The sequence below is a fragment of the Phyllobates terribilis genome, unplaced genomic scaffold (assembly GCF_046119375.1).
Source record: "Phyllobates terribilis strain yellow unplaced genomic scaffold, ASM4611937v1 Scaffold_3__8_contigs__length_932513732, whole genome shotgun sequence".
Classification (NCBI taxonomy): domain Eukaryota; kingdom Metazoa; phylum Chordata; class Amphibia; order Anura; family Dendrobatidae; genus Phyllobates; species Phyllobates terribilis.
Window position 1 is genome coordinate 71,354,516 of NW_027362763.1, and position 72,089 is coordinate 71,426,604.

The 72,089-nt window shown below is 45.0% G+C and overlaps 1 protein-coding gene across 4 annotated transcripts; it reads right to left on the reverse strand.

Moving 5' to 3' along the window:
• Positions 1–15,155: 15,155 nt before the first annotated feature.
• LOC141258846 (cytochrome P450 2K6-like) lies at positions 15,156–48,365 on the reverse strand. Of its 4 annotated transcripts, XR_012318341.1 has the most exons (10): positions 48,100–48,364; positions 44,034–44,196; positions 42,188–42,337; positions 41,755–41,915; positions 28,407–28,580; positions 26,890–27,031; positions 19,648–19,832; positions 17,252–17,393; positions 17,026–17,131; positions 15,156–15,392 (listed from the first exon to the last, which is right to left on the reverse strand). XR_012318341.1 is itself a non-coding variant. In XM_073674019.1 (9 exons), exons 1-9 carry the CDS (start codon positions 48,283–48,285, stop codon positions 15,211–15,213), a joined length of 1,485 nt encoding a protein of 494 aa, XP_073530120.1. In that variant the 5' UTR covers positions 48,286–48,365; the 3' UTR covers positions 15,156–15,210. The 4 variants fall into 4 exon arrangements, 3 of the variants coding, with proteins under 3 accessions (XP_073530120.1, XP_073530122.1, XP_073530121.1); XM_073674019.1 differs by lacking the exon at positions 17,026–17,131 and having other exon boundaries at positions 48,100–48,365; XM_073674021.1 differs by lacking the exons at positions 17,026–17,131; positions 48,100–48,364 and adding an exon at positions 47,753–47,777.
• Positions 48,366–72,089: the final 23,724 nt, after the last annotated feature.

The window sequence follows — 72,089 nt, forward strand, 5'->3', positions numbered from 1 at the left end:
AGCTGAATTAGTCCTCAGAAGGACTGTTCGTTTAGTAAGATATATCTTTACCAGCTATTGAGCCCATTCTACGCCCAGTTGGCAAGCATTTTTATTAGTATATGGTCTCCCATGCTGGTATTTATGCTGCCCCCATCCTAGTGTTTGTGCTGCCCCCATCCTGGTATTTGTGCTGCCCCCATCCTGTACCCCCATCCTGTTATGTGCTGCCCTCATCCATATCCTGGTATGCATGGCACTCCTCACCCCCAATCCTGATATGCATGGCCCCTTTACCCCCAATCCTGATATGCATGGCCCCTTTACCCCCAATCCTGTATGCATGGCAGCCCTCACCACTAATCCTGGTCTGCATGGCACCCCTCATCCCAATCCTGGCATGCATGGCGCCCCTCATCCTGGTATGCATAGCTCCCTCATACCCAATCCTGATATGCATGGTACCCCATCCCTCATCACTATCCTGGCATGTATGGTACCCCTAATCCTGGTAAGCATGGTAACCCTCATCCCTATCCTGGTATGCATGGCACCCCATCCCTCATACTGGTATGCATGGCCCCTCATCCGAATCCTGGTTTGCATGGCCCCCCCAGATCCCTATACTGGTATGCATGGTACCCCTCATCCCTATCCTGGTATGCATGGCACCCCTCATCCCAAATCCTGGTATGCATGGAAACCCTCAACCCCAATCCTAGTATGCATGGCACCCTTCATCCCCAATCCTGGTATGCAAGGCACCCCTCATCCCAAATCCTGGTTTGAATGGCACCCCTCATCCCCAATCCTGGTATGCATGGCACCCCTCATCCCCAATCCTTGTATGCATAGCACTCCTCATCCCCAATCCTGGTATGCATGGCACCCCTCATTCCAAATCTGGTATACATAGCATCCTTCATCCCAATCCTGGTATACATGGCACCCCATCTCTCATCCTGGTATGCATGGCCCCCTCATCCCAAATTTGATATACACGGCACCCCTCATCCCAATCCTGGTATGTATGTCACCCCTCATCCCCCAATCCTGGTATGCATGGCACCCCTCATCCTGGTATTCATGGCACCCCATCCCTCATACTAGTATGCATGGTACCCCACATCCCTATCCTGGTATGTATGGTACCCCTCATCCTGGTATGCATGGCACCCCATCCCTCATCCTGGTATGCATGGTACCCCGCATCCCTATTCTGGTTTGTATGGTACACCTCATCCTGATATACATGGCACCCCTCATCCGAATTCTGGTATGTATGGCCTCCTTATCCCAAAATCCTGGTATGCATGGCACTCCATCCCTCATTCTGGTATACATGGTACCCCGCATTCCTATCCTGATATTCATGGTACCCCTCATCCCTATTCTGGTATGCATGGTACCCCTCATCCTGGTATGCATGACACCCCATCCCTCATCCTGGTATGCATGGTACCCCACATCCCTATTCTGGTATGTATGGTACACCTCTTCCTGGTATACATGGCATCCCTCATCCCTATTCTAGTATGTATGGCACCCCTTATCCCCCAATCCTGGTATGTATGGCCTCCACATCCCCCAATCCTGATATGCATGGCACCCAAATCCTTATCCTGGTATGCTTGGCTCCCTCTTCCCCAATCCTGATATGTATGGCCTCCTCATCTCTATCCTGGTATGCATGGCACTCCTCATCCAAAAATCCTGGTATGCATGGCACCACATATTCCTATTCTGGTATGCATGGTATCCCTCATCCCTATTCTGGTATGCATGGTACTCCTCATCCTGGAATGCATGACACCACATCCATCATCCTGATATGCATGGTACCCCGCATTCCTATCCTGGTATGCATGGTAATCCTCATCCCCAATGCTGGTATGCAAGGCACCCCTCATCCCCAATGCTGGCATGCATGGCACCCCTCATGCCCCAATCCTGGTATGCATGGCACCCCTCATCCCCAATTCTGGTATGCATGGCCTCCCTCACCCCCCAATACTGATATGCATGGTCCCCTCACCCCCAATCCTGGTATGCATGGTCCCCTCACCCCCAATCCTGGTATGCATGGTACCCATCAATCCTCATATGTATGGTACCCATCATCCCCCAATCCTGGTATGTGTGGCCCCCTCATCCCGCAATCCTGGAATGTGTTGTCCCCTCATCCCCCAATACTGGTATGTGTGGCCCCCTCACCCCTCAATCCAAGTATGTGTGGCCCCTCACCCCCCAATCCCGGTATTTGTGGCCCCTTCATCCCTCTCACGCTGCACACATACGAAAAACACTTATACTCACCTTTCTTCCCTGTGCTCCAGCGCTGCTGTATTCTTTACTGCCGGAGGTCGGGGAGGAGTGTGGCACCAGAGTATGCGTGTGCCCATATTGTGCTGTCCAGCGCCATTTTGCTGAAGACGTATTGCAAATGCGCATGTGCCGATTCTGACGCCTTCACTCCTGCCCCGGTCTCCAGCGAGAAGAGAGGCGCCGTGGCAATGCTCCTCCTGGTCAGGTAAATATTTAAGTAAGACGCCGGAGATCGCGGTATATGTTCAGTGTCTACGCATACTGCAATCTCCGGCGCCATACACACTCCTCTTACCTATAACGGCTCCATGTTTTCTTCTGTCTGGAGCCAGACTGCACAGGCGTGTCGCGCTTGAGCAGTCTATAGAGGCTTCAGACATAGGGATGCTTGTACAATTATATTATAGATATGTTGTGGAATACCTATACTAACTATAAAGATGCAAATCTCTCCCTCAAGCAGCAGCACCTCTCCCTACTCTGCCTGATTCCAGGGTAGACTGTGACGAGCATAGCGGCTTCAGGTCTTATATAGACCTGATGACGCTGTGTGGCCAGCCAATCATTGTAATGCCTACAACCAACATAGCTACGGCATTACAGTGCATGGTAGGCAATCCTGCATGTTCATTGGCTCTCTATAGAGCGCAAAACATGCAGGGAGGGGACCCAAGTTCCCACCTGAGCAACCTGGAAATACTCACCGAGCGCAGAGCTTGTCGAGCACTGTGATGTTAGGGCGACTACCGAGCAGTGGCAAGCACGTTCGCTCATCACTAGTGTTCAGTTTTATTTAAAAAAAAAAATGAAAAAATGGCACGGTGTCCCCCCTATTTTTCATAAACAGCCAAGGTAGAGCTGTGTAGTTACTGATGTCACTGCTATTTAGAGCCAGCGAAGTCTCACGGGAGCTGACAGCTTTGATTCTGAACTGTAACCTATGGAGCGTTGTGCAGAGAACGGCGCTTCATTGGTTACTCCTGGTCATTTCTCACGCGCAATGACACTATTGAGTTACTGACGTCATCAAGCGAGAGACATGACCGGGAGTGACCTATGAAGCGCTGTTCTCAGAATGGCGCTTCATAGGTTGGAGTACAGAAGTGATGGACGTTCGGTGACACCCAATGGACTACGGGCTGCGGGGATTTTTTTAAAATAATAAATGGGTGAATGACGGAGTGTTTATTGTTTTTATTTTTTTAACTCTCTTTTTATGCCTTTCAAATTCCAATTTATGGACTACTTCGAATTCCATGGCCTACGTCGGAACCCCTGGACTGAATGTCTTTAATTTTTTTTTTTTTTTTTAAATATATGGGAGAACGAAGTGTGATGAGTGTTTTTTAAAATAAACTATTCTTTCTGTGTATTTAATTTCAATTACATGGTTAGTAATGGGGATGTCTGATAGATGCCTCTCCTTTACTAACCCGTAGGCTTGATGTCAGCGCCAGCTGCTGACATCAACCCAACAATTCCATTATCGCAATTGCCACCACATGAGGGCAACCGGGAAGATTTGAAGCTAAGCTCAAGAATTGGCGCATCTAATGGATGCACCATTTCTAAGGTTGCTGAGGTCCATTGATCTTCCCAGCCTATTTATATCAGCAAACAGCTGTCTACTTTGCCTTAGCTGTTTATTAAATATAGGATGGACCACACGTAAGTTTTTTAGAGTCCTCCATTTTTAATAACCAGCAAAGGCAAAGCAGACAGTTGGGGGCTAATTTTAATATCCTGTGAAGGTCCATGAATATTGGACCCTTTCCAGCTTAATAAGACCAGCTCACAGCTGTATGCTTTCCCTTGGCTGGTTATTAAAAATAGGGTGGAACTCCAGGTAGTTTTTTTTTAAATTATTTATTTAGTTAATAGGTTAAATATGGCTGAACACCGTTTACTGTTTTATTTATCTATTTTCAGACTTTCTACTGTGAATTTACTGTACTTGGCTGATGACATTTCCTTTGAGATGAGTGTGAGAAAAAAAACAAACATCATATGCATGGTCAGTGTGCCTTTCGTCTTCATTCTCGCATGCATTGACTTGCATTGGTGAGTCTCAGCCGTTCTATGCAGTCAATGCAGCATGCTGAAATTTTTTCCTTAGCTCACTTCCAGCTGAGGAAAAACTCGCAGATGAACACTGCCTCATTGAATAACATTGGTGCAAGTGCAATGCTATTTTTTTCTTGCATTGCACTCACCGGATTTATACACAGATGTGAACGCAGCCTTAGAGGAATAATGGTTACCCTTTTCTATTATGACCCCATTTTTTAAGATTTCTATGCATTTCCTGTATATTTTAATATTTGGAGTCCTGTAATTATATATTAATAATCCAAACAATATTCAATATATTGTATGAGTACTGAATGAGGGGAAAACTCAAAAGTAATGTAATAGCAGCTTAAGACTTTATTTAATCATGGCCCAGGATTATGAGCTTTTTGAGAGAACCTGTTCCACGAGTATGTGTGGTATGAGAAAAAATGTCCAAACCTATAGATAATATGCCCATTCTCTGAAATCAGAGCAAAAACAACCACAATCCTAGAGTTCATGAAATAGTCAATATCATAATAAACAGTATACAATATAAGCAATGGAGAAAAAACGAAACCATAAAAATTGGTAGGTGATCGCGTCAGGAAAACCTTCTAAAATGCCCTCTAGGTAATTCTGCAAATCTCATATTAAATTAGTCCATTTGGCCTTTGGCTTAGGACAGAGAAACAATTACTGTAGTTGTTTTACCCAAGGCAGTTTCAGTTTGTAATTTTCCAGTAGGACTTGCCATGTTCTTGCTTTACTGGTTTCTTATCACCCTACAACACCCAACACTTGCAATATAAGGTCCATCTAGCCTTCTTTTTCTATGCTTGTGACTTGGAATTTTGAGGCCAATTGCCTCTTATTTCAAGATCTTTAGCTTGTTTTACTTTTTCAGTTTGCATAGCTGTATGGCAGCTTCTTTTTATGTTTTTTTTTAATAGCGGCACTCACTTTAACAAATATTGTGAAATATAAAATTGAGATTAAAAAGTGAAAAATACAATACTCCATGACATAAAACACTATAAAAATGAAAAACTATTTGTTATAAATGACCTGGAAACTTTATTATTGAGGTAAGTACAATTTTTGGCAACACTACATTTATATGCATTTTTTATTTTATAACCTGTAAAAGTTCTAAATATATATTTTTTTAATTTAAGCTAATTTAATTATTTCCTGAGACCCCTAGTATATATATTTTTTTATAGAAGGAGCTGTGTTAAGCCTGTACTTGTAGTTTTTCTTGGTACCATTTTTGGGTATCTATGAAGTTTTGATCAACTTTGAATGCATTTTTCACGAGAAGTTGGCAATAGTGTTGAGCCACCCCCGTAGTGTTCGGGTTCGGTTCGGTTCGTCGAACACCGGGATGTTCGAGGAACTGTTCGTCGAACTGTTCGTCGAACACCTTAGAACACCGTCGAACACCGTTAAAACCAATGGCAGGCAAACAAAAACACATAGAAACACATAGAAAACACCTGCAAAGGTGTCCAAAAGCTGACAAACTGCTCAGAAGACACTCTCTTTAAAAAAGCCGGCCGGCAAATTCAGCAGTGGCATACACCGGTACCCGACAATTTAGACAAGAAGGAATAGAGCATCACACATAGATTAGATAGATAGAAACATGTCAGTCACACAAATAAGAAGCACAGTGACAGTGTTGGTTACTGCACTTGTCATTTAGTGTAAAGGATTTATTAAAAAAAATATTAGTGTTTTCATGCACCGTCTCTTTAAAAAAGCCGGCCGGCAATTCAGCATCTGTACCCGACAATTTAGAACAGAAAGAATAGAGCTTCACACATAGATTAGATAGATAGAAACATGTCAGTCACATATATAATAAGTACAGTGATAGTGTTGCTTACTGTACTTGTCATTTAGTGTAAAGGATTTATTTAAAAAAATAATAGTGTTTTCATGCACTGTCTCTTTAAAAAAGCCGGCCGGCAATTCAGCAGCGGTACCCGACAATTTAGAACAGAAAGATAGAGCATCACACATAGATTAGATAGATAGAAACATGTCAGTCACATATATATGAAGTACAGTGATAGTGTTGGTTACTGTACTTGTCATTTAGTATTAAAATAAAGGATTTATTATTAAAAAAATTGGCGTGGGGTTCCCCTTAATTTTAGGCTCTAGCGGAGGTTAAGCAGACGGCTGGGGCAGATGTTTGAAGCCTGGGAAGGGGGTAATACCCACGGAGCTTCCCAGGCTACTAATATCAGCCCCCAGCTGAATACATAGCCTTTACTAGCTATTAAAATGTGGGACCCCCCAAAAAAATGACGTGGGGTCCCCCCTAATTTAATAGCTAGCAAAGGCTAGGCAGACAGCTGGGGGCTGATATTAATAGCCCAGGAAGGGAGCCATGAATATTGGCCCCCTCCCAGGCTAGAAACACCAGCCGTCAGCCGCCCCAGAAATAGCGCATTCATAGGATGCGCCAATTCTGGCACTTAGCCTCGCTCTTCCACGCTGCCCTGGTGCGGTGGCAGGGGGTAATAGGGTTGGGGTTGATGTCAGCTTATAATGCCAGCTGACATCAAGCCCAGGTTAGTAATGGAGAGGCGTCTATAAGACACCCCCATTACTAACCCCATAGTCAAAGTTAAAAAAAACACAAACACCCAGAATAAAGTCCTTTAATTGAAATAAAGACACAATCCTTTATTGTTCTAAATTAAACCATACTTACCATCACGCCCATTCCAGCTGAAGCCAACGATCTCCTGCAATAAAAGAAAAATAATAAAGCAACCTCATCCTTACCTTTCCATGGTTCCCACGACAGCTTCAGCTCTGCTACATCGAGATGACAGGCTGGACCGCAGCAGAACGCTGCCATCCAGCCTGTCATCCCGCAGACACTGAGAAGCGCAGGCTTGCTTGCGCTGCTCAGCGTCTCTCTGTGACGACATCCAGATGAGCCGAGTTCATGTCCAATGAACTCGGCTCACCTCATGCACGTCACTGACAGCGTGGGAAAATTCTCACGCTGAAGCGCTGATTGCAGGAGAATTTTCCCACGCTGTCAGTGACATGCAGGAGGTGAGCTGAGTTCATTGGACATGAGATCACCTCATGCACATCACTGACAGCGTGGGAGAATTCTCCTGCACTCAGCACTTCAGCGTGAGAATTTTCCCACGCTGTCAGTGACGTGCATGAGGTGAGCCGAGTTCATTGGACATGACCTCGGCTCATCTGGATGCCGTCACAGCGAGACAGTGAGGAGCGCAAGCATGCCTGCGCTTCTCAGTGTCTGCGGGATGACAGACTGGATGGCAGCGTTCTGCTGCGGTCCAGCCAGTCATCTCGATGTAGCAGAGCTGAAGCTGTCGTGGGAACCATGGAAAGGTAAGGATGAGGTTGGTTTATTATTTTTCTTTTATTGCAGGAGATCGTTGGCTTCAGCTGGAATGGGTGTGATGGTAAGTATGGTTTAATTTAGAACAATAAAGAATTGTGTCTTTATTTCAATTAAAGGACTTTATTCTGGGTGTTGTGTTTTTTTTAAATACTTTACTAGAAATTCATGGCGGTCATGTCTAATACTGGCGTGACCCCATGAATTTTGGGCTTGGGGCCAGCTGATAATACCAAGCTGGTCCTAACCCCTTTATTACCCAGTGAGCCACCGCACCAGGGCCCTGGATGAGTTGGGTACATCGCCAGAAGATGGCGCTTCTATGAACGCGCCATTTTCCGGGGTGGCTGCGGGCTGCAATTTGTAGCGGGGGGGGGGCCCAGAAAGCTTGGGCCTCCCTGCGCTGCAGCTCCCAGCCCCCAGCTGCCTAGTTGTACCTGGCTGGACACAAAAATAGGGCGAAGCCCCACGTACTTTTTTTTTAATTATTTCATGAAATTCATGAAATAATTAAGAAAAAAAGGCCTTCCCTATATTGTTGTGTCCGGCCAGGTACAAATAGGCAGCTGGTGGTTGGGGGCAGCCCGTTCCTGCCTGCTGTACCTGGCTGGACACAAATATAGTGCGAAGCCCCACTTCAATTTTTTTTAATTATTTCATGAAATTCATGAAATAATTAAGAAAAAAAGGGCTTCCCTATATTGTTGTGTCCGGCCAGGTACAAATAGGCAGCTGGTGGATGGGGGCAGCCCGTTCCTGCCTGCTGTACCTGGCTGGACACAAATATAGTGCGAAGCCCCACTTCAATTTTTTTAAATTATTTCAGGAAATTCATGAAATAATTTAAAAAAAATTGACGTGGGGCTTCGCACTATATTTGTGTCCAGCCAGGTACAGCAGGCAGGAACGGGCTGCCCCCAACCACCAGCTGCCTATTTGTACCTGGCCGGACAAAACAATATAGGGAAGCCCTTTTTTTCTTAATTATTTCATGAAATAATTTAAAGAAAATTGACGTGGGGCTTCGCCCTGTTTTTGTTTCCAGCCAGGTACAACTAGGCAGCTGGGGGCTGGAATCCGCAGCGCAGGGAGGCCCAAGCTTTCTGGGCCACCCCCGCTGCAAATTGCAGTCCGCAGCCACCCCGGAAAATGGCGCGTTCATAGAAGCGCCATCTTCTGGCGCTGTACCCAACTCATCCAGGTCCCTGATGCGGTGGCTCACTGGGTAATAAAGGGGTTAGGGCCAGCTTGTCATTATCAGCTGGCCCTAAGCCCGAAATTCATGGGGTCACGCCAATATTAGACATGACCACCATGAATTTCTAGTAAAGTATTAAAAAAAAACACAACACCCAGAAAAAAGTCCTTTAATTGAAATAAACACACAATTCTTTATTGTTCTAAATTAAACCATACTTACCATCACGCCTATTCCAGCTGAAGCCAACGATCTCCTGAAATAAAAGAAAAATAATAAAGCAACATCATCCTTACCTTTCCATGGTTCCCATGACAGCTTCAGCTCTGCTACATCGAGATGACAGGCTGGACCGCAGCAGAACGCTGCCATCCAGCCTGTCATCCCGCAGACACTGAGAAGCGCAGGCTTGCTTGCGCTCCACAGTGTCTCTCTGTGAGGGCATCCAGATGAGCCGAGTTAATGTCCAATGAACTCGGCTCACCTCATGCACGTCACTGACAGCGTGGGAAAATTCTCCTGCACTCAGCGCTTCAGCGTGGGAGAATTCTCACACTGAAGCGCTGAGTGCAGGAGAATTCTCCCACGCTGTCAGTGACGTGCAGGAGGTGAGCTGAGTTCATTGGACATGAGCTCACCTTATGCACGTCACTGACAGCGTGGGAGAATTCTCCTGCACTCACCGCTTCAGCTTGAGAATTTTCCCACGCTGTCAGTGACGTGCATGAGGTGAGCCGAGTTCATTGGACATGAACTCGGCTCATCTGGATGTCGTCACAGAGAGACGCTGAGCAGCGCAAGCAAGCCTGCGCTTCTCAGTGTCTGCGGGATGAGAGGCTGGATGGCAGCGTTCTGCTGCGGTCCAGCCTGTCATCTCGATGTAGCAGAGCTGAAGCTGTCGTGGGAACCATGGAAAGGTAAGGATGAGGTTGCTTTATTATTTTTCTTTTATTGCAGGAGATCGTTGGCTTCAGCTGGAATGGGCGTGACGGTAAGTATGGTTTAATTTAGAACAATAAAGGATTGTGTCTTTATTTCAATTAAAGGACTTTATTCTGGGTGTTTGTGTTTTTTTTAACTTTGACTATGGGGTTAGTAATGGGGGTGTCTTATAGACGCCTCTCCATTACTAACCTGGGCTTGATGTCAGCTGGCATTATAAGCTGACATCAACCCCAACCCTATTACCCCCTGCCACCGCACCAGGGCAGCGTGGAAGAGCGAGGCTAAGTGCCAGAATTGGCGCATCCTATGAATGCGCCATTTCTGGGGCGGCTGACGGCTGGTGTTTCTAGCCTGGGAGGGGGCCAATATTCATGGCTCCCTTCCTGGGCTATTAATATCAGCCCCCAGCTGTCTGCCTAGCCTTTGCTAGCTATTAAATTAGGGGGGACCCCACGTCATTTTTTTTGGGGGGTCCCCCATTTTAATAGCTAGTAAAGGCTATGTATTCAGCTGGGGGCTGATATTAGTAGCCTGGGAAGCTCCGTGGGTATTACCCCCTTCCCAGGCTTCAAACATCTGCCCCAGCCGTCTGCTTAACCTCCGCTAGAGCCTAAAATTAAGGGGAACCCCACGCCAATTTTTTTAATAATAAATCCTTTATTTTAATACTAAATGACAAGTACAGTAACCAACACTATCACTGTACTTCATATATATGTGACTGACATGTTTCTATCTATCTAATCTATGTGTGAAGCTCTATTCTGTCTGTTATAAATTGTCGGGTACCGCTGCTGAATTGCCGGCCGGCTTTTTTAAAGAGACGGTGCATGAAAACACTATTATATTTTTTAATAAATCCTTTACACTAAATGACAAGTACAGTAATCAACACTGTCACTGCACTTCTTATATATGTGACTGACATGTTTCTATCTATCTAATCTATGTGTGATTCTCTATTCCTTCTATTCTAAATTGTCGGGTACAGATGCTGAATTGCCTGCCGGCTTTTTTAAAGAGACGGTGCATGAAAACACTATTATTTTTTTTGATAAATCCTTTACGCTAAATGACAAGTACAGTAAGCAGCACTTTCACTGTACTTCGTATATATGTGGCTGACATGTTTATATCTATCTAATCTATGTGTGAAGCTCTATTCTTTCTGTTCTAAATTGTCGGGTACCGGTGTATGCCGCTGCTGAATTGCCGGCTTTTCATGTTTCACTGTGAGCACTGTTCCCATCGATTTGGGCAATCACTGTAATGCCACAACCACCATGGCTGTGGCATTGCAGTGAGTGGCAGACAATCCCTGCATGATTGGTGCTCTAAATAGCGCCAGACATGCAGGACACGCTTTTGGTGCACGAACAGTTATCGAACATAACCTCGAACAGCCGAATTTTTTGCAAATCGTTCGGGTTCGTCGAACAACTCGAACACCGCCCAAAACAGCTCGAATTTGAGATTGGCGAACAGTTCTAGTCGAACACCGCTCATCTCTAGTTGGCAACTAAAAAATGTCAATTTGGGGGTTTTGACTTTTTTTTTCTTTACAGCATTTTCCTTATAGCTAGTGATGAACGAAGTTCAGGTTCGGCCGAACTTGAGTTAAATGTTCGTTTCGGGTCCAAACCCCAACCTGAACCCATTAGAAGTCAAAGGTGACTCGATCTTTGGTGCTGTAAAATGGCTGCAAAATGGTCATAGTAAGGGCTAGGTGGTTGCAAAAGGAAGCCAAATTGGAGTAAGAGCAGATCAATTGACCTGCAAACAATGATGTGGATAGAAACATTACTTAAGACACTTAAAATTAGTTAGCGAACATTTAGTTAAGTAGTTTACCCAACAGGCTGAATGGAATTAATAGAATGGTGTGAGGCTAGACAACACACAGTCCAAAATTAATGTAAGTCAATGTAGACTATTCTTATCAATGTCATGTGTAAATATCTATCCATTTGTTAAAACCCACCCAGAGTTAAATCACATTAGTAAGAAAAGCAGACAGGTGTGAGCTGGTGTAATTATTCTGGTAAGAGGCCAATATCCATAAAGATTCTCAGGATATTAATAACAGCTCTCAGCTGTCTGCGTAGCCTCTCCTGTTTATTAAAAAGAAGGTACAAAAAATGACATCGGGTCCCCCTATTTTTAATAACCAGCTGAGGGAAGGCTTGGGAAGGTGCCATGGTTAGTGGCCCACTCCCAGACTAATAACACCAGCCCTCAGCCGCCTCAGAAATGGCGCATCCATCAGATGCACCAATTCTGGCATTTGGCCCTGGCTCTTCCCACTCACAATTCATTGAACTCAGCTCACCTCATGCACATCACTGACAGCGTGAGAAAATTCTCCTGCGCTTGCCGTGAACGTGAGAGAATTCTCCTGCGCTCACGGCAAGTGCAGGAGAATTCTCTCACACTCACGGCAAGCGCAGGAGAATTTTCCCATGCTGTCAGTGACGTGCATGAGGTGAGCCGAGTTCATTGGACATGAACTCGGCTCATCTGGATGCAGTCACAGCCAGACACTGAGGAGCGCAAGCATGCCTGCACTTCTCAGTGTCTGCGGCATGGCAAGCTGGATGGCAGCTTTCGGCTGCGATCCAGCCTTTCATGTGAATGTAGCAGAGCTGGAGCCATCCTGGGAACCATGGAAAGGTAAGGATGATGTTGGTTTATTATTTTACTTTTATTGCAGAAGACATTGGCTTCAGCTGGAATGGGCGTGATGGTAAGTATGGTTTATTTAGAACATTAAAAAATAGTTTGTTTATTTCAATTAAAGGACTTTATTCTGGGTGTTGTGGTTTTTTTAATTACTTTACTAGAAATTCATGGCGGTCATGTCTAATATTGGCGTGACCCAATGAATTTCGGGCTTAGGGCCAGCTGATAATACCAAGCTGGCCCTAACCCCTTTATTACCCAGTGAACCACTGCACCAGGGCCCTGGATGAGTTGGGTACAGTGCCAGAAGATGGCGATTCTATGAACGCGCCATTTTCTGGTGTGGCTGCGGACTGCAATTTGCAGCGGGGGGGGGGGTCCCAGAAAGCTTGGGCTTCCTTGCGTTGTGGATTCCAGCCCCCAGCTGCCTAGTTGTACCTGGCTGGACACAAAAATAGGGCGAAGCCCCACATATTTTTTTTTTAAACTATTTCAAGAAATTCATGAAATAATTAAAAAAAGGGCTTCCCTGTATTTTTGTTTCCAACCAGGTACAAATAGGCATCTGGGGGTTGGGGGCAGCCCGTTGCTTCCTGCTGTACCTGGCTAGACACTAAAATAGGGCGAAGCCCCACGTATTTTTTTTTGTTTAATTAATTCATGAAATTCATGAAATAAATAAAAAAAGAAGGGCTTCCCTAAATTGTTGTGTCCGGCCAGGTACAAATAGGCAGCTGGTAGTTGGGGACAGTCCGTTCCTGCCTGCTGTACCTGGATGGACACAAAAATAGGGCGAAGCCCCACGTCACTTTTTTTTTAATTATTTCATGAATTTTATGAAATGCTTAAAAAAAATTGACTTGGATGGCAGCTTTCTGTTGCGAGCCAGCCTGTCATCTCGATGTAGCAGAGCTGGAGCCGTCCTGGGAACCATGGAAAGGTAAGGATGATGTTGGTTTATTATTTTACTTTTATTGCAGAAGACATTGGCTTCAGCTGGAATGGGCGTGACTGTAAGTATGGTTTAATTTAGAACAATAAAGAATTGTGTGTTTATTTCAATTAAAGGACTTTATTCTGGGTGTTTGTGGGTTTTTTTAACTTTCACTATGGGGTTAGTAATGGGGGTGTCTCATGGACACCTCTCCATTACTAACCTGGGCTTGATGTCAGCTGGCATTATAAGCTGACATCAACCCCAGCCCTATTACCCCACTGCCACCGCTGCAGGGCAGTGGGAAGAGGAAGGCTAAGTGCCAGAATTTGCGCATCCCATGGATGCGCCATTTCTGGGGTGGCTGATGGCTGATGTTTTTAGCCTGGGAGGGGGCCAATATTCATGGCACCCTTCCTGGGCTATTAATATCAGCCCCCAGTTGTCTGCCTAGCCTTTGCTAGCTATTAAAAAAGGGGGGACCGCACATCATTTTTTTGGGCGGTCCCCCATTTTTATAGCTATTAAAGGCTACGCATTCAGCTGGGGGCTGATATTAGTAGCCTTCCCAGGCTTGAAACATCTGCCCCAGCCGTCTGCTTAACCTCTGCTAAAGACTAAAATTACGGGGAACCCCACGCCAATTTTTTTTTTAATAAATCCTTTATTTTAACACTAAATGACAAGTACAGTAATCAACACTATCACAGTACTTATTTTATATACGTGACTGACATGTTTCTATCTATCTAATCTATGTGTGATGCTCTATTCTTTCTGTTCTAAATTGTCGGGTGCCGATGCTGAATTGCCGGCTTTTCATGTTTCACTGTGAGCACTGTTCCCATCGATTTGAGCAATCACTGTAATGCTACAACCACCATGGCTGTGACATTACAGTGAGTGGCAGACAATCCCTGCTTGATGTGAAATAATCCAGTTACGCTTTTGGTGCACGAACAGTTATCGAACATAACCTTGAGCAGCCGAATTTTTTGGAAATTGGTCGCGTTCGTCGAACGACTCGAACACCGCTCAAAACAGCTCGAATTTGAGATTGGCGAACAGTTCTAGTCGAACACCGCTCATCTCTAATTAAGCGGTGAGTATATATCTCTAGTTATTCTTGTCATACATGGATCTGAGTTAAGAACATTATTTTATAATGAAGCACATTAGGTTAAATGCTTAATAATCAAAATATTGTCTACGGATATATAGTCATAGCATTTCCAACAGCATCCCTTTATTAGGGACTTTTTGATTAGCGAGAAATTTATCAAACAATTTGCTGCTTTTTTCAAAGTGTATGTTTTTAGTTTTTTTCTTATTTTTATGTGTCTTTTCCAGTTTTTTTAGATTCATCATATGCAACTTTTTTAACAAGTCGAAAAATTTGATGCAATACTACTCCAGTCCCCTCGGAGTGATTCTAAGTATGACAGTATTCTTGGCACATTTTGGTGACATTTGGCAAAACCTAGGACTTTTGTGGCTAATGAGTGGCAAAATCAGTTAAAGACAGTAAAAAACACAAATTTCATTGATAAATTTGGCGCAATAAACGTCAGGCGAACACTACTAGTCAGAAATAAAAAATAAATTAAAAATAAATGAAAAAACAAACAAACCCACAAATGATGAATCAGGTCCAAAGACATTTATTACGGTCATATTATGACACAGTGTATATTTGCTTTAAAAGCGAGGCAGTGCGCAAATCATGTGGGGTTTTGGTGCATTTGTTATTGAAAGAACAGGGGTCATATCCACATCAGTGACCCCTGAGGGGAAGTGGAAGGTGAATCTCTGCAGAAGGCTTGTAAAAAAGATGAAGAGCTCCATTCTTGCCAGCGTCTCGCCAGCACAGGCTCTCCGACCTGAAATGAAAGTGTTTTTTTATTGATTTATTTTATTTTATTAATTCTTCATTTATTTCAAATAATGTATCCCCCAAAAGGTCATAAAAGACCTGTAGGGGAAATTGTAACCTTTAAATATTGTTTTTTTATCTACTATTCTCTGTAACTGGGGCTTGTATATTAGCCCTAGTTACAGTGGAAATTCAGCCTCATGGGTACATAGCTGGGTTTCTGGGTCTTCTAAGAACAATAAACTCCTCTTCTCACCTTAAACTAAGCCATCACAAGACCACTCGATCTGAAGGTGGAAGCTGTGTTAGCAATTTTTATAATGTGTACACAAAAATTATTCAGTGCTATATATACAGCATCATTTCGTAAAGCAGAGATGACAATAAACCATCTGTGTCTTCTCTGGCGGTGTCTATCAGCTGTCTCCCTGCTTCCACACCTACTCTTATATGGCTGCTCAACCAGCAGTGATACATTAAAATGTCACTTGCAGAGTAGAACGCTGACATTTGGGTGGTCCAGAAGTGGTTAAAAAATGTCATCAATATCTGATTGTTGGCGGTACAACATCCAGTACCTCCACTGATCAACTGATAGCATGGTTGCTGAAAGTGAATAGCATATGAAACACTACAGCTCTATGTGCTGTATAGTGGGTGGCCATTCTTGGGTACTAAAGTTCAAATCACATTCCCTTTAAAATTAGATGAGTTGTAATACAAAAGAATGGCAGTTATAGAGTATGCATAGCACTGGTCTTTGGACTCCATTATGAATCTCTGTTGGCTTTGGCACTAAGTGAGATCTGAGTGTTAGATGTGAAGGATGTCAGAACCTTTTCAACCGATGACACCGTAAATTTGCTAGCACTGTTAGAAGAAATTCAGACAGTTGGAATATTTACCTTGTGCCATGTGTTTTTAATGAAGTTTGTACTAGTTATAACTAGAAGTGAACAGTTTGACTTTGAGTCAAGTTTCTTGAAATTCCAAGGTCATAGCAAATTTGAATTCTGAGGATCAGACAAAAAAAGAAGGCCCAGCGCCATTTCACACACTCCTGAAGACTGAGAGAGTAGGCTACTGGCATCATGCATGGTCTGGTGGGCTTCCCCATAATGCTCTGCAGCTAATCCATCACATGGTCTAGTGCAGCCAATCAGGGAGGGCAATTACAGCCAGTATAAAAGTGGGACGGCTTAGGAGCGCTATAATTTTATGCTTGTCCAGTGTAGGGATAGGCGATCAGAGCGCACTGCAAATTCCAACTAGGGATAGTAAAAGGCCTAATCTGATTTTAGTGTTCTACTTTCAGCGCTCAAGCAGATTGGAAATGGCAGTGGTAATCTGAGTCTGTAAATATTAATCCAAAGATTTCAGTAATATATGGAGAAGTGCTGAACCTGCATAGTCAGCGTGACTGTGATTGATTGATCTGATATATACTGAAGCACAAGCTCCTTAAGAACAGACTTTTTTTATTCTTATTCCTGTGAGAAATCTCTCTCTTTCTCTCACTTTCTTTAAAATTCAGAAGCTGTTCAGTATTGCGATTAGCAGCAAATGTATTTGCAGTGAATCATATTTTGGGGAGATTTTCGGCAAAACTCGCGAATTCTAATTTCAAACAATCCATCTACCTCTAGTTGTCATCCATTATCTGCAAATTCATTATTCTCCATTTAGTGTAGGATTTTTATAATCTGTATGTAGTCATGATGCTATCATAAATGAGGGCCTTGCAACCTAAGGGGCAAGAAAAAACCCAGTGATGCTCCAACGTTCTCTCTTTTTAGTAAACTGTCACCTTAGTGGTCATAATTGTACAATCATCTGCAATTTTTATTGCATTCATAATATACTAACCTGCAGAAAATGGCATGAAGGCTTCTTTCTTTATAAAATTTCCTTTAGAGTCAAGAAAATGCTCTGGATAAAACTCATCAGCCTTCTCGAACTGTGTCATGTCTTTCAATACCGAAGTCAATAATGGGATTATGTAGGTTCCCTGGGGTGAAAAATTATAATTTATCACATCAGATATTACAATGGGCTCAGACAATGAGCAAAGATTTATTTTTAAGAAAAAAGTAACGTTGTGATACGGTTCATGGCTGAACCTACTTTCACAGTGTCACTTAATATAAGGAACAGCCGTGTGTCCTCTAACATTTTCTTGTTGTAGTGGTTTTTGTGAGAGAGGCAGCAGCCAGTCACTGTGTATACTGTATGTATGTTGATTTATATAAAAATAAATGAAGGAAGGACTATGACATTTATTTTCAGATATACAGTTTGTAGCTTTATCAATGATTCAGATTTGTCTCTAGTGAGAGTGCCCTTCCCTTTAATATAGGCTGGATATGAGGTCTGTGTGTATCCAGAGTGTTGCCATCTTCATTAGTTTATATACCAGCACAGATTATGTCCTGCACTTATTTTCTCTTCATGTGATTCTCTCCTGTTTTCTTTGCCCTCCCTGAGACTATACAGGCTTTCTTCCCTGTTGAAATCTGTGTCCAATCCTTGTGGTTTCCTTGAAGAATTATGGAATACAACATTATTATATCACAATAAAATGTACATGACAAAACCAGCCTTATCAGCATAGAGCCTCATGTACACAGAATAGCTTATATGTTGTCAGGAAGAGAGTATTCAGATGCCCATATAATAGTGCTATATGTTGGCCAAGTAACACAGCTATACAGTTGCTTAAATTTCAATTTTATATAATGCTATCACCAGCACACAAAGTCTAATATGTAATATCTAGTGCCTCAGCAGTAGCGTAACACAATCTTCAAATAATACCAAAACATAGTTCTCAATTAAAATCTTGACGTGCAGCACAACATCTATAAAATATGTGTCGGGATTTGAATGGCAACTATAGATAAGGACAGGAGTTTTTATCCCAAAGTGGTGAAATATATTTCAGAAGTTTTGGTTGTTTTGTAAATACATGTGAAAGTGAAGAGTGAGTACTGCTATACAGTTAATGCATATAACACTATTATATCTTAGATATAAATCAGTATCACTATACCATACACAAAAATAATACTGCTACACTGTTCACAGATAACTGCATAAATAGTATTGCTATAGACATAAATAGAACTTATATATTGAAAGCATTGATTGTACTGCTCCACCAAATTGTACCATGACTTAAAGCCAAGTAAAAGAAGGTGGCTTCAGTATCCAGGGGCAAGCTTAGGAAGCTAGCAGTCCATCGAGGTACAAGGCCAGGAGACCCGAGGCTCCCAACCTGGCCTCTCCGAGAGTTTGCATGGGGCAAGGTGACTGGTGGGTCCCTCCTGGGAACTCCAAATATCTCCATGGGTTCTAGGCGACCAGTGGGTCCCTCCGAGCAACCCCAAAACAACATATCCATGGGGCCAGGTGACTTCTTCGTCCTCTCCTGGACTCCCCAAAATGTATCCATGTCTCTCTGATGGTTAATGGAGCAGATCTGAATCGTTACAGTCAGGGCCGGTACCCTTAGGCTTGAATCATAAAAAATTCAAAACTGTGTCTCTTTGGATACCATGCAATCCATCTGCTGTCCTCTAGGATGTCTCTCATTCTCCTTGTAAAAGTCTTTCTGAATCTCTGTCCCAAGACTGTCTCTGCTTGATTCTGTCTCAAGATTGACTTCTACAGAAGAACATCTCCTTTTTAAATACACATCCACAGGTCAAGGGTTTTTTGGAGGGCAGCCTCACATGGCTCAGCAATCATTGTTTTAGAAAATTAATTTACATAGTTGGTATTACAGGGGCAATTGACTTTGTACAATTTGTCATTAGCATAGTAAACATGATTGTTTCCAAACAAATAGAATTCAGCATTCAGGGTTATACAAATATACAAATACTTGTCCGTTCACAGCCACAGAGGTACACATATATTTACAAGTCACTTTAAACACAATAGTATACTTCTCTTGGCTTAACTAATCTAATAGTCTGGCTTGTTAAGATTTTACTCTGTATCGCCACAACAGGTCTGTAACTTGTCATCTGAGTGCAGTCCGATGATTCCCACGCACTTATTGACATGCATGGATGATCTGAATGTTGGATCAAACTCAGACAAGCTACAATTTATTCTTCGAACTAGCTAAGAAATACACTGGCCTGAGTGTGATTTGATGTTTTGCTCGGATCGCATTCGGACCAAAAATATGACCATGTGCATGAGCCATAATACTGACATGATTAAAACCACAGTAAAATACCCACACTGTTACTTACTTTTGGAATAAAATATCCTTTAAAAGTCACATCTTTGGTTGTTTCATGGCCCACATTAAGAGGGACAATGTCAGAGAACCTCTGTATTTCATGTACTACTGCATTGGTAAAGGGCATTTGCCCTCGGTGGCTGTACATGGGCTGCGCAGATCCCATGACTCTTGAAATCTCCTCCTGGACCTTCTCTAATTAGTAAAAGAATAATTCAGTGATAAATCATGTGTTACCGAAGACTTTATTGGTGTTAAAATATAGAAACACTCTGTAGATCCAAACAATTACACTGTGTTCCAAATTATTATGCAAATAATATTTTCTCAGATTTTCCCAAATTACCTATATGAGTTGCAGTCATTGTAATTTTCCAGTCAAATAACTATTAGAGTACAATTGAAAGGTTTTTGTACAAACTGCCTATGATAACAGTATATTTTTAAAAAAATAAAAAACTCAAACTGCTCTCAAAATGCATGTTCCAAATTATTATGCACAGCAGAGTTTTCAACCTTTTCATTTTAATAAAGAACAAAAAAATGGTCATTTTTGAAATTATAAGCATTAGCAGGTTATTACAAACTGAAATCAAACAGTTTTCAACTCAAAACTTTATTCTAGGTGATGTTACATTTGCACATAGGACCTCTTGTTCGAAAGGAGCTTCTGAACTCTCTCGTCCATTGAATTTGTCAGGTTTTGGATGGTTTCTGCTTCCAATTGTTTTGCATGAGGACAGAATACCCTCCCAGAGCTGTTGCTAAGATGTGAACTGCCTCCCGCCATCATAGACACTCCTTTTGATGATGCTCTAGAGGTTCTCAATGGGGTTGAGGTCAGGGGAGCATGAGTGCCACACCATAAGTTTGTCCCCTTTTATGCCCATAGCAGCCAGAGATGCAGATGTGTTATGTGCAGCATGAGACGGGGCATTATCATGCATGAAATGATCTCGATGGTCCAGATGGATGGAGTGGAGGATGGCTGGTTGATGGACACCCCATGCAAACACGGCTACGGCGCTAACAAGGAGGAGGTGGAGTAATGTTTTGGGCTGGAATCATGGGGAGAGAGATTGTCAGCCCTTTTAGGATCCCTGAAGGGGTAAAGATGAACTCCATAATGTATGTTGAGTTCCTCAAACAGCACTTCTTCCATGGTTCATGAAGAAGAACCGTGCATTACGCAGCAAGATCATTTTCATGCATGATAATGCCCTGTCTCATGCTGCACATAACACATCTGCATCTCTGGCTGCTATGGGCATAAAAGGGGACAAATTTATGGTGTGGCACCCATGCTCCCCTGACCTCAACCCCATTGAGAACCTCTGGAGCATCATCAAAAGGAGTGTCTATGATGGCGGGAGGCAGTTCACAACTAAGCAACAGCTCTGGGAGGGTATTCTGTCCTCATGCAAAACAATTGAAGCAGAAACCATCCAAAACCTGACAAATTCAATGGACGAGAGAGTTCAGAAGCTCCTTTCGAACCAGGGGTCCTATGTGCAAATGTAACATCACCTAGAATAAAGTTGTGAGTTGTTTGATTTCAGTTTGTAATAACCTGCTAATGCTTAGAATTTCAAAAATGACAATTTTTTTGTTCTTTATTAAAATGAAAAGGTTGAATCTTTGCTGTGCATAATAATTTGAAACATGCATTTTGAGTGCAGTTTGAGTTTTTTATTTTTTTAAAAATATACTGTTATCATAGGCAGTTTGTACAAAAAACTTTCAATTGTACTCTAATAGTTATTTGACTGGAAAATTACAATGACTGCAATTCATATAGGTAATTTGGGAAAATCTGAGAAAATATTATTTGCATAATAATTTGGAACACAGTGTACAGTCATGGCCAAAAGTATTGAGAATGACACCAAAATTATATTTTCACATGATCTGCTGGCCTCTGGTTTTTATTAGTGTTTGTCTGATGTTTATATCACATACAGAAATATAATTGAAATCATATTATGAGTACCAATAGGTTATATTGACAGTTAGAATGAGTTAATGCAACAAGTCAATATTTGCAGTGTTGCCCCTTCTTCTTCAAGACCTCTGTAATTCTCCCTGGCATGCTCTCAATCAACTTTTGGACCAAATCCTGACTGATAGCAGTCCATTCTTGCATAATTAATGCTTGCATTTTGCCAGAATTTGTTGGTTTTTGTTTGTCCACCCGTCTCTTGATGATTGACCACAAGTTCTCAATGGGATTAAGATCTGGGGAGTTTCCAGGCCATGGACCCAAAATCTCTATATTTTGTTCCATGAGCCATTTAGTTATCACCTTTGCTTTATGGCAAGGTGCTCCATCATGCTGGAAAAGGCATTGTTGGGCGCCAAACTGCTCTTGGACGGTTGGGAGAAGTTGCTCTTGGAGGACATTCTGGTACCATTCTTTATTCATGGCTGTGTTTTTAGGCAAGACTGTGAGTGAGCCGATTCCCTTGGCTGAGAAGCAACCCCACACATGAATGGTTTCAGGATGCTTTACAGTTGGCATGAGACAAGACTGGTGGTAGCGCTCACCTCTTCTTCTTCTCCGAATAAGCTCTTTTCCAGATGTCCCAAACAGTCGAAAAGGGGATTCATCAGAGAAAATGACTTTGCCCCAGTCCTCAGCAGTCCACTCCCTGTACCTTTTGCAGAATATCAGTCGGTCCCTGATGTTTTTTCTGGAGAGGAGTGGCTTCTTTGCTGCCCTCCTTGAAACCAGCCCTTGCTCAAAGAGTCTCCGCCTCACAGTGCGTGCAGAAGCACTCACACCAGCCTGCTGCCATTCCTGAGCAAGCTCGGCACTGCTGGTAGTCCGATCCCGCAGCTGAAACAGTTTTAAGATACGGTCCTGGCGCTTGCTGGTCTTTCTTGGGCGCACTGGAGCCTTTTTGACAACAATGGAAGCTCTCTCCTTGAAGTTCTTGATGATGCGATAGATTGTTGACTGAGGTGAAATCTTTGTAGCTGCGATACTCTTTCCTGTTAGGCCATTTTTGTGCAGTGCAATGATGGCTGCACGTGTTTCTTTAGAGATAACCATGGTTAACTGAAGAGAAACAATGATACCAAGAACCAGCCTCCTTTTAAAATGTCCAGTGATGTCATTCTTACTTAATCATGACTGATTGATCGCCAGCCCTGTCCTCATCAACACCCACACCTGTGTTAATGGATCAATCACTAAAACGATGTTAGCTGCTCCTTTTAAGGCAGGACTGCAATGATGTTGAAATGTGTTTTGGGGGTTAAAGTTCATTTTCTGGGCAAATATTGACTTTGCAAGTACAGTAATTGCTGTTAAGCTGATCACTCTTTGACATTCAGGAGTATATGCAAATTGCCATTACAAAAAATGAAGCAGTAAACTTTGGAAAAATTACTATTTGTCTCATTCTCAATACTTTTGGCCATGACTGTAATGTTCACATCCTAACAGGTATGAATAGTAGTATTTATGTATGTTTTGATGTCTATAGTCATTTGGATCCATGCTTTGTAAATTATCCTAATTCGTGTGGCAAGACTTGTTAAAGGGTCGATATTGACTTTTAGAATTGCTACGTCCATTAGGTGGTGGTAAAGTTCAAGTCATCTTTAGTTATGAAGGAGATATTTGCATATTTAAATTTTCTGAAGAACGTTCCATGGCCTATAAGTCTCCTTACACTGGCTTGAAACTCTCCACATGGGGAATCATTCCCCTTTAAACCACTTGTCAGAAGCCGTTCACTTAGCCAAGTCAGACCTCCTGCTTTGTACTGATGAGAAGCAAACACCACAAAACATGTAATTACAAATAGAGTTTTATGATTTGGCTTCTTATCCTACATCATGTGGCAAGGCTCATAGGGTAGTTATTCGCTTTCAGGATTGCTACATTCAGTTGGTGGTGTAGAGTTTAAGAGTAGAGTTTAAGTTCTCTTCCTCTTTGAAGAGTCTATTTGCATAGGAAATAATGGGATCACTGGAGAAAAGAGAAGGGAATGTTGTCATAGGGACACAGAAGCAGGGGGCTGTAGATTTTTGAAGCTATAACCAATTGTTTGAGCAGGCATTTTTTATGCATATACTGTGGGTATGGAAATTATCCAGACCCCTTTAAATTTTTCACTCTTTGTTTCATTGCAGGCATTTGGTAAATTCTAAAAAGTACATTTTTTCTCATTAAATTACACTCTGCACCCCATCTTGACTAAAAAAAACAGAAATGTAGATATTTTTGGAAATTTGTTAAAAAAGAAAAATTGAAATATCACATGGTCATAAGTAATCAGACCCTTTGCTCAGACACTCATATTTAAGTCACATGCTGTCCATTTCCTTGTGATCCTCCTTGAGATGGTTCTACTCCTTCATTGGAGTCCAGCTGTGTTTAATTAAACTGATAGGACTTGATTTGGAAAGGCACACACCTGTCTATATAAGACCTCACAGCTCACAGTGCATGTCAGACCAAATGAGAATCATGAGCTCAAAAGGAACTGCGCAAGGAGCTCAGAGACGGAATTGTGGCAAGGCACAGATCTGAACAAGGTTACAAAATAATTTCTGCATTACTCAAGGTTCCTAAGAGCACAGTGGCCTCCATAAACTTTAAATGGAAGAAGTTTGGGACCACCAGAAGTCTTCCTAGACATGGCCATCCAGTCAAATCAATCGTGGGAGAAGAGCCTTGGTGAGAGAGGTGAAGAAGAACCCCAATATCACTGTGGCTGAGCTCCAGAGATGCAGTAGGGAGATGGGAGAAAGTTCCACAAAGTCAACTATCACTGCTGCCCACCACCAGTCGGGTCTTTATGGCAGAGTGGCCCGACGGAAGCTTCTCCTCAGTGCAAGACATATGAGAGCCCGCATAGAGTTTGCTCAAAACCACATGTAGGACTCCCAGACTATGAGAAATTAGATTCCCTGGTCTGATAATTCAAAGTGGTATGTGTGGAGAAAACCAGGCATTGCTCATCACCTGCCCAATACAATCCCAACAGTGAAATATGGTGGTGGCAGCATCATGCTATGGGGGTGTTTTTCAGCTGCAGGGACAGGACGACTGGTTTCAGTTGAAGGAAGGAGATATCCTGGATGAAAACCTCTTCCAGAGAGCTCTGGACCTCAGACTTGGCCAAAGATTCACCTTCCGACAAGACAATGACCCTAAGCACAAAGCTAAAATAATAAGGGAGTGGCTTCAGAACAACACTGTGACCATTCTTGACTGGCCGAGCCAGAGCCCTGACCTAAAACCAATTGAGCATCTCTGGAGAGACCTGAAAATGGTTGTCCACCAACTTTCACCATCCAACCTGATGGAACTGGAGAGGATCTGCAAGGAAGAATGGCAGATGATCCCAAAATCCAGGTGTGAAAAACTTTTTGCATCATTCCCAAGAAGACTTATGGCTATACTATCTCAAAAGGGTGCTGCTACTCATTACTGAGCAAAGGGTCTGAATACTTACAGTATGACCATGTGATATTTCAGTTTTTCTTTTTTAATAAATTTGCAAAAATTTCTACATTTTTGTTTTTTTTTTCAGTCAAGATGGGGTGCAGAGTGTACTTTACTGAGAAAAAAATGAACTTTTTAGAATTTACCAAAGAGTGAAAAATTTAAAGGGGTCTGAATACTTTCCGCACCCACTGCATGTGGACATTAATGTAGATAGTGATATTACTTGTACCAAAGGCTCAATATCACTAAAGCATAGATAAAGAAATGTTGTGATGTCGATACAGAAGCAAGTTTACTGTTAGTTTTGAACCTGTAACTTTAATCAAATCAGTTTATTTGTGCAATATTTCTATTTTTGGCTAGGTACATTTATACAGATTGTGGTGGTGATTTAGTATCCATGCAATGTCTCTTGGGCCCATAAAACACACAGAAGGAATTGTCATGAGGATACAGAAGTTTAGATATTTCCTGCAGGTATTAGCCATCCCCTAATATAGAGGCTGTGCCCGCATCTAAGCCATCATGTTCCCCAAAAAGATGTATTAGTGTCTAGGAAAATTGCAATTCTTCTGATAATTTGGAACGTGTTCATTTTTTCTGAGAGTCTCATGAATGTCCAGTTGGCCAAAAAGTTGGCAAGTAGAGATGAGCAAATCTTTTAAAATTCGAGTTTGCCAGATTCTCCAGATTTTCCCAGGAAATTCTATTTTACGGCAAATCGATTTGCTGAAATTTGAAATCACTTCAAAGCTTATAATTTCCCTTAACAATGTGTATGGCACTATTCTCTTTTCCTCACACACTAATTGTCTTCACTGCTGTGCTGTCAAACACTTTCTGTACAGTTTATTCAGTGTTTTATGTCGTTATCTCCCTGTCTCTATTGATAAGCTGTGAGCATTGACATCATGTCACTATCCAGGTTCTTCATAAAATGGCTGCGGTATTTTCAGTTTCTGCTTCTATACAGGCCACGATAGACTTATCTGATTGGTTGTGCTAAAAAATTATGGGCAAGTACGCTGGAGATAATGTGATTTTTCTTTAGCTGATGCAATCTTCTGAATTTGCAGGTTCTGAATTCAAGAAAATTTGACATGATTTTGAATCATGTCAAATCAACTAGCTCATCTCTACTTGCAAATATATATACACTACAGGTTTTTGCAACTGTACTTGGGGACACATTCAAAGTTTGCCCAATTTTTCGGACTGACTGACCTTCATTTCTTAAAGTAATGATGGCCATTCGTTTTTCTTTACTAAGCTGCTTTTTTCTTGCCATAATACAAATTCTAACAGTCTATTCAGTAGGACTATCAGCTGTGTATCCACCAGACTTCTGCACAACACAACTGATGGTCCCAACCCCATTTATAAGGCAAGAAATCCCACTTATTAAACCTGACAGGGCACACCTGTGAAGTGAAAACAATTTCCGGTGACTACCTCTTGAAGCTCATCAAGAGAATGCCAAGAGTGTGCAAAGCAGTCATCAAAGCAAAAGGTGGCTACTTTGTAGATCCTAGAATATAAGACATATTTTCAGTTGTTTCACACTTTTTTGTTAACTATATAATTCCACATGTGTTAATTTATAGTTTTGATGCCTTCAGTGTGAATGTCCAATTTTCATAGTCATGAAAATACAGAAAAATCTTTAAATGAGAATGTGTGTCCAAACTTTTTGGTCTGTACTGAATATATATTCTCACATTTTAATCAGACACAAATAGTGACATATGTTGATGTCATCAAAATGAAAACTTATGCCTCCTTTACTTGTACCTTGGAGTTTTGGATATTTTATCATCAGCAGAATTCCCCAGCGGAGTGTGGTAGATGTTGTCTCCATTCCCGCAGCAAACAAGTTTCTTACGAGTTGTGTTAAATTCTCATTGTGGAAATATGATTGTGGGTTTCCTGATTCCTTAAAAACAAATCAGTTCATAAAGTGAGCAATCAGCATCTAGTTTCACTTACAACGTGCCGTATTCTTCAGGGCTAATTCATATGGCCGTATACAGGGTGTATTTTTATGCCAATGTTAAGGTTACAAGTCGTAACTGGACCATAGGTTCTGTAACTCGAACCTCCAACAACGCATATGAATGTTTATGAGGCTGTTAGTAAAGTTTATGAGACAGATGGTCCGGCCAATGCTTGTATCAAAAGATAAGTGATTTTTTTTTTTATTTAAATTTACTGACTGAAGAATTTTCACAAAAAATTGATTTGCGGCCAATAAATTGGCATGACTCTCAGTACCGGAAGGCTTGTAGTTGCTTGAAAAATACAAGTGGGGGAAAGGATAGAAATAGAGAACCCTACTGATCATAAAAGCTTACACTCTATATAAAAAAAAGAGAGGACCCAGATGACAATAAGAGTTTACATTCTACAGAAGAGAGAGAGGATTCTGCTGACCATAAAAGCTTACACTCTACAGACAAGAGGCAGAGGACTGCACTGACCATAAGAACTTAGACTCAACACAAAAGAAAAAGAGGACCCCGCTGATAATAAGAGGCTACATTCTGCAGGAGAAAGAGAGAGACTCCGCTGACTATAAGAGCTTCCACTCTACAGAAAGAGAAAGAAGACCCCATTGACCATAAGAGATTACACTCTACAGGAAAGAGAGAGGACTCTACTGACCATAAGAGTTTACATTTTACAGGAGAAACAGAACCTTGCTGACTATAAGAGCTTACACTCTATAGGAGAGTAAGACTTGCCCAGTGACTCTAGAGATAGAAAATGACTCTTCCATACAAATTGTGCTCCACTGGGAAATGATGACCTGTGATGGTCCTGGTACTGACCACCCCTGCACAAGGTGTGATAATTAGCTAGATGTCAAAGCGGCAGGGCATTATGGAGAGGCCCACGCGCCAACACCAAATTACATGAGCTTGCTCTCTGATGCTTCAGTAATATGGAAAATGGTGTCGGGAAAAGTTTTGTTTTGCAAACCACAAATAGAATCTCAAAATGTTTAAATTTGTATGAAATTGGAAATTTCAGTAAATTTGACTCAAACTCGATCCTCCATGGATCGATCCACTCGTGTCTAATTTGAAGGTGTTTGAAGGTCACCAGAATTAGATACTCGGAAGATATATATCCTATGTATGTCTATATTTGGCCACCCAGTGATTGTAATATGATTTGCAGCCTGTCGTTGACTTTGCTAAAATTTCACAATTATGTATTTGAATTTTAAATGCTGCTGAACTTCTGCGGAAAACATAAATTTTACACTTGACGCCATTAAGAGCATCTAAAAAGTTACAGGACTTTACCTCTTTTTGTTTTACAAGGAATGCATCAATTAGACTTCTTTGATCATTTTCATCCAAGTTCTTCAGATGCTTCACAAATGTTCTTTTAATAAAATCACAGAGCTCCTTCACATTTTTTATAATTGTTTTATGGCTACCAGGGAAAAACGTGATGAACGGGAATATGTTAAAGAGCTGTTGATATATTAGAAAAAAAATTGTGATAAGTAAGATTTCATTTCTTTCTTGCCTTCTTACTGTCCGGAATGGCACACTTGTTCCTTATAAGAAACGATTTATAGAATAGTAGCATTTTTCAAAAAATGTATCATTGGAAGGTTAATTATTATAAAATTATCGTTATTTTTTTAATGTTAAAACGTTGTAATTCAATTTTTCTTTCTTGTATTTATCATTTTTAAGATCTCAACTTCCTTTTTATGCATTTTTTTATAAAATGTTTAAAAAGTTGGAATTACATTTTTGTTTAATTTTTTTTTTTTATATACTTTTTAATATCTCGCATTCCTGTTTGTGAATGAAAACATTTTTGCTTTAATAATGGGGAAATGTTTGGATACATGAAGCCCCTTTCGTTGATTAGATTAAGAGCTTGATCCATTACAACCGGCTGGTCATTGAGGAGACTCCTTTTCAGGATAAGGTTTTCTAGTTGTGATAACTGGAGACGAGTGAATATGACAAAGTTCAGCTTCGGCACATACACTCAAAAATCAACTGGGAAATGTGAAAAGCCACGAACATGTGGGGCAAAGCATGTAATGATGTCAGAACATGCAGAACAAAGCCTTTTCTATCCTGGATGCCTATGAAGCCAGCGGAAGATGGAAGACTGGTGGGAATCTCTGGCCACAGGGACACGTGAGAAGCAAGGAGAGTGTGATTTCTTCATTGTTTTTAACCCCTTTCCAAGCCATTTTGCTGCCATTTTTCAGGATTCGCGCAAATTAAATTCCCAAAAATCCTGATCTTCTATAGTCTGCAAATTTGGAGACATTTTTTAACAAGTTAAATTTGTTAATCCTTATTAACCCCTTTACAGCCCATGACGTACTAATATGCGTCTGTGCCCTGGGACTTAAGAGCCTGACCATATTAGTACGTCATCGCGATCGCGCGTGCACACAGGCTGTGTGGTCGCGATCGCCTCCGGGTGTCAGCTGACACCCGGTACTATGTGCAGGGAGCAGTCCCGCACCGCTCCCGGCAAATTAATCCCCGCAATGCTGCGATCGAAGTCAATCGCAGCACTGCGATGGCTAAGGGGAGGTGATCGCAATACTCACCTCCTCTTCCGGCCTCCAGCACTGTCTACCGCGGCTTTCTGGGTGTTGCCATGATGACCCGATGTCGTCATGACAACATCCGGGTCACCAGACAGCAGGAAGATTGTTTGGTCATGCGCAGTGACCAAACAATCTCAGTGAACAATCTTCTCACAGGGATGGTGCTCCATCCCTATGCTATTCATGCGATCAGAATAAAAAAAGTGAAAGTCCCAGAGTGTGTCAAAGTAAAAGAGTAAAAAAACTTTCAGAAAGAGAAAAAAAAAAATAAATAAATTTTGTAAAAATATCTAAAAAAATAAAATATATATAATGTACCTATCAATAAATATTATTATGCAAAAAAACAAACAAACAATAAAAGTACACCTATTTGGTATTGCCGCGTCCATAACGACCTGACCTATAAAACTGTCCCACTAGTTAACCCCTTCAGTGAACACGGTAAAAAATAAAAAAAGAAGCAAAAAACAATGCATTATCATCATACCGCCAAAAAAAAATGGAATAACACACGATCAAAAAGACAAATATAAATAAAAATGGTATCGCTGAAAATATCATCTTGTCCCACAAAAAACAAGCCACCACACAGCTCCATCATCTGAAAAATCAAAAAGTTATAGCTCTCAGAATAAAGCGATGCAAAAAAATATTTTTTTCTATAAAATAGCTTTTATTGTGTAAAAGTGACAAAACATAGAAAAACTATATAAATGTGATACCGCAGTAAACGTACTGACTCGAAGAATAAAGCTACCTTATCAATTTTACCACACGCGGAGTAGAATAAAAAAATTTAAAAAAAACAATTCCTGAATTGTTGGTTTTTGTTTATTCTGCCTCCCAAAAGCTGGAATAGAAAGCGATCAAAAGATGTCACGTGCCTGAAAATGGCACCAATAAAAACATCATCTCATCCCGCAAAAACAAGCCATCACATGACTCTGTTGGCCAAAATATGGAAAAATTATAGCTCTCAAAATATGGCAATGCAAAAACTAGATTTTACAAAATATGTGTCTTTTAGTGTGTGACAGCTGTCAATCATAAAAAGCCGATATGATTCTGGTATCGCTGTAATCGCACCGACCCGAAGAATAAGGTCGTCTAATCACTTATACAGGACTAGGAACGGCGTAAAATATAAACGCTAGGGCTGGGGTTGGGGTTAGTGTTGTGCTAATGTTAGGGTTGGGGTTAGGGTTGTTTTTTTTTTTTCAAAAGTAAAAAAAAAAAAAAGATGACAATATGGCAACTAGTGTTGAACGCAAGTGCTCGCTTATTCGAAGAATAAGGTTGTATAATCACTTATACAGCACTAGAAACGGTGTAAAAAATAAACGCTAGGGCAGGGGTTGGGGTTAGGGTTGTGCTAATGTTAGGGTTGTGCTAATTTTAGGGTTGGGGTTAGGGTTGGTTTTTTTTTCAAAAGTAAAAAAAAAAGAAAAGATGACGATATGGCAACTAGTGTTGAAAGCAAGTGCTCGCTACTTGAGTTTGCATCGGGTGCTCGGGTGTGCATTGAGTATCGCGGGTGCTCGAGTCTCCACCCCATATGCTTTGCGGCCAAAAAAACCTCGAGGGGATTGCATGCCATGCACGAGCGATCCCCGCATGTTTTTTTGGGGGTGTCTAATAAAATGAAACATGCGGGCGGGGACTCGAGCATTTCACTTGAGCACCCGTGATACATGGTGCAAACTCAAGTAGCGAGCACTTGCGCTCAAGACTAATGACAACTTATTCAATATGATGACTTAATGTCATCAAATTCTGTGTCATACCTCTGGGTTCAAAATGTTCATTATACCCCTTGATAAAATCCTTGAGGGGTGCAGTTTCCAAAATGGGGTCACTTGTGGGGAGGGTTTCAACTATTTAGGCACATCAGGGGCTCTCCAAAAGCGACATGGCGTCCACTCTCGATTCCAGCCGTTCGAAAAGTCACACACTGCTCCTTCCTTTCCGAACTCTGCCGTGCGCCCAAACACTGTATTTTCTCCACATATGGGGTATTGGCGTACTCAGGAGAAATTGCACAAAAGTTTATGGGGTCCATTTTCTCCTCTTACCCTTGTGAGAATAAGAAAATTGGGGCTAAAACATCATTTTTGTGGAAAAAGTTTGATTTTTTTATTTTCACGGCTGCATGTTATAAACTTCTGTAAAGGACTTGGGGGTTCAAGGTGCTCACCACTCATCTAGATAAGTTCCCTGAGGAGTCTAGTTTCCAAAATAGTGTCACTTGTGGGGAGTTTCTGACTAGCCCAGGGGGATGGGGATAAATCGGTACCCGGGCCTTTAGCCTGGCCTTTAGGGATGTCGCGGTGGTCGGCTCCCGGGTCCGTACCCTGGGGTCGCTCCTTTAAAAGGGTTGGTGATTTGTAAAGTTTATAAAAGTTCGTGACGCCACCTGTGGCTTCTGGGGAGAATCATCAGCGCTGCGCAGTCCACTGAGGCCAGTGATAAGGCAACTCGATGGTATGGCTACCCACAGGTGGAGCTAGGCCTCAGGGCAGCGTATGAAGGGGGAGGCAGGACAGGCGAGACCCAGCCGGGTCAGAGCAAGAACAGGGACAGACACGATAGTCACTTCAATACCTTTTACTGATGGAAATTCAGGCACGTCCCGAGCACTGTAGGGTGAAGGGTGCATGTCAGGATCCTCCTCAATGAGTGGGTTTTGGGCCTCCTGTTTCTTGCCTCTGTGTAGTAAGTTTCTGACCTGCCGGGAGCTAGGCCTAACTTTGTCTCTGTCCTGCGCTGGCTGACCTTGTGGTAGTGCCTTTTCTTGGATTACACGCTCCTGACTTATGGGGCCTATGTGTCTCCTGGCTCTGTTACATATCAGCACTTTAGAGATCCTGGGACTTGTAGTTCTCCAGTGATTCCGGTTATGCCTTACTGGGTCATAGAGATCCCGGTAAGCTTCGGACCCGGTGTCCGGTAACTGCTTCGGGGTGAGCTAGTTAAACTCTTCTGCCCCTTATGTACTAACTCTCCACTTGCCTTCGGCCTACTCGGGCACTCAATAGGCTACTCACACTAATGGCAGCTTGCCGTGCTTCAACGATCTTATGGCGCTGGCACACCTAAAGCTCACTACTGCGAGCTACAACTGAGTCTGAAACGTACTCCACTGAAGACTGACCTGTTTCTGTGTCTCACTCTGCAGGAACTCTCTCAACAGACTAACTGCTGCCTGGATCCACCTTCCCTATTTATCTATCCCTAACGGGCTCCCTCTGGTGGTCTGAGGTGAAAGGTGGAGATGTGTGAATGGTTATGGGGGCCTCTTGTGGAGGAATCCATCAATTCACCCTTCTGGGATCTGTGATACCAAGCGCAGCTGGGCGTCACATTCCCCCCTAGTTAAACTCAGCACTCCCGGGCTGAAGTACATTTTAAAAAACTATAACAATAGTAAACATAAGCAATACAAAAACAATCTTCCCTTTATGTGAGGCACGAATCTTAAACGTTACATAACAGTATAACAAATACAGAGTGTCCTCAGAACTCAAGTCTCCTTTGGTGAGGTTCCCAGCAAGGATGTCCATCTCACAGGGCAGAGTACTTTGGTGGTTTGAGGGACCTGTCCTAAACCCTCAACGTAGGCCCTGGGGTGGCTGCAGGGCATGAAGATCCCGAGTTGGACCTCCAAGAGATCCACTCCAGAGAGGTTTTTCTTCTGAGGTCACTTAAAGGGGCACTCCAGGGAGCGCAATTATATACAATCACAGTTTTTGTGCTGCACACAGTCCTCAGCCACGCAGTTCTTAGGTAGTCAATAAAGAAATTAATAGGTAAAGCACAAATTAATAAACATATGCATAAAAATACACAAACAATTCAGTGCATTACCATTTAATACACAATACCCCAGGGGTAACTATCTACACTTTCAAAAATTTTGACTATCTACTGAGTGTACCTAACAGGAGGTTTACCTCTCGTGCTACGTACTGATCTGCATAATACTGGTATGCGTGAAGTATTAATAGGTGCACTACCTCCCAATGTGTCAGTATCTGTATTCTCAGTTACTCTACCAGCTCTACGTGTGACCAAGTTGTAAAACTGCCTTAACCTCTCTCTTGGACTGGCAAGTCTACCATTGGCTGGGCCCTCTTGCTCTGCTCCTACTGGGGATGCTTCATCCGGGGATACTTCTTGAGCTGGCTCTTCTGCAGCACTTACAGGTTCAACTTGCTGTGGAGGGTTTTCTGGCTGTTCATAGAATTGGAGTACTGGAATAATTACTGCACCTCCTACTTGAGGCCAATCTTCTGGTAAGTCTCCTAGGTCAGTGTGGATCACTGTTTCCTTAGGTTCTTCCTGGGTTGTGAGAAGCACTTTTTCTTTGGGTTTCAGTAAGTCTGGACATAACTTTCAGTGGTCCCTGGACACTGTAGCAGATGTTCTTCCTCCATCTCGACTGATTATGCAGGTCTTCTTATTGTCAAATCTTGACTGTAACAGAGTGTAGGGTTCTTTTTCCCACTGATCATCAAGTTTATGGTTGCATCTTTTTCTTTTCAATACTGTTTCACCAGGTGTGAAGGGTTCTGCGGGTGCGCTTTTATTGTATTGAACTTCCTGCTTTTCTATTACCCGAGTAAGACTGTCCTCGACACAGGCTTGAACCCTTCTGTACTGCTCTTGTCTGGTCTTGTCCCAGTCCTCAGTGGTCATATCAGCTTCAGGCTCAACAACACCAAGCTCCAGGTCCATGGGCAGCTTTCCTGGCCTTGCCCGCATGAGATATGCTGGAGTGCAATTGGTGGAACTCACTGGTATATGATTGTACAGATCCACTAGGTCAGGTAGTAGGTCTGGCCACTGGTTTCTCTCCTCAAGAGGTATGGTCTTCAGCAGGTCAATGATGATGTTGTTCATCTTTTCGCAGAGACCATTGGTTTGTGGGTGGTAAGGTGTAGTTCTTATTTTCATACACCCGTAGAGATGGCAGAACTCCTTGAACAACTCAGCCTCAAAGGCCAGGCCTTGATCCATCAGTACCTGCTCAGGATAACCATGGGGTCTACAGAAATACGCTTGGAACGTCTTTGCTGCTGTCTCTGCCGTCAGGTCTTTGACGGGGGTGACCACCAGGAAACGTGAGTAGTGATCCACCATGGTCAAAGCATAAGAGCATCCTGACCTGCTGGGGGACAACTTGACATGGTCCAGGGCCACGATCTCCAGGGGTTGAGTCATCTTGATGGGCTGCAGGAGTGCCTTCTGGCTGCTGAAGTCTTTTCTTCTTAGGCCACAAGGTCCACAGTCCCGGCACCACCTCTCAATAGAGCTGCGCATTCCTACCCAGTAGAATCGACATTTCAGCAGGGTCTCTAGCTTTTCCCAGCCAAAGTGCCCCGCCTGATCATGGTAAGCTTCTTATAACATCTGGATGTCTGTCTTCGGGACTACTATCTGCCATACCATCTCGTGGGTTTTTGGATTGACGTACCTCCGGCACAGCTTCTCACGGTAGATAAACAGCCGGCTTCTCTCGTTCCACAGCTGCTTTGCTTGTAGAGACGCATTATTCTCCAGGGAGGCACCTTCTTGGGTTATCAGCTATTTGATGCGGCTGACAACCGGGTCACTGTCCTAGGTCTCTTTCCAGCTGTGGTGAGGCAGGGGGTTTAACGTCTTTCCACGCGGCCTCCTGGAGGCTCTCTGCTCATGGATCATCCCATTCCGATGAAAGGCAGGTAGCTCAATCTCTTCCAGGTCATCCACTTCTTCTGTGTCTGACTGGTGAGGCATCCTAGACAAGGCATCGACGTTGGCGTTCTTGCGGCCCGCCCGGTATTTGATTGTAAATTCGTAGTTTGACAGCCGAGCCATCCAACGTTGTTCCAGTGCCCCGAGCTTAGCTGTTTCAAGATGGGTCAAGGGGTTGTTATCAGTAAAGGCAGTGAACTTACTGGAAGCCAGATAGTGCTTGAACCTTTCAGTGATGGCCCAGACCAAGGCCAGGAACTCCAACTTGAAGCTGCTATAGTTCTCTGGGTTTCTCTCAGTCGGGCAGAGCTTCCTGCTTGCGTATGCGATCACTTTCTCTTGGCCATTCTGCTTCTGACTTACAACAGCGCCCAGCCCTTCGTTGCTGGCATCTGTATACAGCGAGAACGGTGGTCTGTAGTCAGGGTAGGCTAGGATCTCATCACCTGTCAGGATCTCCTTCATCTCCTGAAACGACTCTGCTTGCTCCTTACCCCAGTGAAATGGGGGTTTTTTGTCTTTGTGGGACTGCCCTACCAGGAGGTCTTGCAGTGGAGCTGCTTTCTTGGTGTAGTCCTTTACGAACCTCCGGTAGTATCCGACTAGCCCCAAAATCTGACGCACCTCCTTGAGGTTCTTTGTCTCCGGCCACTTCTGGATGGCTGTGACCTTCTCCGGGTCTGGTGCTACCACTTCCGGACTGACAATCTTCCCCAAGTACTGTACCTTTCTCTTGAGCAGGTGGCACTTTGAGGGCTTCAACTTCATCCTTTACCGGCACAGTGACTCAAATACCTCTGCCAGGTGTTTCAAGTGGTCCTCGTACGTTCTGGACTACACTATTACATCGTCCAGGTAAAGTAACACAGTCTCGAAGTTGCGGTGTCCCAGGCTGCACTCCATCAACCTCTGGAACGTTCCGGGGACATTGCAGAGTCCAAACGGCATACTGTTGAACTTGCAGAGTCCCATCAAGGTAGTGAAAGCCGTCTTCTCCTGATCTTCCTCAGCCACATCTACTTGCCAGTACCCATTAGTGAGGTCAAGGGTGGAAAAGTAATTTGCAGACTTTAAGGCAGCTAGGGACTCCTCTATGTGTGGTAAAGGGTATGCATCTTTATGTGAAATGCGATTTACTTGACAGTAATCAACACACATTCTCATGCTCCCGTCCTTTTTCCTCACTAGCACTAGGGGAGCTGCCCAGGGACTTCAACTATCCCTTATTACTCCCGCCTTCCTCATGTCATGCAGTATTTCTTTTGCCTTCTGGTAGTGAGCTGGGGGTATAGGCCTATAACGTTCTTTGATTGGGGAATGGTTGCCTGTAGGGATATGATGTTGAACCCCCTTAACCCTCCCAAAGTCAAGTGGATGTTTACTGAACACCTGCGAGTATTCTTGAACCACCCGGTGTATACCCTGTTTTTGATGGGCAGGAGTGGTGTCTGTCCCAACATGGAGCTGTTGACACCAATCCTCCACCTGGGCTGCAGGGTCATTATCCTCTACTTCATCTGGTGAAGTTAAGGACTCTGCCTCATGGATGCAGTTGTTATTGACAGCATGTAATTTGGCAACAGTGGCATAACGTGGCAGTCTGACCTCATCTTCCCCTAAGTTGAGAAGACGGACGGGCACCCTCCCATTACGTACATCTACCACTCCCCTGGCGGTTAAGAGCGTGGGTCTATGCTCGGAGCAAAGGGGTTCTACAACCGCCTGGTAGCTCTGTCCTCTAAGACTTATGGCAGCTCTACACCAGATGAGCATTTCACTCATTGGGGGGATGACAATGGGTATGGGGTCTGTTACCCGCACGTTACCGATTTCACCGTCTGTTAACCTTACTTGCTGTTGATACATCAGGACTCGGATCTCCCTCTGCAGTGTCCTCCTCTGTCTTGGTCTGGCAGTGTCGGCTATCTGTTGGAGCAAGAACTCAACTTCTCCCAAACAGTTACCAACAATGTTAGTGCCTAGTACCATATACGGATTGGTGTCATCAGGATTAGTCTCTACTACAATTAGTCCCTGGTCCTTCAGCTCCACTCTCACCACCTTTACAGTCATATTCTTAACCTAGAGCTGGCGGACGTAGGTCATTCATGGACCATAACCTCTTGTAGAGGACTTCAGGCATGATGGTTACCTGAGATACTGTGTCCAGCAAGGCATGCGTCGGGATCCCGTCCAATACAATGGACAGGAAAGGTCTTCCTCCAATGAACCTGTTGTTCCAGTCTGAAGGGCCTGGTGAGTTCACTCCTGGGTGTCGGCCTTCAGACCCAGAGTTTTCTCATTTAAAGGACAATTCTGGGAGATGTGTCCGGTCTTGCGACAGCAGTAGCAGGTTGGGTCCCTCGGTGGACGGCGCTGATCACTGGTCCTCGAAGAGGGTGGTGTTGGCCTCCTCCTCCTTCGCATCCAGGGGACATCCTCAGGGCTATCGGCTAACAGGATCTTCCCTCCTTCCTCGAGCTCCGTCCGCAGCAGCAGAGCACTCAGCACAGTGGTCAGGGTTTTGCTCAACTGACGCACTTCAGAGCGCAAACTGTCCAGTTCTTTAGGGGATGTTGCTGGGACTTTGGCCCCAGCAGCCACTGAGGAAAAGGTGGGTGTTGCAGGCTCTGGATTGGCCCCACACTGATAATGTTGTATGGCATTTGTTTCCAGGGGCTGCAGTCATTTTATAGCCATGTCCTTAAGATTGTCAAAGGTGGCATCTGGATGATCCAGGGACCACCAACGCACAGTCCTGCTCTCCTCTGGAGACCTCAGTCCCCCAACAAACTGCTCCTTCAGCATCTTGTTCTCATTCTCAATGCTGGTTGGACTAACCTGGCTCACAGCCCGCAGTGCCCCTTGAAGATGTCAGGCATAGTCCCGAACATTGTCCTCTGGTTGTTGGGAGCAGCTGTAGAAACTCATCCGGAGGTCTGCCTCAGTAAGGTCCTCAAAGACTGTCTGTAGTTTTTGGAATATTGCGGACACTGACTCCTGGTCTGCGGCCGACCATGCTTCCACTTCCCGTTCCGCAGCACCGGTCAGTTGTCCTAATACAACGGCGGCTATTTGTTTGCCTGTCATAGAGTACATGTCCAAGATACCAAATATCTTCCGTTTGAATCCAGACAGGGTAACTGGTTTGCTGATGTACTGGGGGAGCAACTTTGCTCCAGGAATGTACGATAAAGTCATATGAATGACTGGTGTTACAGGCGCTGCTGGTGGGGCGGCGGCTTCGGCCTGCTCATCCTCGGGCGCGGGCTGAATTTCAGGGACGTTGGCCGGCATGTCGGCGTTCTGCTGCAGCTCGTCGGACATCTTGGCGCCCCCCCTACTTAACCATGGCCTATCTTCTGGTTATTCTTCTGGTAGGCCGCAGCTCCGCAGGTGACGGTCGTCTTCAGGTCCCTGCGTCTCTTGCGTCCTACATCAGCGCGTTCAGCGACGCTCCTTACAGGACCTGGCACTTCTTGGTTTGACGTCGAGGCGTGGGGCGTGTCCGGGGCTTCGCGCTCTTTTTGCAGGTACTCCCCTTATTTTCCCGCGGTTACGCCCTTCTTCCCCCTCAACGGCCCAACAATGACAGCAACCTTCACCACAGCTTTACGTACACAGCTAAGAATAAAGGCGCACAGTACCCGGTGGCAACGGGCACAACACTCTGTCGTTGCAGCGGGCACGTGATCCTGTTCGTGACGCCAAGTTGAAGATGACTAGCCCAGGGGGATGGGGATAACTCGGTACCCGGGCCTTTAGCCTTGCCTTTAGGGATGTCGCGGTGGTCGGCTCCCGGGCCCATACCCTGGGGTCGCTACTTTAAAAGGGTTGGTGATTTGTGAAGTTTATAAAAGTTTGTGACGCCCCCTGTGGTTTCTGGTGAGAATCACCAGCGCTGCGCAGTCCACTGAGGCTGGTAATAAGGCAGCTCGATGGTATGGCTCCCCACAGGTAGAGCTAGACCTCAGGGCAGTGTATTAAGGGGGATGCAGGACAGGCGAGACCCAGCTGGGTCAGAGCAAGAACAGGGACAGACACGATAGTCACTTCAGTACCTTTTACTGATGGAAATTCAGGCACATCCCGGAGCACTGTAGGGTGAAGGGTGCATGTCAGGATCCTCCCCAATGAGCGGGTTTTGGGCCTCATGTTTCTTGCCTCTGCGTAGTAAGTTTCTGACCTGCCTGGAGCTAGGCCTAACTTTGCCTTTGTCCTGCGCTGGCTGACCTTGTGGTAGGGCCTTTTCTTGGATTACACGCTCCCGACTTACGCTCCCGAGATCCCAGTAAGCTTCAGACCCGGTGTCCGGTAACTTCTTCAGGGTGAGCTATTTAAGCTCCTCTGCCCCCTATGTACTAACTCTCCACTCGTTTTCAGCCTACTCGGGCCCTCAATAGGCTACTCACACTAACAGCAGCTTGCCGTGCTTCACCTATCTTATGGCGCCGGCACACCTAAAGTTCACTACTCCGAGCTACAACTGAGTCTGGAACGTACACCACTGCAGACTAACCTGTTTCTGTGTCTCACTCTGCAGGAACTCTCTCAACAGACTAACTGCTGCCTTGCTCCACCTTCCCTATTTATCTATCCCTAACGGGCTCCCTCTGGTGGTCTGAGGTGGAAGGTGGAGATGTGTGAATGGTTATGGGGGCCTCTTGTGGAGGAATCCATCAATACACCCTTCTAGGATCTGTGATACCAAGCACAGCTAGGCATCACATTTCCACTGTTTAGGCACATCCACTAATTATTCAAGCAAATTTTATATACATAAAGTCAAATGGTGCTCATTCCCTTCCGAACCCTGCCGTGCGCCCAAACAGTGGTTTTCCCCCACATATGGGGTATCTGCTTGCTCAGGAGAAATTGCACAACAAACTGCATAGTTCAATTTCTCCTGTTACACTTATGAAAATGCAAAAGTGGGGGCTGAACAACATTTTTGTGGGAAAAATGTGAAAATTGTATTTTTATGGCTCAATGTTATAAACTTCTGTGAAGCACCTGGGGGTTCAAGGTGCTCACACACATCTAGATAAGTTCCCTGAGGGCTCTAGTTTCCAAAATGGTGTCACTTGTGGAGAGTTTCCACTGTTTAGGCACATTAGGGGCTCCCCAAATGCAACATGGCGTCCACTAATTTTTCATGCAAATTTTACATTCAAAAAGTCAAATGGCGCTCATTCCCTTCCAAACCCTGCTGTGCGCCCAAACAGTGGTTTTCCCCCACATATGGGGTATCTGCTTACTCAGGAGAAACTGCACAACATATTTTGTGGTCCATTTTTTTCTGTTACCCCTGCGAAAATAAAAAAAATTGTGTCTAAAATAACATTTTTGTGAAAAAATTTAAATGTTAATTTTTTTCTTCCACATTCCAAAAATTCCTGTGAAGCACCTGAAGGGTTAATAAAGTTCTTGAATGTGGTTTTGAGCATCTTGAGGGGTGCAGTTTTTAGAATATTGCCACTTTTGGGTAAAGACCCCTCAAAGTGACTTTAAATATGATGTGGTCCCTAAAAAAATGGTTTTGTAAATTTTGTTGGAAAAATGAGAAATCGCTGGTCAATTTTAACCCCTATAGCTCCCCAATAAAAAAAAATTTTGGTTCCAAAATTGTGCTTATGTAAAGTAGACATGTGGGAAATGTTATTTATTAACTATTTTGTGTGACATATATCTCTGATTTAAGGGCATAAAAATTCAAATTTTGAAAATGGCAAAATTTTCAACATTTTTGCCAAATTTCCATTTTTTTACAAATAAACTAACATGATATCGAAGAAATTTTACCACTATCATGAAGTACAATATGTCACAAAAAAGCAATCTCAGAATCAGGGGGATCCGTTGAAGCGTTCCAGAGTAATTACCTCATAAATTGACAGTGGTCAGAATTGTAAAAATTGGCCTGGTCATTAACGTGCAAACCACCTTGGGTTGTAAAGGGGTTAACAATATTGATAAATTCCTCTTTGATTTTATCTACATAGTTATAAAATTATGGGTATATATTTTTTTTGTATATCTTTATATATCCTTTTTGGTTCCTCTGCATAAAGATTAAACGCATAAGTTTCTCTATAATTGCACTTACTATGAGAAGGAGCTTAAGGGCTGACTGTGCAATATTTATACATTAAAGGGAAAATTTAAGAGCGCACAACCCTAAAAAGCCATATATATGGGCCTGAGACAACTCCTTCACTGAATTGTGATCACTTCATTGCTAATTTTGAAACCTGTCATTCTCTAATAATGCTCTTTATTAATTAATAAAGAAATATATTAATATGATAATATGATAATAATCTTACCGAAACCATTGGAGATCCCAATAGTCTAACATTCTCATTTGTCAGAGTTAACAGTCTCTTAAATTGAAGATCATTGTAGTCCATTCGATCCCCAAGTAAAATAGCCACAATTATATTTGCCACTGCAGCATTCAAGATTAAAATGTTGTTGAATGGCTTTCCTAAAAAGACAATAGTGAACAAAAATCTGCAAAATGATACAGAATGGTGATACTGTATTGAGGGTGGGAGGGGTTAACTTAAATGGGCTGTACATAAAAACTACATCTTAAAGGGAATGCAAGTGATTAGAAAATGATAGCTTCTTTCAATCTCTTGCTGCAGCTCCGTTCATGTATGGCGCAGTCATTTTGGAAAAAGTTTTTTTTTTAAGTATCTGGAGTCAAAAGATTTATTTTCAAATAGGGTTACTATTGCGATCTGCATACTATACCTTTAAAGGATGCAAAGGAGTTAGTTAAGTGGGTACATTCCTCAACAACTTTTTCTTCAATGGTACTTTTTCCCATGCCAAAATCCCGTAATGTAGTTAGAGTAAATCTTCTCATAGCCTTCCAATTTTCACCACGTGAAAAAATAATTCCTGAAACATTTAAAATATTAGAATTTTGAAAAATGATAAAGATACAATTTCATTATAGTGTTTTGTTGGATTTAAGTATAGACAACTGATCCTCAGGGGCTGGACAAGCGTTCTATTTGACTCATTATGAATAAGTGCATAACTGTTCAGTTGGTTGGATAATCATGAAAGAGAATCAGTCATTTGGTATAATATGTAATTTTTTTCTATTTGTTGAAAATCCTTTTTTTTCTCCTGAATCTGTTTTTTTTCCAGCACATCTTTAATCTCGATATGTGGCCCTCTCTTCCCTGCATAAACAGTGAATGTAGGAATCTATTTTTGTAGATAAAAGGGAACGGCTCTTAACTCTTCTCTGGGTAGTCCTCTTGAGGATTATGCTCATTTGGCTAGCAAGATTAGATTTACACATCAGAGGAGGATTTATTTCAAGAATAGAGTGTAAAAGGACAAAAGTAAAGCAAAATCAGATTGAGGAGAACACAAATGAAGAAGACAGATCGGCATGGCAGAATATCAGTAGATCAACAAATTTATACACTAATGCAGCTAGATGCAGTATATTTTTTACATTTCCTCTTGATTTGACATTAAAAATGAGTAGTACTGGATAATTAGCTTTAAAAAAACACGATTTTATGATACTCTGACGAGAGATATTTATGCCATATAAGTTTATAGGTAGCCACCCATTGGTTGTGATGTGAATTGCAGCCTGTTAAAGGTTTTTTTAATTTTTTTTTGTGAGAAAATAGAGTCCTTAACTAAATTCAAAATAAGAGTAGGAACATCTGTACTAGAAATGGGCAAATTGATTCACGGGGCTCTGGTCCATCGGCTAGGTCTCTGGTGGCTGGTTGGGAGGTTCTCGAATCTCTTACTTTTCAAAATCTCTAATGCAGATTTTGATTAGTGAGGGCTGGCACAGTCTCATCATTGCAGCGTGTCGAACAAATTACATCACACCAGCCTGGCTAATCAAAAGTAGTGTCGGGGATCCTGGTAGGCAAGAGTTTTGCGAGCCCCATATCTCACAGCCAACTACTAACTTGGCTCATGGACCGGAGTCCCAAAAATGGATGCGCCCATCTCCAATCTGTATCTTATTGTCTAATTACCTAAATATCTAATGTATACGAAGGTCATGCAAAGTTAGTTGTTAGGAAAAAGAAGAATCTGGAATTTTGGATTCTATAAGCTCAATCCGATGTCCTTGGCAGAGATAGGCCAATGCCAAGAAGTCTGTAAGCTGTTTAGTCTCCTCTTTCCATGGGAAATAAAATATATACTTGATCAAACTTAACATGTTCAGTATGTGTATGGGAGAATATTGTGTCTCTCAGATTAATGACAGTTTGGGCAAGACATATGGTATCTAAAGTGTATGGCTGCCTCTAAAACTGCTTAGCCAACTACCTATTCTGGAGTCAAGATATTGTGTAGTGGCAGACAATTAAAACATGGAATGATATGAGAAAAGGTGATGGCCAGTGAATAAATTGAGAATCTATTTGCTGAAAGTAAGAAAGTTAAGAACAAACAAACTGTTGACTCACCCTATATAACTACTGTAAAATAGCACACAATAATACAGCTTTTAAGAGTACACCTGGCATTGAGATTGTGTAGGCTCATGCAAAGTGTTTATATTATAAATGTTATACTCTATGCTATTAACAGATGAAAACGCACTCACCGTTGCCATGGTCCATATTCCTAAATATCTTAAGTACTCCTCTTTCTCCAAACTCTTCAGCGTTATTGATAAGAGCTTCCTTAACAGTTTCATGTCCGGCTAGCACCACCATTTTTTTTGTGCCCATTTGGATACTAAACACAGGTCCATATTTCTTAGCAAGCTTTAACAAAAAATACATCATGATCTAAGTAACTATGGACTAATCCTAGTCCAGTAAAGAATAAAATGTTGGAATATAGACATTTATTTCTGTCTCCATGGTCTCATATTTAGGAAATATGACCAAGTATTTGAAAATTAATCTGTGTTTTTCAAGATATTACATCTATGTGCAATTGGTGGAAGGTTTTTTCTACAAGTACTGTCACTGAATTAGCTGAATAATATGACTGCAGTTCTGTGGCCTCTTTATGGCAGTATATGCATGTGGATGTGGTACTGAAGCTTAGTCCATTAAAGTAAATTGGCTGGACGAAAGTACCAGATGCAGCCAAAGGATAAGGGGAAGTCTAGGTTTGGTGCTGGAATGAATGGGCTTCAAAGCTCCAGTACAGAGGTGTCCCTTGTGGGAATTGGATGTTTCTCCCCAAGCAGTTCGCCCCCAGCAATTCGCCCCTGGGTACATTTCGCCCCCGCACCTTTCATCCCCAGCATTTGGCCCCCAGGATGTTTTGCCCCCTTACATCTCACCCCCCGCACATATCGCCCCCAGTTCGAAACGTGCGGGGGCGAAATGTGCGGGGGCGAATCTTCCTGGGGGCGAAATGATAGGGGCGAAATGTGCGGCAGCGAAATGTGCCATGGGGGCGAACTGCTGGGGGTGAACTGTTGGGGGCGAAACTTCCTATAACCATCCCTAGTAACATTTATACGTAAACAGATTTGTCAAGACTTAGCGTCATGCATTCTCCATGGTCTCCACCTTTCAGAATGTTGATCATGGAGCCATTTTCTTCACTTTCTGCTAACCTTCAACACTTTCCACAGAAAACTTTATGGAGAAAAAAGCAAGAAAGGTGGGGAAAATTGGTTGAATCCATGCTCCAAGAGCAAAACATATATTCTAACTTGGGTAGCTGGGCATTTTTGACACAATGCACGTATGTGGAGATAAAGTTAGTATCCAGGATATTGACTATGAGTGTTCACCCTGTACTCATTTGGAGCTGTGGTATATATCTCTTAAAGTGAAGCTATCATCAGAAAATGACTTATTGTTAAATTTTACAATTTTTCCCTAAAATATTTTTTGATAATACATAACAATCAGTATTAGAAATAAAAAATATTGCTCACTGTGAAGGGAGGTGGAGAAGGTCAGATGTCACATAGCCTATTGTGATTGGTGGATCCGATGTTATCAGCTATGTATTGAGGTGTCTCCTGTTATTGTAATTCTGCCTCTGATGATAAAGAGCTGACGAAAACTATAGCATCGGCGTCCCTGCCTCCTGCTAGGCAGGGACGCCGTTCCCCTCACCTCTCCGCTCCGTGCCCGGCGTCTTCCTCCCGCTCTGCTGGCAGCGCGTGCTGCTTCCCGGCCTCTGTGCTTAGGGCGCTCCCCCTCTCTTAAAGGGGCCGCGCGCGCCGTCCTAAGGAGTCCCCGGCCAATGGCCGAAGGACCTCACAATATATAATGCACCTCCTCCAAAATGGAGGTGCCCGAGCAATGTTGTTGCAAAGCCTTTCAACTCTGCTTCAGCCCTCAGGTCCCGTTACCAGTTACCTGCCAGTCACCTGCCAGATTCATGCTTGATACCTGCCTGATATCTGCTTACCTGCTTGCTATCCTGTGGTCCGACAGTCTGCCTACCAGCACCTGCCAGTCTGTCTATGGATCAGTCTGCCTGCGGACCAGAAAGTACCTGCAGATACCTGCCTGATACCTGCCTGCCTGTCCAGAGACCCTTACTCGCTCACCTGGGAGCGTTCACCTGCTACCAGCCTGCTAGCCTACCTGGAGGCTTAGCCGTCACTTGCTGTGACCACCTGCCTGTCCAGAGACTCTTACTCGCTCACCTAGGAGTGCTTACCTGCTACCAGCCTGCTAGCCTACCTGGAGGCTTAGCCGTCACTCGCTGTGACCACCTGCCTGTCCAGAGACTCTTGCCCGCTCACCTGGGAGCGCTCACCTGCTACCTGCCTGCTAGCCTACCTGGAGGCTCTGCCTTCACTTGCCGTGACCACCTGCCTGTCCAGAGACTCTTGCCCGCTCACCTGGGAGTGCTCCCCTGCTTCCTGCCTGCTAGCCTACCTGGAGGCTCTGCCGTCACTTGCCGTGACCACTTGCCTGTCCAGATACTCTTGCCTGCTCACCTGGGAGCGCTCACCTGCTACCTGCCTGCTAGCCTATCTAGAGACTCTTCCCTGCTGTCACTTGTCATGACCATCTGCCCGTCTAGAGACTCTTTCCCTGCTGTCACTTGCCGTGACCACCTGCCCGTCTAGAGACTCTTACCCTGCTGTCACTTGCCGTGACCATCCGCCTGTCAAGAGACTGTCCCCGTCACTTGCCGTGACTTCCTGCCCCTTCTACCCAGAGACTATCCCTGTCACTTGCTGTGATTACCTGCCCGCCTTCCCTGGGAGGCACCCGCTTCCTTACAAGGACTGCCTCTTTGTATAGTTGCTCAGAGGTTCCACCTCCCAGACCCGTTACAAAAACTATACCTGAAAGGATCGGACATCTGAGTCTGAATAGCTCCAGTGGCCAATGTGAAAATTGCAAGATTACTAATTTTGAAATGTTTTAATAAAGATTATAATTTGAAGAAAAAAAAACCTTAACCCAACTTTTTTTAAAAAAAAAATGCATGAAACACAAAAACCTAATGTAAAAAAGATCATGTTCTGATGATTTTTCCTTTAAATCTAAGCTATAAAACTTAAGCAACATTTAATCCGTGGTCATTAATTAGCCTGTTGAGACAAATTGACTATGCTTTACATGTGCACAGAAATATCATTAATAGATCGTTCAGTACCCATAGATGTCATTGTTCTCAGCAGCACATGCCCTGTTTACAAACGATGATGTGCTGCCGAGATGAGAGAAAATCCTGAATAGGAGGAAAAAGGGACTAGACGGGCACTTCACGTCATTTTCTTCTCTGATGCTGCTCAGTTCAGATCTTTCCCTCTCTACTAGAGATGAGAGAATACATTTGAGTGAAATTGAGTTCTACTCAAATTTTACAAAAATCCACATTCACCAAATTCAAATTTTTCGTTGCTTGCTTTTGTTTTGTAAATGGCTATCAAAAGAATTTAAAAAATGTAATAATAAATCCTTATATTCACCTGACTGTTCACCTCTCTGTCTCCTCTGTTTCATCTCCATCACCCATCTGGTCCTTGTTGCAAATTCAGATCCATGGAGCTCACACTAAAATCTTCTGTGAGAGAGGCCTGGGTCTGGTCTGTGCATGCGTGTGTAAGGTCATGGCGTACTTGTGAAGGACCATCATGGGCCTCATCAGAACTGGTAATCCCTGCTCAGTTTGAGAGGCCTGGAGATTTCATTGTGAGCGGTGGGGATCAGTAGATGACTACCAGATGGGTGACAGTGAGTAGCAAAAAGGCCAGAGAGGTGAGCGTCCGGTGATTATTAGGGTTTTCAATATTTTTTACATATTATGTTTATTATACTCTGGGGTCCTAGGAAAAATTGCTCTAATAGACAAATTTTGCCTGATCTGCTCATCTCTACTCTGTACCTCTTGTCCCTGACTGGATTTGAGTGGATAAAAGAATACAGACTCAATCTTTTCAATTCATACTATCAGCAAATTCTCACCACCCCCCGCTGTTAAAAAGGGGCGCAGTCCAATGTGAAGCACTTCCCTTGCCTCATGGACAGTTCACCCTTGCCTACCAGTGGTAGTTTCAGGCATAGGACAATCCACCATCCACACATTAATGTAAATTCAGAAAATCCCTTTTAATCATTAATAGTTTAAACAATTTTTTTTTAATTAAAAACTTTTACTTTTAACTTCAAAGCAACAATCCCAGGATTTCGATTTTCTACATTATTAATTTGCCATGTTTTCGATATTCTTACCTCTAGATAAGTTTGATGAGGTTTCTGCAAATCTATAAGATGTAAGTTCCCAATGAGCGGCCAACACCTAGGTCCAGGTGGAAAATTCGGGATGTGATTTTTCTTCCAACTTGTTAAGACATTCAGTATGTATAAAAGAGTGAACACCAGAACCAAATAAGTTGCTAAAGAGAACCCCAAATCCATAGCTGTGTCCGGAGCTGGTGACAGTGCAGAAATCTGGCAGCTGAGGAGCACAACTGATTGTTTTGTCTAACCCTTGGTCTCCACCTTTGTTCCAGTAACACTGTGGGCACAGACTGCCAAAAATATTTGTAATAAACACTAATTGGAGAGTTTTTAAAGTGAATAACCTTTTTTTTAAATGATAAAGGTAATGGCAAGAATAGACCATGCACCTGCTGTAGTGTCATAATAGAGATGAGAACTTGGTTTATCTTTTTACCTTACTACTTGGCTTCGAGCATGGCAGAGTCAAACTCATATGTCTTGGGTAGCAAAGCCTGGTAAAATAATGTGGATCAATCCCACAAAGTTGTCAAAGCTGGATGCACACTGAAAATATCATCAGTTTACAGCCCAAATAGAAAATAGAATTCTCTCATTCACCAGCAGCAAAAAGAGATTTTACAACATTTCTAAAAATTGCAAGAAAACAAAAAGTTTTATCCCTCTTTCATAAAGATAATGACTAGAGACTAGCAAATCTGCCAAAATTTGAATTTAGCAGATTTGTTTAGTTTCATTCACTACATAATTAATTTATCTCAGCAATTTCCAGACCCCAGAGCTTTAAGGGGTTGTCCAGGTTTGGTACGAAAGTGTGCAGTCACTCTATGTGACTGGAGCCTTGTGAACTCTCACATAGTGCACAATGACTACTATCAGGTTTTCTCCAGTGCCGAAAGCGAGACTTGGCGGTTATGTAACTGTAAGTATGTGATATGCATACTACCGACACCATTCCGACTAGACGTAAGCAGACTCATTTAATTCCCGTTTTGGAATGCAGCCGGAAGTTGGAATGTGTGCATATTGCATACTTGCAGACACATGACTGCTGGCTTCTAGCGTCGGAACCGGAAAAACCTTGCAGCTCTTGCTGTAAGCGATGTGAAAATGCTCAACTCTGCAGTCAAATAGAGATCCAAACCTGGACAACCCCTTTAATAAAAATAGGGTTTTTTGTTTAATCTTGTTTCTTTTTATAAATTACATTTACATTGTCTTGGTCCTCACTAGTGTTGAGCAAGCATGCTCGACACTGCTCGGTACTCGCCCGAGCATCTCACCACTCAGGTTGTTCGACGAGCACCGAGCATTTTCGGGTTACTCGGAGGGGAGCTCAGGTCTCCGACCTGAATGTTTGGCGCTCTTTACAGAGCCAATGAACATGCAGGGATTCCCAGCCAGTCACTGTAATGCAGCAGCCATGTTGGTTGTGGGCATTAAAGTGATTGGCTGGCCGCACAGCATCACCTCGAGTGCTGCTGAGCTAGGGAGAGATTTATACTGCAAAATAGGTAGTGTAGGGTCTCTAATTCCTGCAAAATCAAATATACAGTACTTCAGAGGACTAATATCCATCCCAGATATCATTCAGGCAGGCTGTATAGGAGACGGAGTGGTTATACCAACAAACACAGCATTACAGTTCTGTGTGCTGCTTCTCAAATTGCTAGACTTAGCCCCAGGTCTCAGGGGCCAGGAAAAATCAGTTTTTTTCATCTAAATCCTCTTTTTTTTTTCCTCAGTCAGACTGTACAAATACCCATCTTATTAACCTTTTGGTATCCCCCCCCACCAAAAAAAAAATTGAGTGTGTCTGTGAGTGTTCAGACACAAATATATCTGTTTAAAAGAGTCTGGTTTCGGCCACATAACTAGAACTGTGGTTTTGCAGTTCCATGGTTCAAATCTCTGTATTATCTACTTTTTTGCCTTTTTTCCATAAAAAAAAAGTTTGAGTGTCTCGCTGACTGCTCAGACAAAAATATATGGTGAGCTGCAACCTGGTGAGCTGCATACATGGTGAGCTGCAACATGTGGTACATGTTCACAGATCGACCAGAAGATGAAACCAACTTCACCTGCCAGAAGTGTAGACTACTGGCTCTTTTAGAAGAAAAGGTGCGGGGACTGGAAGAAAGAATTGCGACAATAAAACTCATCAAGGAAAATGAAGGCTTCCTGGACAGAACAGAAGCGTCACTACTGGTCACGGAAAGTGAAGGAAGCATCAGAGAACCTCCAGATGCAGACAAGTGGAGGCAAGTGACCAAAAGAAGCAAGAAGACCATGGAGACACCACCAACCACACAACTGAGAAGCAGATTCCAAGGACTTGTGGAGGACGAAGATGGCACACCTAAGGATGAGCAAGCAAAGAAGAAAAGAGCACCCAGAAACACCCAGAAGCGACAAGAGAAATGACAGCCAAGAAGGGAAGAATAGTTGTGGTGGTGGGAGACTCACTACTGAGAGGAACAGAAGTAGCTATCTGCAGACCGGACATAACCGCAAGAGAAGTATGCTGCCTCCCAGGTGCGAAGATCAAGGATGTTACCAATAGGATACCGAAGCTCATCAGTTCCAAGGATGTCCACCCATTTCTTCTGATACATGTTGGCACCAATGACACGGCAAGGATGGACCTACCGACAATCTGCAAGGACTTTGAAGCATTGGGGAAGAAAGTAAAAGAACTGGATGCGCAGGTAGTTTTTTCTTCTATCCTTCCAGTAGACGGGCATGGCATCAGGAGATGGAACAGGATCCTTGATGTGAACAACTGGCTGAGAAGATGGTGCAGACAACAAGGATTTGGATTCCTGGACCACGTGTCTAAAGCCTACAATACGTGAGGATGTATGGGAGGGAAATGAGGAGGTCGAGTCCTTATGGGTAGAGATACATTGGGCAAAAAAAAATAAATAAAATTATCATAGGAGTCTGTTATAAACCTCCAAATATAGCAGAAGCCGCGGAAAGTCTATTAATGAGACAAATAGACGAAGTAGCAAAAAATAACGAGGTGATTATTATTGGGGACTTCAACTACCCCGATATAGACTGGGAAACCGAAAGCTGTAGATCTCAGAAAGGAAACAGGTTTCTGTCAATTATCAAAGACAATTATTTGTCACAACTTGTGCAGGAACCAACTAGAGTGACGGCCCTTTTAAACTTAATATTAACTAACAGGCCAGACAGAATAGCTGAGGTGCAGGTCGGGGGGCACCTGGGAAATAGTGACCACAACATTATACAATTCCACATGTGCTTCAGTAGGGTGCCCAGCAAGGGAGTCACAAAAACACTGAACTTCAGGAGTAGAGATGAGCGTTGTTCTACTCGAACTGTTCGCCAATCTCAAATTCGAGCTGTTTTGGGCGGTGTTCGAGCCGTTCGGCGAACACGAACGATTTGAGAAAAATTCGTCTGTTCGAGGTTATGTTCGATAACAGTTCGTGCACCAAAATCATAACTGGATTTTTTCTCAGTAATGATGAAAATTAATGTTAATACGCAGTTTGAGTGTACAGCGGGGTGGGGGGAGGGGCAGGGGATGGATCTCTGCAGGAATAATGAAGATCTCCATTTTTTTTTCTCTTTCCCGCATTTACAGTGGGGAGGTGCAATCTGTCAGCCTATCAGCAGCGCACACACGGAGCGAAGTGCTTTTTTCACACAAGCAAGGGCATGTGTCATTGGCAGTGTATGTCACATGTCCTTGCCCTATAAGACCAAGCCATTTTCCCCGTCGCCACCATTTTCTCACTGCTGCAGCTGCGTGTTAGACGGCACCGCTGTTGCTGTGTGCGCTATACCTTGTTAATTTCAAGCCAATTTTCGCACAAATCTACAGATAGCTTGGGAGTAGGGAATAGTTGTGATTGCAGTCCTTTTAAGGACTAGGTTACAGCATTTCCTACGACTTTTATCAGGCAGGTCTGTGCTCTTAAATAGATAGATTGTGTGAGTAAAGACTAATTGTAATTGCAGTCCTTTTCAGGACTAGGTTACATCAGTTCCTATCAGTTTTTGCCAGGCAGGTCTGTGCCAGTGCTGTGCAAGTTTTTTTTCACAGCATTTGGCTGAATCTAGCAAAGCTAATCCTTTTTGGCCTATTGCAGAGTGTGTTAGTCAGTGGAGTAACCTATCTGTGTTGCAAGATATACCACCTGTGTATAGAATACCAATTTTTTTACTGCACCTAGTGAAGTAAAATCTTTTGGGCATAGCATCATTCTATTAGTCCATCTATACTGACCTCCATCAGGTTGCAAATTGAATATAATTTTTTTCTGCATCTAGCTCTGAAAAAATATTTGGGCTTCTGGCAGTGTGTGGAACTTGTTCTATTAGTCCATCTATACTGACCTCCATCAGGTTGCAAACTGAATATAATTTTTTTCTGCATCTAGCTCTGAAAAAATATTTGGCCTTCTAGCAGTGTGTGGGACTTTCTCTATTAGTCCATCTATACTGACCTCCATCAGGTTGCAAATTAAAAATAATTTTTATCTGCATCTACCTCTGAAAAAATATTTGGGCTTCTAGCTGTGTGTGGGACTTGTTCTATTATTCCATCTATACTGACCTCCATCAGGTTGCAAACTGAATATAATTTTTTTCTGCATCTAGCTCTGAAAAAATATTTGGCCTTCTAGCAGTGTGTGGGACTTTCTCTATTACTCCATCTATACTGACCTCCATCAGGTTGCAAATTAAAAATAATTTTTATCTGCATCTAGCTCTGAAAAAATATTTGGCTTTCTAGCAGTGTGTGGGACTTTCTCTATTAGTCCATCTATACTGACCTCCATCAGGTTGCAAATTAAAAATAATTTTTATCTGCATCTACCTCTGAAAAAATATTTGGGCTTCTAGCTGTGTGTGGGACTTGTTCTATTAGTCCATCTATACTGACCTCCATCAGGTTGCAAACTGAATATAATTTTTTTCTGCATCTAGCTCTGAAAAAATATTTGGCCTTCTAGCAGTGTGTGGGACTTTATCTATTAGTCCACCTATACTGACCTCCATCAGGTTGCAAATTCAAAATAATTTTTTGTCTGCATCTAGCTCTGAATAAATATTTGGCCTTCTAGCAGTGTGTGGGACTTTCTCTATTAGTCCATCTATACTGACCTCCATCAGGTTGCAAACTGAATATATTTTTTTTCTGCATCTACCTCTGAAAAAATATTTTGGCTTCTAGCTGTGTGTGGGACTTGTTCTATTAGTCCATCTATACTGCCCTCCATCAGGTTGCAAATCGAATATAATTTTTTTCTGCATCTAACCCAGCCAATAGTTTTGGCCTAATGCCACAGTTTGGCCACTCAGCTCTGCTCGGTTCCCATCCATTGTTTTTTTGTGCAAACAACTCCAGAGTTGTGAATTAGTTAACCACCAAAATGAGTGGAAAAAGGCCTGCTGCAGGTGGAAAGGGGAATAGGCGTGTTGGGAAGGGGAAAAAAGGTTGTGTCCGTGGGGTAGGTGTTAAAGCAACAGTAACATCTGCAGAAGAAAGACCATCTTCCAGCCAAACTAAAATGTCTACTTCTTTTAGCGGACAATGTGATAAGATCCCTTTCTTACGGCCACGTCAATCGCTACAAATTCCAGATGAGGCACAAAAACAGCAGGTGCTTCAACGGATATCAAGTGCTCCTTTAAGTGGGCTCTCCTCCACATCAACTTCAACATCACAAATACTCCAGTCCTCAAAGGTGTCACCCCAATCGCAATTGCTTCCTCACAGCTCCCAAATCTCCAGCTGCCCGTCTGAGTATGAGGTAGAACAGATGGTTGAGTCTGCAGAGCTGTTTACTCATACTATAGCCTGGGAATCAGAGGTCGACTCCAACGCTTCTGTGAATCCAGACGAGGAAATGATCTGCACTGATGCCCAGAATCTTTATGAGTCGGATCCAGGACCAGATGCAGAAGGTTCTGACCATAATGTAGACCCTCATTCCCAAATTGTAACTCCTGTTGGTGGAGACAATGAGGAAGACGATGATGAGACTCAAATACCTGATTGGAGCGATAACTTTAGTTTTTTGTCAGTGCAGGAACAGGTTGGCTCTGAGGACGACGGGTGTGATAACGCACAGGGTGATGATGATGAGGTTGGAGATCCCACTTACTGTCAACCCACAGTCAGCCAAGAGATGAGGTCAGCAGAGGAGGTGGAGGAAGATGCTAGTGACGACGAGGTCAGGTTGCGCCTTCCTGGACAGAGACGTAGTACTGGAAGCACGTCAACAATTGCATCCTCAAACACAACTCTGCCTCTCACCACAAGTCATGGTGGCTCTTCAGGTCGCATGGGTGCTAAGCCTTGCATAGCCTGGGCATTTTTTCAGATCGATAAAGATGACCCAACTCGTGTTATCTGTAACATTTGTCAGCAAAAGCTAAGTAGAGGCCAAAAAATACATAGTTTGAGTACTTCATGCATGAACCGGCACATGGACATGAAGCATAAGTTGCAGTGGGAAGCTCAGTGTGCTACAATGCGGCCTAGCCGGCCGGGCCAACCACCGTCTGCCATATCTTGTGCATCCGCGGCCTCTTCATCCTCTGTGACTGGGGGGACAGCAGTCACACCTGTTTTGGGGCGCAGACCTGCCACCTCTTTACCCGCAACAGCCAGCGTGATTGGCAGGTCATCATTTTCTTTGGAGGTGGTAACACCAGCTGGTGTTGAGCGCTGTCCAACATCGATAGCACCACCTTTGGATCAAGGCAACCTAAGATGTCCGCCTGCATCTTCCTTACAGACCGGCAGTTTGCCGGGGACACCCTTATCAACCCCGTCTAAGCACAATAGCCAGCCCTCGGTCCCTCAGATGTGGACAAGTAAAAGACCATTTCCTCCTAGCCATGAGAAAGCTAAGAGGTTGAATTTCACCATCTGCAAGCTCTTGGCTACAGAAATGCTGCCTTTCCGCCTGGTGGACACAGAGGATTTTCGAGACCTTATGTCTGTCGCAGTGCCCCAGTACCAGATGCCCAGTCGGCACTACTTCTCAAAGAAAGGTGTGCCTGCGCTCCACCAGCATGTCGCACACAACATCATCGCTTCTTTGAGAAACTCTGTGTGTGACAGGGTGCATTTCACCACAGACACTTGGACGAGTAGGCATGGACAGGGGCGTTACATGTAGCTGACTGGGCACTGGGTAACTATGGTGACAGCAGGACAAGGGGCTGCTGTCCCAGTCTTGCCGTCCCCACGAGTTGTGCGTCAATCCTCTTTATGTCAAAGTTCCTCCACTGCTTCTGCCTCCTCAACCTCCTCTCGGTCTTCCACCTGCACCCAAAGCCTGTCTGGTCATGTCACAAGCTTTCTAACTGCGCAGAAGGGATCCTGCACACCTCCTTACTATGCTGGCAGTAGGGCTCAACGTCATCAGGCGGTTTTTACTTTGAAATGTCTGGGAAATGTGAGTCACACAGCTGAGGAGTTGTGGTCAGCTCTGGAGAACCAATTTCATGAATGGTTGTCTCCACTGGACCTGAAACCAGGGAAGGCCGTGTGCGACAATGCTGCAAACCTGGGTGCGGCCCTTCGCCGGGGCAATGTCACACACGTGCCTTGTATGGCTCACGTGTTGAACCTGGTTGTCCAGCAATTTTTAGCCCACTATCCCAGACTAGATGGCCTTCTGCAGAGGGCACAGTCGCTGTGTGCTCACTTCCGCCGTTCGCATCCCGCAGCTCAGCGACTTACATCTCTACAGAAGTCGTTGGGCCTGCCACTTCACCGGCTAAAATGCGATGTGCCTACCCGGTGGAATTCAACTCTGCACATGTTGCAGCACCGACAAGCCCTGGTGCAATACGTTCTGACGTATAGCCTGGGCCAACGAGATCCAGAGGTGTGGCAAATCACGCTGGAGGAGTGGTCTCAGATCAGGGACCTATGCACCCTTCTGCACAGTTTTGAAATGGCGACGAAGATGTTTATTGCTGACGATGCCATTATCAGCATGACTATTCCGGTGATTTACATGCTGGAGCACATGTTAAACAGAATTCGGAGTCAGGTGGTGGCACAAGAGGAGGTGGAGGAAGTAGAGGAGGAGGAGTTGTATGCGGAAGGGCTAACATCTGCAAGGTCCAGACGGTCGGCAGCACCAAGGCGGCAGGCATGTGAGGGTGGGGGAGATGGTTTTACCAGGGCGCATGGTAGCAGCCAAACTAGTGAGGAAGGTGCAGGAGCCCAGGAAGAAGTGGAGGACGAACTGATGGAAGACTCATCAGATGAGGGAGACCTTGATCACATTTCTGTTGTGCGAGGTTGGGGGGAGAGGACAGAGGAAGGAAGCATTATTGTTACCTCGCCACCAACACAACAGGGACTTGGTGCTCCTGGATGCGCAACACACATGAGTGCCTTCTTGCTGCACTACCTGCAACATGACCATCGAATTGTGAGAATTAGAAATAATCCTGACTACTGGGTTGCCACACTGTTAGATCCCCGGTACAAAAGTAAATTTGCCGAAATTATTCCTGCCATAGAAAGGGATGCACGCATGCAGGAGTATCAGCAGAGACTGTTGCAGAATCTTACATGTGCTTTTCCACAAAACACCAGTGGTGCACGTAGTGAATCTCACAGTTCCAACTTGCCAACCGTGGGACCGTCAAGTGTTCAGCACTCAAACCGTAACAGAACCACAGTATCTGCTGGTAACATCAATTTTGCGGAATCATTTCACCACTTTTTTAGCCCATCCTTTGCAAGGCCACAGGAGACAAGAAGTCTGACACATAGTCAACGCCTAGAGATGATGGTACAGGAGTATCTCCAAGTAAACATTGAAGCCATGACTGTGTCACTGGACCCTTGCTCTTTTTGGGCTTCCAATCTGGATAAATGGCTGGAGCTAGCCACTTACGCCTTGGAGATCTTGTCATGCCCCGCAGCCAGCGTTCTGTCTGAACGTGTGTTCAGCGCTGCTGGTGGTGTGCTGACAGATAAGAGCACGCGGCTCTCCACTGATAATGTAGACAGACTCATGTTCATAAAGATGAACAAATCATGGATCCGAAACGACTTTTCTACCCCTGTGTCATCCTGGGGAGAGTAAAAGCTTGATGATTGGTTAAAATCACCCTACCAACCGTTTTAAGCTTTCAAATTACTAATCATGTTTATCTGTATCTTGGCTGGAAAATAATTTGGGCTTTGTAGCAGTGTGCAGCACTGATTCTATTAGGCCATCTATAATAAGCTCCACCAGATTTAAAATTACTAATCATGTTTATCTGTATCTTGGCTGGAAAATAATTTGGGCTTTGTAGCAGTGTGCAGCACTGATCCTATTAGGCCATCTATACTAAGCTCCACCAGATTTAAAATTAATAATAATTTTTAGCTGCATCTAGCCCGGAAAATAATTTTGGGGCTCCGAGATGCGCAAGACACATAAGTGCCTTCTTGCTGCACTACCTGCAACATGACCCTCATATTGTCAGAATTCGAAGTAATCATGACTACTGGGTTGCCACACTCTTAGATCCCCCAAACTTTTCGATCAACCTTTTCATTTTAATAAAGACCAAAAAAATTGTCATTTTTGAAATTATAAGCATTAGCAGGTTATTAGAAACTGAAATCAAACAGTTTTCAACTCAAAACTTTATTCTAGGTGATGTTACATTTTCACATAGGACCCCTTGTTCGAAAGGAGCTTCTGAACTCTCGTCCATTGAATTTGTCAGGTTTTGGATGGTTTCTGCTTCAATTGTTTTGCATGAGGACAGAATACCCTCCCAGAGCTGTTGCTTAGATGTGAACTGCCTCCCGCCATCATAGACACGCCTTTTGATGATGCTCCATAGGTTCTGAATGGAGTAGAGGTCAGGGGAGCATGGGGGTCACACCATAAGTTTGTCCCCTTTTATGCCCATATCAGTCAGAGATGCAGATGTTTTATGTGCAGCATGAGATGGTGCATTATCATGCAAAAAAATGATCTTGCTGTGAAATACACAGTTCTTCTTCTTGAACCATGGCAGGAAGTGCTGTTTGAGAAAATCCTCATACATTATGGAGTTCATCTTTAGCGCCTTCAGGGATCCTAAAGGGGCCGACAATCTCTCTCCCCATGATTCCAGCCCAAAACATTACTCCACCTCCTCCTTGTTGGCGCTGTAGCCGTGTTTGCGTGGGGTGTCCATCAACCAGCCATCCTCCACTCCATCCATCTGGACCATCGAGCGCTGCACGGCACTCATCCGTGAACAAAAGAGTTTTGAAATCAGTCTTCATGTAATGTTTAGCCCACTGGAGCCGTTTCTGCTTGTGTGAAGTGGATAGAGGAGGTCGACAGGATGGCGTATGCACAGCTGCAAACCTCTGAAGGACCCTGCATCTTGTTGTTCGGGGGACGTTGGAGGCACCAGCAGCTTCAAAAACTTGTCTGCTGCTATGACAAGGCTATTTTGCCGCTGCTCTTTTAACCTGACGTAATTGCCTGTAGGAAAGAGTCCTCAATTTGCCCTTATCAGCACGCACACGTGTGTACTGTGAATCAGCTACATACTTCTTGATTGCCAAGACACTTCATCCTGATCATCGCACAATGTTGATTGTAGTCATGCCTTGACCTAAACACTCCACAATTTGTTGCTTCTCAGCAGCCGACACATCCTTTTTCTTTCCCATTTTGGCAGAAAATGTAGGCTGCTTAATAATGTGAGACAGCCTTCTTAAGTAGTCTTGCCTTTCATTGGACACACCTGCCAAACTAATTAGCACAGGTGTCTGCAATTGCTTACAGTGATATAAAGAGCCCTGACACACATCACCATCAATGAGTTTAACTGACAAACAAACAAATTCTTCCCTTATCACTCCTAAACACTTTTTGCATAATAATTTGGAACACAGTGTACATGTGCTTTTCCACAAAACACCAGTGGTTCACGTAGTGAATCTTACAGTTCTAACTTGCCAACCGTGGTCTGTATGGAGTTGTTCAATAAAGGGCCCAAAATTAAGATAACATAGATGGGAGAGGTCTCTATGAATAGGAATTCCTAAGTATTTGTTACCCTGTGAGGGCCATCCAAAGGGAAAGTTGGACTGGATGGAATCCTATATAGATTTGGGGAGGGAGACATCGAGGGCCTCAGACTTCGCTGCATTGATTTTAAAATTTGACCATGTAACAAAGTGATCTATTTCAGCCATAACAGCATGGATGGATATATGTGATTGAGTGATATATACTAGGACATCATCAGCAAATAGAGAGCACTTGTACTCGGTGCCTCCCACCTCAATCCACCTAATATTGGGGTTATGGCGAATTGATGAGAGCAGGTGCTCCGTCACTAGGATGTATAAGAGAGGGGACAGAGGACATCCCTGCCTTGTCCCATTGGTGATTGTGAAAGGTGATGAAAATGTTCTGATGCACCCCCTGGGCCTTGGGACACCCGGAGCCGGACCCTTTTTGGTGGATGCTGGTGGTTGTAGTCTTCATGGCGGCGACCCGGTTCCGTGGCTCAGGGTGGTCAAACCAGTGGCGGAACTATTTATGTGGTTTTGATGTTTAAATGTCCGACTACGCCACCCGTGGATTGCGGTCAGAGTGAACCGCCGCTGCAGGGCAGACCGCTGAGGCTGGTGTTGTGGGTGCAGCAGAGCGTAGCATAACTCCCCACGGGAGGAGTATAGCCTCAGGGCAGTGTATGTGGAGGATGGGGGTGATGGTGCAGGGCAGCAGCAGTAACGACACGGAGTCAGTGATGCAGTCCAGGGCCTTTACTCACAGTTCTTATTATCCAGACCACGTCTGCAGTTAACGGCTGCCCACGTCGTACTGTGCTCACCAGGTGAGGGGCTCAGACAACTCCCAGATAACTTTGGAGCGCTTCACAGGACCCTTTTGTGTGTCCTTTGTCTGGCCTTTCTTACCAACCCTTCTGTCCGGCTGCCTCGGGCCTCCTCTTGGTAAACTTGGCGCCAGTTTCCCTGACCCTATGTGGTGACTTCCTAGCGGGTGTAGCGAGGGGCTGCGCCACATAAAATGTCGCAGCCTCCGGTTTCTAGCTGAGGGTCGTTTCCTGCCTCCACTAGTTTCGGGGACCGGTCTCCCCCTTTGGCCTGACCCCTCCACGCAGGTGGATTCGGGCGTGCGGTGGCGACTCGCCCGTCCGCACCCCTGGGATCCCTTCATTCCTCGTTCCTGGAGCCTTCTCCGCTCTTCTTCCTTCCTTCTCCCTCTTCCAGGCCTGGGCCTCTGTTACTAGGCCCGCCTCCGGAGCAGAGCTCATGCAGAGTCCCTGCTCCCTGCCACTTCTGCTCAGACTTCTCTGCACTGAACTAAGATGGTGCCCACCTTTTATACTCCCTTCTCAATGCACCCAGGAACTGCTTCCTCCCTGCTCCTGCACTACAGGGTTCCCCTTCCTCATTGTTCCCTCCCCCCACTCCAGCCAGGGACAGGGACTGTCGTGCCCATCTCAGAGGCATATTGGTCGCCCTGCCCCAACGGCAATGTGGTGTAATGCATGCAGGTGTCGGGTCCTGATCCACACTCCATCCTTACCTGAGAGTGAGATATCACACCTCTGGGTGAGGTGCAATACCCCTGTAGAAACCGAGCCCTCAGGGTGCTACAGTTCCATTTATCTTCAGCCTAGGTGATGTATTGTGATACAGGGCTGTGATTTTGGCTATAAAAGGGTCCCCTAGACCCCTACCCCAAGCTTTTTAAGAGAATCATATATGGCGTGCCAGGAGACTCTATGGAATGCTTTCTCAGCATCCAACGAGAGCATCTAATTACAAATTTTTAACTGCATCTAGCCCAGGAAATATTTTGTGCCTAGTAGCAGTGTCTGCTAGTCAGCGGATTATCCCGGCTGTTAAGCAAGCTACACCACCTGTAGTTTGGACACTTAATTTTTTCAAAGGAAATGCTTCGGGACCACGGGATACTCAGTGAAGAGCATCAGGAGGCACCCCAAGGCATAGGGGCTGGGACTGGCAGTAGGATGCCTTGCGGTGGACAGCCGAGCTCGATCCTTATAAAAGCTTTTTAACTGCAGCAGCTTTAGTGGACGCTACTGGAGCTGGAATTACGCGGCTGCTGGCATGAGACTTGCCCTCCAATAGATCCTTGTAAATGGATTTAAAGTGTATTCATTCAAATTAGAGAGACAATTTAAATTAAAAAGCTTAAAGCTGCCTCCACCACAGGGGCGCTTTCTCAACCCACCAGCGGACAGGCACCAGTATTGGGAGAGGGGGGCTGGCCGTCAGGGTTCACCGCGGCTCTGGCACAAACCCGGCGACACGGAGGTGGCACGGGCAAAAGCGGACTGAACGTGTCGGCTTCTCACTTTTTGGATTTTAGAAGGGCATGACATGCCTATATCTGTGTCTCCCCCTCCTTTTACTCCTCCACCTCTTTTCTTTTCGCATGACTATATGTACTTGTCACTTTTCCATGTGTTAGTTGTGTCTTCTGAGCAGTTTGTCAGCTTTTGGACACCTTTAAAGGTGTTTTCTATGTGTTTCTATGTGTTTTTGTTTGCCTGCCATTGGTTTTAACGGTGTTCGAAGGTGTTCGACGAACAGTTCGACGAACAGTTCGGCGAACACACGGGTGTTCGACGAACCGAACCGAACTCGAACACTACGGGGGTGGCTCAACACTATTCAGGAGGGCAAAGTTTGATCAGCTAAGAGATGCCCTTCACCTTATAGACTGGGATAGTATCTTCAGTAATAGGAGCACGGATAGAAAATGGGAAATTTTCAAAACAGTCTTACATAGTCACTGTAGAAGGTACATACCTTATGGGAATAAAAGGGCTAGGAATAGGAGGAAGCCAATGTGGCTAGATAAGGAAGTCAAGAGGGCAATGAAAAACAAAAAAAGGGCTTTCGGTAAACTTAAACAAGAAGGCAGCGAGGAAGCGCTAATATCTTATAGGGAAAAAAACAAAATCTGTAAGAAACAAATAAGAATAGCAAAAGAGGAGACAGAGAGACTAATTGCCAAGGAAAGTAAAACGAATCCCAAACTGTTCTTTAACTATATAAACAGTAAAAGGATTAAAACTGATGGAGTTGGCCCATTGAAAAATTACCTGGGTAAAATCATAGAGGGCGATGAGGGTAAAGCAAACCTACTCAATAGCTTCTTCTCCACTGTTTTCACAAAAGAAAACAATTTATCGGAGGAAATGCAGAGTGATAAAGTAAACCCTCCGCTAAATATCACCCACCTAACCCAGGAGGAAGTTCAGAAACGCCTAAATAATATTAAAATAGACAAGTCACCAGGCCCAGATGGCATACACCCCCGGGTACTAAAAGAATTAAGTAATGTGATAGACAGACCGCTGTATCTTATATTCAAGCACTCTTTATGGACAGGGACTGTCCCACTAGACTGGCGCCAAGCAAATGTGGTACCAATATTCAAAAAGGGATCTAAACGTGACCCTGGGAACTATAGACCAGTAAGCTTAACGTCTGTTGTGGGTAAATTGTTTGAAGGATTTCTTAGAGATGCTATTGTAGAATATCTTAATGATAATAACTGTCTAACTCCATATCAACATGGATTCATGAGGGATCGCTCCTGCCAAACAAACCTGATCGCCTTCTACGAGGAGATGAGCTCAAAGCTGGACCGGGGAGAGTCAGTGAATGTTGTATACCTTGACTTCTCCAAAGCGTTTGATACCGTGCCACACAAAAGGTTGGTATATAAAATGAGAATGCTTGGTCTGGGGGATAATGTGTGCAAGTGGGTAAATAGCTGGCTGAGTGATAGAAAGCAGAGGGTGGTTATCAATGGAGTAAGCTCAGGGTGTGTCAGGGTTACTAGCGGGGTGCCTCAAGGGTCTGTCTTGGGCCCTATATTATTTAATATATTTATTAATGATCTAGTGGAAGGGTTGCATAGTAAAATAGCAATATTTGCAGATGATACTAAACTTTGTAAAGTAGTTAATACAGATGAGGATTGGGCACAGCTACAGGAGGATTTAGATGAATTGGGGAGTTGGGCCAAAAAATGGCAAATGGGGTTCAATGCCGATAAATGTAAGGTCATGCACATGGGAAAGAAAAACAGCTGTCACCCATACATATTAAATGGGAAACCATTGGGGAAATCTGAAATGGAGAATGACCTGGGCGTCTTGGTTAACAGCAAATTAAATTGGAGTGCCCAGTGTCAGGCAGCAGCTGCGAAGGCAAATAGAGTCATGGCATGCATCAGAAGAGGAACAGGGGCATATGATGAGAACATTGTTCTTCCTCTGTATGAAGCGCTGGTAAGGCCGCACTTAGAATATTGTGCACAGTTCTGGGCTCCGGTGCTCAGGAAAGACATATTGGAGCTAGGGAGGGTACAAAGGAGGGCGACTAAGGTAATAAAGGGAATGGAGGGACTAGAATACCCAGAGAGGTTGTCAAAATTAGGCCTATTTACGTTGGAAAAGAGAAGGCTTAGGGGAGACCTCATAAACATGTATAAATACATCAGGGGGCAGTACAGAGATCTCTCCCATGACCTGTTTATACGAAGGATGGTGACAAAGATGAGGGGGCGCACTATGCGTCTGGAGGAAAGGAGGTTCCTGCACCAGCATAGAAGGGGATTCTTTACGGTCAGAGCCATGAGACTCTGGAACTCTCTGGGAGAGGAAGTGGTGATGTCCAACTCACTTAATGAGTTCAAGAGAGGCCTGGACGCCTTTCTTGAGAACAATAAAATTACATCTTATGCTTAGTGATAGTTAATTAATCCAGGGATTTTATCTGACTGCCAGATTGGAGTGGGGAAGTGAATTTTTTCTCAATGATGTAAATTGGCCTACACCGCATGTTTTTTTTTTTGCCTTCCCCTGGTTCAACGCTGCGGAATAGCTGCAGTGCACAAGAAATAGACTGAACTGGATGGACGCTTGTCTTTTTTCGGCCTTATAAACTATGTAACTATGTAACTATTGTAACGGGTCTGGGAGGCGGAACCTCTGAGCTACTATGCAAGGGGGCGGTCCTTGTAAGGGAGCGGGTGGCGACCAGGGAAGACGGGCAGGCAGTCACAGCAGGTGACCGGGACAGTCTCTGAGTGAACGGGCTGGAGGTCACGGCAAGTGACCGGGGCAGTCTCTGGATGAACGGGCAGGAGATCACGGCAAGTGACCGGGGCAGTCTCTGGATGAACGGGCTGGAGGTCACGGCAAGTGACCGGGGCAGTCTCTGGATGAACGGGCAGGAGATCACGGCAAGTGACCGGGGCAGTCTCTGGATGAACGGGCAGGAGGTCACGGCAAGTGACCGGGGCAGTCTCTGGATGAACGGGCAGGAGGTCACGGCAAGTGACCGGGGCAGTCTCTGGGTAAAGGGTAGGTACGACCTGTGATGGCAGAGCCTCCAGGTAGGCTAGCAGGCAGATGGTTGATGTGTGCTCCCAGGTGAGCAAGCGAGAGTCTCTGGAATGGCAGGTGGTCACAGCACGTGACGGCGGAGCCTCCAGGTAGGCTAGCAGGCAGGTAGCAGGTGTGCGCTCCCAGGTGTGCGGGCAGGAGTCTCTGGAATGGCAGGTGGTCACAGCACGTGACGGCGGAGCCTCCAGGTAGGCTAGCAGGCAGGTAACAGGTGTGCGTTCCCAGGTGAGCGGGCAAGCTGGTCCATAGACAGACTGACAGGAGTTGGAGGGCAGACCGTCGGACCTCAGGCAAGCAGGCAGGTAGCAGAGGAGCGCTCCCAGGTGAGCGGGCAAGCTGGTCCTTAGACAGACTGACAGGAGTCTGTAGGCAGACCGTCGGACCTCAGGCTAGCAGGCAGGTAAGCAGAATATCAGGCAGGAATCAGACAGCAAACTGGCAGGAATCTGGCAGGTAACTGGCAACGGGACCTGAGGGCTGAAGCAGAGTAGTGAACAGTGCAACAACATTGCTCGGGCACCTCCATTTTGGAGGAGGTGCCTTATGTATGGTGAAGTCCTCCGGCCATTGGCCGGGGACTCCTTAGGACGGCGCGCGGCCCCTTTAAGAGGGAGGGAGCGCGCGCGCGCCCTAAGCACAGTGGCCGGGAAGGCGCGCGCGCTGCCAGCAGAGCGGGAGGAGGACGCCGGGCTCGGAGCAGAGGGGTGAGGGGAACAGCGTCCCTGCCTAGCAGAGGGCAGGGACGCTGGCGCTACAGTACCCCCCCCTTTAGGCCCCCCCTTTTTTAGGCCAGAGAGAAATTTAGCTAGGATGAGAGGGGCATGGATGTTCTCCCGGGGCTCCCACGTTCTCTCTTCAGGACCAAACCCCTTCCAATCTACTAGAAAAAAGGTCTTCCCTCTTACCCTTTTGGTGGCCAGAATGTTCTCTACCTCAAATTCGTTTTCAGCGGAAACCGGAGCAGGAGGCGTACCTGAAGACTTGGAAAAAGAGTTAAGTACCACAGGTTTGAGGAGAGATACATGGAAGGAGTTAGGGATCCGCAAGTTGGCAGGGAGTTTCAATTTATAGGCCACCGGGTTGATCTGACTGATGACCTCCAGAGGACCGATGAACCGAGGCCCTAACTTATAGGAAGGAATCTTGAGCCGGACATACTTGGACGAGAGCCAGACCTTATCCCCTGGACGGAATTGAGGAGGATCCAGACGTTTTTTGTCAGCATGTCTTTTCATACGCTCGGATGACAGAAGGAGTGCGGATCGGGTACTCTCCCATATGGAGGAAAATTTGTTAACAAGAGATTCCGCAGCCGGATTGTCCACCGAGGTGGAGACGGGAAAAGGGATCCGAGGATGCTGACCGAAGACAACAAAAAACGGGGATTTGGAGGAAGATTCGCTCTCGTGATTGTTGTAAGAAAATTCGGCCCATGGCAGGAGATCCACCCAGTCTGAATGGTGGGCATTAACGAAGTGCCGGAGGTAACTGGTCAGGTTCTGATTGATCCGCTCCACTTGACCATTAGACTGTGGGTGGTAAGCGGAGGAGAAGTCCAGGGTGACGTCTAGCAGTTTACAAGTGGCTCTCCAGAAGCGTGAAGTGAACTGTACCCCACGATCCGACACGATGTGGAGGGGCAGGCCATGAAGACGGAAGATGTGGCGGATAAAGTCTTTAGCCAGCTCGGGTGCAGACGGGAGGCCTGGCAGGGGAACGAAATGAGCCATCTTGGAAAAGCGGTCAGCGACCACCCAAATGACCGTACAACCGGCAGAGACGGGAAGATCAGTTATAAAGTCCATTGCTATATGCTGCCAGGGGGCAGCAGGTACTGGGAGCGGAAGGAGGCGACCGGCTGGCAGATGTCTCGGAACCTTGTTGCGGGCGCAGGACACACAGGCAGAAACAAAGTCTATTACGCCCTTGTGCAGGGTAGGCCACCAGTAGTGCCGGGTAATAAGCTGGAGGGTCTTTTTCTGACCGGCGTGGCCAGCTAGTTTAGACGAGTGACCCCAGTGTAGGATCTTCTCCCGATCAGGTACTGATACGAACGTCTTACCGGGAGGGAGACGATTTAGACTCACGGGAGCCACCTGCATTACTCTGGCGGGATCGATGATGTGTTTCGGTTCCTCCTCGAGATCAGACACCAGAAAGGATCGGGACAAGGCGTCCGCCTTGATGTTTTTGTCAGCTGGGCGAAAATGAAGAATAAAATCAAAGCGAGCAAAAAACAAGGACCACCGAGCTTGGCGCGGGTTAAGTCTCTGGGCATGCTGGAGGTAAGCCAAGTTCTTGTGGTCAGTGTAAATTATTACCTGGTGAAGAGCCCCTTCGAGCAGGTAACGCCACTCCTCCAATGCCAGCTTGATGGCCAATAACTCTCGATCTCCTATGGAATAGTTGCGCTCAGAAGAGGAGAAGAGTTTGGAGAAGAAGCCACAAGTTACCATTCTCCCGGAAGATGATTTTTGGGTAAGTACCGCTCCGGCTCCAGAGAAGGAGACGTCAACCTCCAGGAAGAACTGCTTGTTGCCATCTGGGCGATGCAGCACCGGGGCAGAAGAGAAGGCCTGTTTTAAGGAAAGAAAGGCCTCCTCTGCTTCGGGCGGCCACTCTCTGGGATTAGTGCCCTTACGGCTGAGCGCGGAAATTGGGGCAGTCCGGGAAGAGAAGTGCGGAATGAAGAGGCGGTAGTAGTTGGCGAAGCCCAGGAACCGCTGAATGGCCTTCAACCCCTCCGGTCGGGGCCATTTCTCGATGGCAGACAGTTTCTCTGGATCCATTCGAAGGCCGGTCTGAGAAATAATGTAGCCCAAAAACGGAAGCGAGGTCTGCTCAAAGAGGCACTTCTCATATTTAGCGAAGAGGTGATTCTGCCTGAGCCTGAGCAGGACCTGACGAACATCTCTCCGGTGAGTCTGGAGATCTGGAGAGAAGACCAAGATGTCGTCCAGGTACACTACTACGCAGGAGTAGAGAAGGTCCCGGATGATGTCATTGACCAACTCTTGAAAGACGGCAGGAGCGTTACAGAGACCAAAGGGCATTACCAGATATTCATAGTGGCCGTCCCGGGTGTTGAATGCAGTCTTCCATTCATCCCCTTGACGGATACGGACCAGGTTGTACGCCCCACGGAGGTCCAGTTTGGTGAAGATTCTAGCCCCCCTCAGACGATCAAATAATTCTGGAATGAGCGGAAGGGGGTACTTATTCTTCACCGTGATCTGGTTAAGGCCTCTATAGTCTATACAGGGACGGAGAGAGCCGTCCTTATTTTTTACGAAAAAGAAGCCTGCTCCCGCCGGGGAGGTAGATTTCCGGATGAATCCCCTGGCCAAATTCTCCTCAATATATTCGGACATCGACAGGGTCTCAGCAGCGGACAATGGGTAAATACGCCCACGGGGAGGCGTAGTACCGGGTAACAGGTCGATAGGACAGTCGTATGGTCTATGAGGGGGTAATGTCTCTGCCTCCTTTTTATTAAAGACATCAGCAAATGACCAATAGGGAATCGGAAGTCCAGGTAGATTAGTTGGGGTAGGAGAAGGACGGGCGGGATGAACAGGAACCAAACAAGTCTTATGACAGTCCTGTCCCCAGCGAAGGACTTCTCCGGTCTGCCAGTCAAGCACGGGTGCATGTCTCTGGAGCCAAGGTAGACCTAGTAAGAGGGCGTGAGAGAGTCCAGGCAGAACATGAAAAGAGATGCTCTCAGAATGCAGCATTCCCACCTGCAGAGTTACGGATTCGGTGATGAGTTGGATGGGACGTGGTAAGAGGCCCCCATCCACAGCAGCGACAGATAATGGTATAGCCAGAGGTTTGGTGAGAATGCGGTATTTTTCTACCAGGGCCTGTGAAATAAGATTCCCGGCCGCTCCAGAGTCAAGTTGGGCTAGTTCGAAATAACGATTCTCCCCGCAGATAATTGAGACTGACAGCAGCAGAGATGGAGAGGATTTATTCTTGTCTAGGTCGACCTCTCTGAGCGAACTTAGACACAGGCGTTTCCCGACCTCTCCGGACAGGTACGGATCCGGTGCTCCTTACTGCCACAGTAGAAGCAGCTCCCCTCGGCACGGCGTAAGTCCAGACGGGTTTTGACCATCTTGGTCTGGTCGACCTGCATAGGCTCAGGAAAGTGTAACTGGGGAGAAACGGAGGGAGTGACGGATTTCTGAAAAGTAGGAGCTAGACGTGGAAACCTCCTCTCACGGGTGACTTCTTTGGCACGCTCCTGGAACCGTAGATCAATCCGGGTGGCAAGAGTTATTAGGTCATCGAGAGTGGTAGGAATGTCTCGACCGGCTAGTTCATCTTTAATACGGCCGGACAGACCCTCCCAGAAGACAGATATCAGACCGTCGTTATCCCAGGCCAGCTCCGAGGCAAGGGTACGGAACTGTATGGCATATTGGCCCACGGTGAGACTTCCCTGATGGAGGCGTAGCAGAGATGATGCGGATGAGGTCTTCCATCCAGGTTCGTCGAAGACTTTCCGGAAAGCCGTGAGAAAGGCAGGCAAGTCGGACACCAGGGGGTCTCCTCTCTCCCATAGAGGATTTAGCCAGGCCAGGGCCTCCACGGTGAGATGGGACATGATGAAGGCAATTTTGGCCCGGTCGGAGTTAAACTGGTGGGACAGGAGTTCAAAGTGCAGGGTGCACTGATTTATAAAGCCCCGAGCCTGAGCGGAGTCGCCTCCGAAGCGAGGAGGTGCGGAAAGCCGGGGTCCGGGTTAGGATACCATAGTATTGGTGGGCAGCGGAGCTGCCGGATTGCGAGTCATGGCTCTGGTGGTGGTTGCTGGTGGAGCAGTCAGAGTGTCCAGGCGAGTATTGACATTCCGCAGGTGACCCAGGATGGACTCCTGTTGGGACCTCTGACGGGTCAGTTCATGACACAGGTCCGAGAGTGAGGGAGCTTGGGTGCCACCGGGTTCCATGGCCCGAGCAAACTGTAATGGGTCTGGGAGGCGGAACCTCTGAGCTACTATACAAGGGGGCGGTCCTTGTAAGGGAGCGGGTGGCGACCAGGGAAGACGGGCAGGCAGTCACAGCAGGTGACCGGGACAGTCTCTGAGTGAACGGGCTGGAGGTCACGGCAAGTGACCGGGGCAGTCTCTGGATGAACGGGCAGGAGATCACGGCAAGTGACCGGGGCAGTCTCTGGATGAACGGGCTGGAGGTCACGGCAAGTGACCGGGGCAGTCTCTGGATGAACGGGCAGGAGATCACGGCAAGTGACCGGGGCAGTCTCTGGATGAACGGGCAGGAGGTCACGGCAAGTGACCGGGGCAGTCTCTTGATGAACGGGCAGGAGGTCACGGCAAGTGACCGGGGCAGTCTCTGGGTAAAGGGTAGGTACGACCTGTGATGGCAGAGCCTCCAGGTAGGCTAGCAGGCAGATGGTTGATGTGTGCTCCCAGGTGAGCAAGCGAGAGTCTCTGGAATGGCAGGTGGTCACAGCACGTGACGGCGGAGCCTCCAGGTAGGCTAGCAGGCAGGTAACAGGTGTGCGCTCCCAGGTGAGCGGGCAAGCTGGTCCATAGACAGACTGACAGGAGTTGGAGGGCAGACCGTCGGACCTCAGGCTAGCAGGCAGGTAGCAGAGGAGCGCTCCCAGGTGAGCGGGCAAGCTGGTCCTTAGACAGACTGACAGGAGTCGGTAGGCAGACCGTCGGACCTCAGGCTAGCAGGCAGGTAAGCAGAATTTCAGGCAGGAATCTGGCAGGTAACTGGCAACGGGACCTGAGGGCTGAAGCAGAGTAGTGAACAGTGCAACAACATTGCTCGGGCACCTCCATTTTGGAGGAGGTGCCTTATATATGGTGAAGTCCTCCGGCCATTGGCCGGGGACTCCTTAGGACGGCGCGCGCGGCCCCTTTAAGAGGGAGGGAGCGCGCGCGCGCGCGCCCTAAGCACAGTGGCCGGGAAGGAGCGCGCGCTGCCAGCAGAGCGGGAGGAGGACGCCGGGCTCGGAGCAGAGGGGTGAGGGGAACAGCGTCCCTGCCTAGCAGAGGGCAGGGACGCCGGCGCTACAACTATATCTGTTTAAAAGATTCTGGTGTAGGCCAGAGAAATAGAACTGTGGTTTTCCTCTTCCACTGTTCAAATCTGGATGTAATCCACCTTTTTGTCTTTTTTACATAAAAAAAACAGTTTGAGTTTCTCGCTGACTGTTCAGACACAAATATATCTGTTTAAAAGATTCTTGTGTAGGCCAGAGAAAGAGAACTGTGGTTTTCCTCTTCCACGGTTCTAATCTCCTTTTTATTACCCTTTTGCCATTGATAGTGCGAGTGTAAGCTATTTTACTTAATTTACAATGGGCAAGGTGCGTGGCAAGGGACGTGGAACTGGACGTTCTGGTGATGGTGCGTGCAGAGGACGGGGCCGTGGCCAAGTTGAAAATGTGCCACAACCAATAGCCACATCTTCTCTCTCCCAGTTCTTTACCGAATTACTAGGGAAGCACACAACAACACCATTATTGCCAACTGATCAGTGTGAACAGGTTATTAATTGGATAGCAGATAATACTTCCAGTCACCTGGGCACCACCACCTCCGGTCTGTCTTCCACACGGTCAAGTCTTAGTAGCCGTGAGTCTCGACCGCATACTCCTCTTCACCCTGATGCTCCTTCTTCCCACCATGCCGAGTGTCGTCAGACAGCAACTGAATCCACAGTTGGACACTCTGAAGAGCTGATCACTGGTCCATTTCCATATTTGGGCCACTCGCCTGCTCCGCTTAAAGTGGCGGAAATGGAGATCCCATGTAGCGATGGCCAAATATTTGAACAGCCATGGACACAGGAAGGCGATGCTGGCAATTTGTCACAAGAGGTGGATGATAACGAGACACAATTGCCACGAAGTGAGGAGGAGGACCGAGGTGCGGAAGTGGATGAGGAGGAGGTGGTGGATGATCTAGTAACTGACCCAACGTGGCAGGAGGACATGCAGAGCGAGGTCAGCAGCACACAGGGGGAGGGAGGCAGAGTACCCTAACAGGCAGGAAGAAGCAGTGTGGTGGCCGCAGACATAAGGCGGGCAATCGTTCCCCTTAACACCAACACGAGAGACGTTGCCAGTACAAGCGGTACGTCTTCCAGAGTCTGGAATTTTTTTTAAAGACTCTGCTGATAACCCCAAAAAGGCCATTTGTACCACGTGCCAGGCCAGCATCAGCAGAGGTGACAAAACTACCAGCCTGACCACCACCAGCATGATCAGGCACATGGCAGCAAAGCACCCGACTTTGTGGGGCGAACCCCAGGGTCCACGACTAGTGTCAGTGGGTGTCATCACTGCTTCTTCCGCTGTAGTGCGTGTAAGTGAACCCCCTGTTGTGCGTGCAAGGCAATCCCCTGTCCATACTGCATGCAATGATGCCCCCTCCTCTCAGTCTTCACTTGTTATGGCAGTTTCTCAAGAAACAGCATCAACGTCCACGTCCACGTCCCACCGCAGCATTCAATTGTCCATATCCCAGACCTGTGAACAAAATCGCAAATTCGCAGCTA

What these genes read in the sequence shown, in the direction of transcription:
- LOC141258846 (XM_073674019.1), bottom strand. Translation starts at nt 48,285, where the DNA reads ATGGATTTGGGGTTCTCTTTAGCAACTTATTTGGTTCTGGTGTTCACT. An exon ending in CTCATCAAACTTATCTAGAG is followed by an intron (nt 44,197 to 48,099) that starts GTAAGAATATCG and finishes TTTTTGTTAAAG; the next exon opens with CTTGCTAAGAAATATGGACC. An exon ending in CTTCATGCCATTTTCTGCAG is followed by an intron (nt 15,393 to 17,251) that starts GTTAGTATATTA and finishes CTTTCATTTCAG; the next exon opens with GTCGGAGAGCCTGTGCTGGC.